At 43.2% G+C, this 72,089-nt stretch overlaps 1 protein-coding gene across 2 annotated transcripts; it reads right to left on the bottom strand.

The window, feature by feature from the left end:
- Positions 1-49,440: 49,440 nt before the first annotated feature.
- Positions 49,441-62,372, bottom strand: LOC310878580 (putative epimerase/dehydratase SAR0558). 2 transcript variants are annotated; one of them, XM_083792929.1, is made up of 6 exons: positions 62,300-62,372; positions 56,796-56,886; positions 54,354-54,446; positions 53,395-53,560; positions 52,481-52,594; positions 49,441-50,321 (listed from the first exon to the last, which is right to left on the bottom strand). In XM_083792929.1, exons 3-6 carry the CDS (start codon positions 54,364-54,366, stop codon positions 50,153-50,155), a joined length of 462 nt encoding a protein of 153 aa, XP_083649055.1. In that variant the 5' UTR covers positions 54,367-54,446; positions 56,796-56,886; positions 62,300-62,372; the 3' UTR covers positions 49,441-50,152. The 2 variants fall into 2 exon arrangements, with proteins under 2 accessions (XP_083649055.1, XP_083649054.1); XM_083792928.1 differs by having other exon boundaries at positions 61,961-62,350.
- Positions 62,373-72,089: the final 9,717 nt, after the last annotated feature.

Raw genomic sequence — 72,089 nt, 5'->3', positions numbered from 1 at the left:
AAAGATTTTAAGGCTTTTACAAAACACTGAACCGTTTCATTGTGAACCAATAAAACTGTAGGAAGGTGGAATCAAAGTCTAACTTACTTCACCGAATCATTTTAAATATAAACTTAGAAACCATTTATGAATCAAATCTAACAATTCAATGTCTTCTACTTTTCCACCCACACACACACTTCTTTTTTCCTACTAAAATGTACTAATTAACGGGTTTAATGTAATGCTCAAGGGTAAAATTATTGTTAAATATCTGCATTACTTAATTCACAAGAAAAACACAATTGGAGAATGTAGAAGAATTGTTATTTTTATATGATTTAGACTATAGCCCAGACAGGTTTGTGCTGTTGAATGATGTTTTCTCATAGCTTAAAGTTGTGCTATAAATTAAATACAGAGAATAAAATTATAAAAGTCAGTTTTGAGTTTAGGTCAGCCATCACTCAGGACAGAATGCGTGCTGGGCTGGCAGCCTGGCATCCTTCTGATTTACTGATGGATGCCGAGTCCAGAAACAGGAAAGATGAAATGACATCTTCTGTACTGTGATATTATGTCTGCTACGTGAACAGAGATGTCACAATGACACACTGAAGGACAATACTGTTAGAGTAAGGTTGTCTGACACTCACAATAATATAATGTCACCCACTGCCAGAGTTCAGCACATGAACTCATTCATAAAGTCTGACCTTGTTGTCTGTGGTCAGAGTTTATCGGGCGTCCACGGTCCACACACTGAACCCAAGCGTTTAGGTTATAAACAGTATTAAACACTTATTTGTAACACTTTTTAAACGTGTCACAGTGTTTAGATTATAAACAGCAGAACATGTTTATTCCCTGTAACACTTTTTAAACACATAAACGTGTTTAGTTTTTACAATCAAAGTCAGTCATATAGGTGTTTAGAATTTGAACACTAGGTGTTCTCGTGAGGTGTTCTACTGTATTTTATGACCATTAATAAACACTTGGCATTTTATTATTACACACATGGTGTTTAGGTTAAACGTGTCACATGTTCCAGGGATTTACAGTGCACCCACTTCTAAAAGTACACCACAGATAGGCTATACTGATATCAAAACAACAACAAAGCACATTTAAAGTAAACTGGTCACAACTTTTAAAATGAGGTAATTATATCTGTGCACTGGTAAATCTGCAGAGGGGAACCCATTTCACCTAAATGGAAGAGAATCACAATCACATTGGTTTCTGTTGTGAAACAATACTGCCCCCAGCTGGTGGAGTCAGGTTAGAACCTATGGTACTTAGAACCCATTTGCCAGAGTTAAGTACTGGATCAAATGTGACTTTTTCCCCCTGAGACTGTATTGTCTGGGTTGATCCTGATCATGGGCAGTTGGGCACAGTACATTACCCTGTAGTAAAAACAGTCTTGAGTTGATCTGAAATAAAATGTTAAGACGAGTACTGTAAAATCATTTGTTTTATTAAAAATGTCTCCTTCAAGTACAGTAGCAAAAAGAGTATAGATAGTGAAATGTGTGTTAAAGTGTGTCATTTATAAACAAAACTCCAATATTACAAACAGTGCTACATTACGCCACGAGTGAAAAGAGAACTTCCATCACCAAAGAAAAAGCTGAAAACCACAATATTCCGTGCTCAGCCCAGAGAAACCAATGTGTAATAAATAAAAGAAAACCCATTTCATTCAGTTCAGATACAGTACATATACAAAGTGCAACATGCACAAATACCCTTTATATCATTAAAGGTGATTTGATTTGATTTGCTTATAAGCAAGTTCGCAGTACAGAGGATGCAGTTGTCACACTGGTTCACCTCATCTCCAAACATCTCGACAAACCAAAGTCCTATGCTTGAGGACTTTTCCTAGATTTTTCTTCTGCATTCAACACAATACAGCCGGACTTGCTCCTCATTGTTGTATGTGACTAGTGTTTGCTCGTATAGTGAACTCCCAGAGTATTTCCAAGTTCTTGTTTTCCTCGTGTTCCTGTACCTGGATTTTGGTAATAAACCTTCTGCCTAAAACCTACTTTGCCTCTCTGCCTCTGTCCTGCATTTGGGTCCTACCCCCCCTGCCTATTCGTGACAGACAGACAGACAGACAGACGCACGCACGCACGCACGCACGCACGCACAGACAGACAGACAGACAGATAGCAGACCTACAAGCTCATAGCGCGCCACTCGGTGGCGCGCTATGAGCTTGTAGGTCTGCTATTTAAAAAAAATCACACAGACAGACAGACAGACAGACAGTGTCATGGTCTGGCGCCCTACAGACCATGTCTCCATGTCAACCACTCCCACATCCCCTGTTTAAAAACAGTCTTTATTGTAAACCCTTGACACCGCTGTCATTCTCCTCATTTGAACTGAGCTTGTTTGAACTACGTCGCTCTGACCCGGTGCTTTGTGCGGTTATTTACCGACCGCCTGGATACAATAAGGACTTTATAAAGGACTTTTCTGATTTCTTGGCTAGCATTCTGATTAAGTATGATAAATGCTTATTTGTTGGTGATACCAACGTGCACGTTTGCTGCATTTCTAAGCCACTAGCTAAAGATTTATTGGATGTACTTGATGCTTTTAACCTTGTCCAGCATGTTAATGCACCTACACGTGAACTTGGTCACACGCTAGATCTCGTCATTTCATATGGTTTGCAAATCTCTAATGTGCAGGTCTGTGCTCCAGTTTGTTCGGATCATTTCCCTGTACTTTTTGATTTTTTATTGCCCTGTGACACGTTTAAAACATGCACTTCTACACGCCAGTGCCGTGTGTTGAAACCTGCCACCGCCGGTCTTTTTTCTTCAGCTTTTAATAGCGTAGCGCATGCTGACATTAGCCTCTCCGAGGGTCTTGACACTGAGCAACTTACATCCTCGTTTCTTTCCACCTGCACTGGCATTTTGGACAATGTTGCGCCTTTAAAAGCCATGCGTCCCAAACCCAAGTCTGAGCCTTGGCTAAATGACACCACCCGCGCTGTCAGGAGAGAGTGTAGGAGGGCTGAGCGCAGGTGGAGAAAAGACAGGCTCCATGTGTCACATGACATTCTTAATGAGTGTTGGAAAAAATATCAGAGGACTGTCAAAGAGGAAAAATCAAGGCATTTCTCTGACATTATTTCAAAAAATATGGATAAACCACGCGTTCTTTTTAAGACCATTGAGCAGCTGGTAAATCCCCCCCAACCCACTTGTCTGGAAGCTTCTCTTGATGTCTGTGAGAAATTTCTCAGCTTTTTTATAGACAAGGTCAATATGATCAGAGCACAAATTGCCCCCCCTGCTTTTGACCCCTCCATGGCCGTCACCTGCACAACTACACTTAATCATTTCCAGCCTATATCCTTCTCTAAACTTAGTGAAGTTGTCTCGCAACTCAAAACATCATCCTGCCCTACAGACGCTATCCCCACACACCTCTTTAAGGAGGTCTGGGAGACCATTGGACCTAGAATCCATGCTATCATAAATAGCAGCCTTGTCTCAGGTATTGTACCAGCGTACTTTAAAACAGCAGTGGTGACACCCCTGATAAAGAAACCTAGTCTGGATACCTCTATTTTTTCTAACTACAGACCCATCTCAAAGCTTCCGTTCATTTCTAAGATCCTTGAGAAAACGGTGCTGTCTCAACTCCAGTCTTTTTTGCAGCTTAATAGCATTTTTGATGTTTTTCAATCTGGGTTCAAAGCGTTTCACAGCACAGAGTCAGCGTTGTTGAAGGTTTTCAATGACATCCTATTGACCACCGACTCTGGGGACTCTGTGATCCTACTACTCCTAGATCTAAGCTCTGCTTTCGACACTCTCGATCACAATACTCTTATATCTCGTTTGGAGCTTTGTGTTGGTGCAGAGATACCGCTTTAGCCTGGTTCTCTTCCTATTTATCGGAGAGATGCTTCTCTGTTAAATTTGGCGACTTCGTATCGTCCTCCACCCCCCTGTCCTCTGGAGTCCCCCAGGGCTCGATCCTTGGGCCTATTCTATTTTCTTTATATTTACTTCCTATTGGCCTTATCTTTAAGAAACATGGCATTTCGTATCACCTTTATGCGGATGATTCGCAAATATACATGCCCCTTAAAAAGGACAATAACGGCTCCTCTGCTTGACTGTCTAAGTGACATCAAGGCATGGATGGCTCTTAATTTTCTAAGTGTCAACGAAAGTAAAACGGAGGTTATAGTGTTTGGACCTAGCGGTCCTGGTATCGTTCCCACTGACCTAGGTTCCCTGCAGCCATATGTGAAACCTGTGGTCTCAAACCTTGGCGTCAAACTAGACAATGCCCTTAAACTTGACAAACAGGTCAATGCAGTAGTTAGCTCTAGTTTCTATCATCTGAGGCTGCTGGCTAAAATCAAGTCGGTGCTATCTTTTAGTGATTTTGAGCGAGTTATACATGCCTTCATATCTACGCGGTTGGACTACTGTAATGCCTTGTACGCTGGTTTAAACCAAGCCTCCCTTGCTCGACTCCAGCTAGTCCAAAACTCAGCCGCTCGTCTACTCACAGGTACTCGCAGACGTGAGCATATCACACCTGTCTTGGCCTCCCTTCATTGGCTCCCTGTCCGCTTCAGAGTGGATTTTAAAATTATTTTATTTGTCTTTAAATCTATAAATGGTCTGGCTCCTCTTTATCTGTCTGACCTGATTGAGGTTTATACTCCTGCTAGATCACTGCGGTCTGAGGGCCAGCTAAACCTCAGGGTCACAAAGAAGACCCGCTTAAAGTCCAGAGGCGACCGAGCCTTTTCTGTTGTAGCCCCTAAACTATGGAACGCACTCCCCTCCCACGTCAAATTGGCCCCCTCCATCGAGACCTTTAAATCCCGCCTGAAGACCCACCTCTTTACCTTGGCTTTTAACCCCGCTTGAGTTCCTTTGGTCCTTGTATATGTTTCGTCTCACTGTGATGCTGTTGTTTTTCTGTTGTTTTCTGTAATGTGTCTCAGTTCTGTAAGTTGTCACTGTTTGTACTTTGTTTTCTCGCTGTTGTTTTTCTGTGTGGTAGCTTTAGTGCACTTGTTTTTATTTTATTTTATTCTCCTGTACAGCACTTTGTTAACTCTGAGTTTTAAAACGTGCTATATAAATAAAGTGGATTGGATTGGGATTGGACATTACATGCCAACTCTCAGGCCTTGCCACACACCTGCTCACACTCCCTCATTATCCCCACAGTGCCATGCCCCTTTCACACCTGAGGACACTTCTCCAATCATCCTGCTCCCCATAAGACTGGACTCATTCCACACAAACATTGACAGTACATCCTTTGTGTTCCCTGTGATGCTCCTGAGGTTTTTGTTTCCACCTTGTCTTGTTAGTCCTTTTAGCCAATCATTGTGATAATTATCTGTTGAGTTCACCTGTGTCTTTGTGTATTTATGCTCCCCTGGTTTTGTCTTTTCCTTTGTCAGATCATTGTTGTATGTGACTAGTGTTTGCTCGTATAGTGAGAGTATTTCCAAGTTCTTGTTTTCCTCGTGTTCCTGTACCTGGATTTTGGTAATAAACCTTCTGCCTAAAACCTACTTTGCCTCTCTGCCTCTTCTCCAATCATCCTGCTCCCATAGGAGGCCTTAAGTATGTTTCACCAGTTTCAATTGAAACGGGCCTCCACCCTCAGGGGGGCCTCAATAAAATAAATGATGTCATAGGTATATGGGAGCCTCATATTTGGTCTTGAAACAGGCCTCCAGATTCCTAAGGAACACTTAGTGTGTTCTCAGATTCCTGAGAACACACAAACACACCAAGCTGGCCATAGGGGGCGCTAGCTCCCCTCAAAGAGCCAGAATGCAAAATGCTTGTCATTCAGCCTCACTTTGAGTTGCTCAGTGGACTGTCTCTCACACAGCGATATGGAGAAAAATATCACACCCGCGTGACGTGAGCGGCACTGCTATCACCATACATCACATTCCGTGCTCAGCCAGTCAGCTTGAGCACATTCCGCTCACGTTTGCACACACACACACACACACACACACACACACATTTCGATTTCTTTATTTGAATCCACAAATTACAATTAATTTTACAAGGAAACAAATATAACGGGGTTGACAGTTCATGTTCACTTAGGGATACACATGGCACCTCCTTCTCCACACAGACAAACTGCCTATAACAGACGAGACAGAACAGTATTTGGCAAGTTGTTTGGCTTTGCTTTTTGTCATGCCAGCTATTCTTAGGCCACTCATGGTCAGTTTATGCACATGGCCCAGGCTTCCGAATATCAGTATGGCAAATCTACAGCGATACCCCAAGTTTGTTATACTTCCAAGTAATGGTTGATACTTAGAATATTTATCTTGGAATGCCTGGTCCATGTACAAATCAAAGACACAGCCCACCTTCAGAATCAGGACCTCCTTGTGTCTGGTGTCAACAAAGACAACATCAGGTGTATTGGGGATGTTAGCAAAGACATCGCATGCACAGCTAAACCAATCTGGTAACACTCTTGAATGTTTATACATTGCTGCACTAGATGGCACATACTTTCGAACTGCATCAGACACTAGGTCAACAATCCGGTCGTGGCGAGCAATATATAAGTTTTTGTATGCACTACATCCATTTGTTATGTGTGCGATGGATTCTAGGTGTTGTTCAGAATCATGATGGTTTATACAGAGTGGAGTGTGGGTGTCGGGATACCAGATTGACAGATTGTACTTGGTTGGTAAACACACACACACACACACACACACACAGCCTCAAAATACAACACAGCACAGTGTTAGGGAACGCTGTAGCAATTTACAATTCAGGCATTTAGCAGACGCTATTAATCCAGATTGATTTACATTAAGCAAGAACAAAAAAGCATGGGAATACATCACATAAAAGCATTTATCATGAAACATGCGTAAGCTAAGCACGTAACAGTGGAATATCTATATAATGAAACTATATTATAAACTATACATATATACTATACTATGCTATACGTGTGGAAGACCCATAGACCCATAGATCCATAGACCCCAACGTAGCCGCAATGAAGTAATAAATATAGCAATAGAGTTCAAAGGGTGCAGATGAAGAACAGCTGCACTAATTAGCGTCGTTAAGGCGTGCATGGCAACAGTTTGTGTCTCGTGTGATTTCACACCAGAAGATATAAGATGATGCACCGTGTTGAAAATGACCGTAGACGTCGAGAGAGATAGAGAAGAGAGAGACATACAGACAGACAGACAGACAGACAGACAGACAGACAGACAGACAGACAGATGTTGTATTGGACCGTTTCCAAAGCAGGAGGACCAAAGCGAGTCCATCATGCTGCTGTAGCAGTGAGGAACAAACTGTATGCCTTTGGAGGCTATGGTTATGGAAGGACCTTCAACAACATGCAGGGACAGATGGATGTCCATGTCTTCAACACAGTGTCTTTATGCTGGAAGAAGTTACTTCCAGTGGAACCTGGAAGAGGGGACGGTCACCTTGAGGTTCGATCCATGCGCCGTGGCCACACAGCTGTGTTGGTTAAAGATACAGTCTACATCTGGGGAGGGATCCCTTACCGCGATGTGCTTTATGCATTTGATGTTGACTCCCACAGATGGTTCCAACCCAGGGTTTCTGGGACTGTTCCAGAGGGGAAGTGCGGCCACTCAGCCTGTGTGTTGGGGAAGGTCATGTTTATCCATGGAGGAGACACCAAGCTGATTGGATCCACTAATGACATGTACAAGTTGGACACCAGCACAATGGTCTGGACTTTAATTAACACCAGAGGAACTCCAACTCCTGCTTCATCAGCTCACTCTGCCAACATCATTGGTACCAAGATGTTTGTATTCGGGGGCAGGTTCCAGGGGGGCTACAACACCATCAGAGTGTTTGACACAGAGACAAACGCCTGGCTGGACACACCTTCTGCACAACTTCTACCAGAAGGACGCTTGTGTCATTCAGCATTTATCTACAATGGAGAGCTGTACATATGTGGTGGCTGGAACATTAACCAGAACTTCAAGGATGTGTGTAAATTCAGTCCAGAGACCTTCTCCTGGAAGAAGGTTGAGCCCAAGGGGAAAGGACCATGTCAATTGTATGGTATGTGCTGTTGCATTGTGGGAGATCGTATCATCCACTTTGGAGGAGAAAAAGGAGATACCACTATCTCTGATGAGCTGTTCATCTTAGACTTGAGTCCTTGTCTTAAGACGTTATGCAAGCTAGAAGTTATTCAGTACGCTCTGGACCAATCAGAACTCCCACACGACATCAGGTGGGAACTGGCAGCCATGGCAACCAACGACAACAGACGACAACAACAATAACAACCGAGACCACATTCCAGACGAAGGAACAGCAGAAAGATCAAGAAATGATGGATCAACATCTCATCCCACCTGATGGTGAGCCACCTCTCAGCATCACTTACTGAGATTCAAACCTCAGGAGACTCCTTCTCTCCAGACAGGCTCTCTAACCATTCAGCTAGGCATCAAACAATGACAATTGTTCCGTCCAACACAATGCGGTGGAAACACAAACCTGTGTCTGTATGTTCCAAACTGAACACGGTGGAACTCTCTTTATTGTATATTTATTTCTATGATCTTTTTTTATTTAAAGGACCAAGGAGTCCTGAAAGGACTTGGTCCTTTATTGTTATTGTTAGTTTTTTTTTCTGCCAAAAAAATTATAATCGCAAACTCGGCCTACAGAAAAAAACAAAACTCTTAAGGGCGGCTGTGGCTCAAGAGGTAGAGCAGGTCGTCCAATGATCCATGGGTCGGCGGTTTGAATCCCGGCTCCTCCTGTCTACATGTCGAAGTGTCCTTGGGCAACGACACTGAACCCCAAATTGCCCCCGATGTGCTGGTTGGTACCTTGCATGGCTTCCACCGCAATCGGTGTATGAATGTGTGTGTGAATGGGTGAATGTAATGCACAATCTATGTAAAGCACTTTGGATAAAGGCGCTATATAAATGCACCATTTGCATTTACCATTTTATCTGGTACACAGCAAGCTAAAAGTAATCAACACACCAGCACGCCAGAGACCAGAATACTTCAAACCCAAACAAATAGTTAAAAATAGAATTACAAAACGCACGTTGGAGATTAAACAACAGATAACAGCCAGCACCAGCAACTGTGTTTATTTAATCACATGAGAAAAATGTGGCTTACAATATGTCGGAGAAACGAGTAAAACAATAGCTGCAAGGCTGAGACAACACAAATACAATATTAACAATGCAATAAAGATAACTAAAAGGATTGTTCAACATTACATGGCACATGGCATTGAAGCTTTAAAAGTATACCTGGACTTCAACACAATCCCAACTGGACAGTAGGACAAAGACGTTTTAATGAAAAACAGTGGATCAAGAACCTCAACACGGATTTTCCTGGAGGTTTAAACATGCCAAAATATTAGACAAGTTGTTTTGATGTTGTACTAAAACTCCACAGCCATATACATGCTAAACACAGCCAACAATCAATGGGACTCAGACTTTGAATATAGGGGACAAATTAGCACATTCCACACCAAGCCAACATGGGACACGAAGCAAGAGTGTACAGTGCACTGAAGTCCCCTCAGTCAACCCCCGCCACTCTTGGCCCACTCTCTCTCTCTCTCTCTCGCTCACTCACTGCCTTGCTCTCTCCCACAATGTTAATGTTAAGTTAGTAAAGTTACACCTATTTTATGTAAATAACATGGTAAAATGTGCAGCATTGGGAGGTAAAAGGGAGACACTTTAATTGTGAAGGGACGACAGGATGAGGAAAGGTGTTGTTGCTAATTGTCGAGAGTAATGGCTGCGTGTGATATTGAACAGTCAAACTATTCGTATCAATATACGGCTGTATCAACAAAATAATGATGTCATAGGTATACGGGGGCCTCATATTTGGTCTTGAAACGGGCCTCCAGATTCCTAAGGCCGCCCCTGGGCATACTATAGCACGCCGTTTTTCATCATTTTTGAGGTTTTGAAAAAAAAAAAAAAAAAAAAAACATGGGTTATAGCCCATCGTTTTTTGATTTTTTGATTTTTTTTTTTTTAACCTCGTTTTTCATCATTTTTGAACATGGGCTATAGCCCATACCGTACGGCATACTATAGCACGCCGTTTTTCATCATTTTTGAGGTTTTGAAAAAAAAAAAAAAAAAAAAAAACATGGGTTTTAGCCCATCGTTTTTAGATTCTTTTTTTTTTACCTCGTTTTTCATCATTTTTGAACATGGGCTATAGCCCATACCGTACGGCATGGGTGTCAAATTAAAGGCCCGCGGGCCAAATGTGGCCCGCCATGTCATTTTATGTGGCCCGCCTGCCTCAAGCACAAAAAAAAAAAAAAAAAAAAAAAAAAGGTTTTTTTTCTCTTTTTTTTTTAGCCAAAATATAGGCTAATAAGTAAGGCTGCATGATATATCGAACATGTACCTCCATCAGAGTGGAGAATATATTAGTATAAATCAAGTTGAGCAAAGCCACTCTTCTCTGCCCCTCTCTCTAACAGACACAGTTAACGATCGCTTGTTAAGTGCCTGCCAGACAATCAGATGAAATGAAGGCAGGTGTAGAGTAGAGTGTAGACTAGTGAACTAAACATGTTCTCTTTATCAATTACTTCATACCAGCCCCTTATGAAACTACTTCTCCCCAAATCCAAATGGATTTCATTTTCCGTCCTGAATGGCAGTAACTAGCATACAATGAGAACTGAGAAGATCTCCACAAAGGTTTACTCATCAAAACTGATTATATAACTGTAACCATCGAAGCATGTACTCAACATATAATGGTTATGTGACCATGGCATGTGCATAATTGCGAACGCAATGAGCACTAACTATGAGACCCTGCAGATCGTGTCTGTCTGTGTGTCTGTCTGTCCCGCTGTGACACCACCCGCCCGCCACCAGAGGGCGCAGCTGTAGCACACACACACACACAGTAGAAAACTTAAAACAATTACTAACTAAAAAGAAAAAAAAAAGTACGTAATTTATTCGAATTGTTGTTATTGCAATTTACGAGCTGCGTTCGCTTCCCGCGTTTGCGCGTCTTACTTGTATAAAATCTTATACGTTTTATCTGTTATTGATTAATATGGGGGGTGGGTTCAATGAATCGATTAGTAATCGGCAGAGTTGTCGACTATTCGATTTGGCTGATGGTCACTTTGTGGCATCCCTACAAGTTACAACAAGTGAGTAAGTGACTATCTCTCTTCCATACTGGTGTGTGGCGTCTCTTGCGTGATAATGATTAAGTGGAACGGTGCCAGTAGCCCGTGCACATTATAGGGACAAAGGTGTGTGTGTGTGTGTGTGTGTGTGTGACCCATCTTCTCTTTCTGTCATAGTGACATTGTCCTGCATCAGATCATGTCCAAATCAGGTTCTCCAATCTCCAGTAGCCTCTTCAGTTTTTTGAAGATTTTTTGAGTGGTGCAACCACTGACCACTCCCTTACGGAGCTATGTGTGTGGCTTGCTGGCTGGCTGGGTCTGAGCACTATGTGTGTGGCTGGCTGGCTGGGTCTGAGCACTATGTGTGTGGCTTGCTGGCTGGCTGGGTCTGAGCACTATGTGTGTGGCTTGCTGGCTGGCTGGGTCTGAGCACTATGTGTGTGGCTGGCTGGGTCTGAGCACTATGTGTGTGGCTGGCTGGGTCTGAGCACTATGTGTGTGGCTGGCTGGGTCTGAGCACTATGTGTGTGGCTGGCTGGGTCTGAGCACTATGTGTGTGGCTTGCTGGCTGGCTGGGTCTGAGCACTATGTGTGTGGCTGGCTGGCTGGCTGGGTCTGAGCACTATGTGTGTGGCTGGCTGGCTGGCTGGGTCTGAGCACTATGTGTGTGGCTGGCTGGCTGGCTGGGTCTGAGCACTATGTGTGTGGCTGGCTGGCTGGCTGGGTCTGAGCACTATGTGTGTGGCTTGCTGGCTGGCTGGCTGGGTCTGAGCATACATAGATAGATATTATAGCAGTGACTGACTGAGACATCGAGCGTGCATCCGCAACTGGTTGTGGCCCCCATCAAGTGACCTTTTGACCAATGCGGCCCTCGCCCCAAGTTGAGTTCGACACCCCTGCTCTATACTGTATAAAGTGTGTAGTTGTAAGTTGATTAGCGGTATACTGTGGTTACTTTGCGCCAAAAACCGTGACAGCTGTTCCGCCATTTGAGGCTTACGCAGAAAAACATCAAATCTGTGCCTGTGTTGCTGGACCAATGATGACGAAATGACCATATTTCTTACGTTATCATTTAGAGCTAGTCATACACATACACACCACGTACTCTGGTCCCAGCAGATCAGGCACAATTTGCTATTTTATTTTTTACTGATTATGTATATAGTATACGTATGACTAGCTCTAAATGATGACGTAAGAAATATGGTCATTTCGTCATCATTGGTCCAGCAACACAGGCACAGATTTGATGTTTTTCTGCGTAAGCCTCGAATGGCGGAACAGCTGTCACGACGAAGGAGACCGGGCGAAAATATTACTTGCGCGCTCTGCTTGCGCAAGTAATGAAGAGGTGCTAAAAATACTAAGCACCCTTCAGCCAAACAAGGCCACTGGTCATGACAACTTACCAAGGCCACTGGTCATGACAACTTACCAACCAGATTCCTCAGGGACGCGGCTGTCTCTATAGCCCCTTTAATAACCCACATCTCAAACCTATCCATCAGTCAAAGCCACGTTCCACAGGAACTTAAAATTAGTAATCCCCCTGTATAAAAAGGGAAGTAAATTAGACACAGGAAACGACCGCCCTGTCTCTATCTTGTGTTCTATGTCCAAAATCATAGAGAGAATAATTTATGAACAAATTAGACAGATATTTAAGCGAACGCAATCTGCTGTTCGAATTCCAATCCGGTTTCAGAACATCACACTCCACTGACACATGCCTATTATATCTGAATGACTACATCATACGTGAGGTAGACGCGGGTAAATACTGTGGGATGGTCATGCTGGACCTTCAAAAGGCATTTGATACGGTAAATCATTCGATCCTACTGGACAAGCTGAAGGCGACTGGTTTTGATAGTACTTCACTATGTTGGATGAGGTCCTACCTTGAAGGTAGAGAACAAATGGTTGACATTAATGGAACCATGTCCTCCCCCCTCCCAGTGAACTGTGGGGTTCCCCAAGGAAGCATATTAGGGCCATTACTCTTCCTACTATACATTAACGACATGAGCGCCGCATGTAATTGTAAGTTGACTCAGCACTCCTGATTTCGGGAGAAAACAAAGCGCAGGTTCAGGAGGCTCTTAGTAAAGAACTCACCAAAATACGAACCTGGCTTACCGATAACAAGCTCTCATTACACCTCGGTAAGGGGTAAAAGGGTCAAAGCAGGGTAAAAGGGTCAAAGCAGGGTAAAAGGGTCAAAGCAGGGTAAAAGGGTCAAAGCAGGGTAAAAGGGTCAAAGCAGGGTAAAAGGGTCAAAGCAGGGTAAAAGCAAAAGTGGGAACCAGGACCCAGGGATAGTTCCAGCTAAATAATAGTTTGGACCCTTAATTATGGTTCTGTAATCTTACTCGAGAGTGGAATAAAAATTTGACCCTGACGGGTCCATTTATTGGTTCAATTTGTACACTCTGAGTTAAATTAACATTGATTTTACAATAAATTGGAGTCTCAGATATAGAAATTCCATTAAAATAGTCTGTAAACTATGCATGTGAAACAGGCGGGTACAAATTGAGAATATCTCCCAGACGTAAAAAGTTCTCTTATGGGGGTCCCTGGCATATCTTTAGTTTTCAAATGGGGGTCCGTGGGTCAATTCGTGTCAATTTGGGGGTCCTTCCTTCCTTGACATGCAAAACGTATGGGAACCACCGATATAAAGTGCGTAAAAGTAACCACTCAATTGACTCAAACATTATAGGCCTACGACATTTCATCCGTTTCTTTTTTGTGACACGACATGTCACAAAAACAAAAACGGCGAAACGAAAGTTATTGTGACGTTTTGTTGTGCATTCATTCGACTTTGAACACCTCGCAGACTTGTGCTTGTTTTATGAACCACTAGATGGCACCAATGTTTCACACCACAGCCCTGGAACAACCTGTCTGACTGAGGGAATAATAATGCTCAGCCTCACCCAGGCTTGATGATTCATAGGGATTATTATTTGAATCACTTGAACATATAGGCGTGTATGTACGGAATTGCCAATCCGTGCCATTTCACCGCGTTTGGGTGAGATCGGGCTAGAAGAGTATAAGCATGGCTGATGCAGGTTATATTGCTGCCTATACCAGGGGTACTCAACTGGCGGACCGCGGTCCACGACCGGACCGCGGACCACCTCTCTGCGGACCATAGGCAAAAAAAAACGTTTTTTTTTTTGCATCAGGTCAGGCCAGCAAAAAAAATCTCTCCTAAGCTCAGGCCAGGCCAGCCACAGTCAATTTCAATTCAATTCAGGCAGTGTTGCTGCAGCACACCTACATTGTGTGTCTTATGTTAATGGAGGGAAGAAGTTAATAATATAAATAACATCAGATGGTACATTTCTCATGTGAAATTTCTGCAAAGGCCCCCAAAATGTCCCCCAAGGGCCCCCAAAATTCTGGCGCGCGCTGCGCCAGAAGTCCTCCTTATTGGCTATTTCCCCTAATGTAAGCCCTAAATTAATTGAATGGGAATTGAATGGGGCTATTTCCATCGCTCAAAATTATTAGTTTTTTGTACCTCTCTTCATAATGTAAATAATCTCCCGAGCTATTGCTTATTTCCATCGAAATAAGCAGTAAAGTGGCACACTTTACTACTTATTTCGATGGAAATAAGCAAATTAGCACAACACCCCATAGCCCCATTCAATTAAATGCAAGTCATTGAGGGCTTATGGTAGGGGAAATAGCCAATAAGGAGTTTTTGCACAAAATAACACCTGGAACTCTTTGGTGGGGACGTAACAACTACAAAAAAAGGTAAGAAAGCCTTCTAGCATGGACTTCTCCTTCAATCTGTAAATTGGTGGCACCAATGCATGGACTTCTCCTTCAATCTGTAAATTGGTAGCACCAATGCATGGACTTCTCCTTCAATCTGTAAATTGGTAGCACCAATGCATGGACTTCTCCTTCAATCTGTAAATTGGTAGCACCAATGCATGGACTTCTCCTTCAATCTGTAAAGTGGTAGCACCAATGCATGGACTTCTCCTTCAATCTGTAAAGTGGTAGCACCAATGCATGGACTTCTCCTTCAATCTGTAAAGTGGTAGCACCAATGCATGGACTTCTCCTTTAATCTGTAAATTGGTAGCACCAATGCATGGACTTCTCCTTTAATCTGTAAATTGGTAGCACCAATGCATGGACTTCTCCTTTAATCTGTAAATTGGTAGCACCAATGCATGGACTTCTCCTTTAATCTGTAAATTGGTAGCACCAATGCATGGACTTCTCCTTTAATCTGTAAATTGGTAGCACCAATGCAAGTGAAAAGGTACATTTCTACCGGGAATTTGTCGCCGCTGCCCTGCCCCCTGCCCTGTGTGTGTGTGTGTGTGTCTGTCTGTCTCCTGCAGTGTGTGTGCGTCCTGCAGTGTGTATGCGCACGCGTGTGTGTGTGGTGTGTGTGTGTGTGTGTGTGTGTGTGTGTGTGTGTGTCAAGCCCTGCCCCCTGGCCTGTGTGTGTGTGTGTGTGTGTGTGTGTGTGTGTGTGTGTGTGTCTGTCTCCTGCAGGGTGTGTGTGTCCTGCAGAGTGTGTGTGTGTGCGTGCTGCAGTGGTCAATGGAAGAGTGCTTAGTGTGAAAGGCCCGGCATCTGCAGGGGTCAATAGGTCGTAAGGGGTCAACACTTTGGGTCCTACTCTAGTCTAATTGGACAAGACGTAGGCCACACGGACACACACAGCCATTTGAAGGAGCGGTGTGCACAGCTCAAAAAGATCAATAGTAAAAGCCCAGATCAATAAGCAGGCTCGATAAGGGGCTCATTAACATTAACCCATTCAGGACGGGAACCCCTCTTGGTGTTTTAAAACATTATGTTATACTTTAGCTATTGAAAAATAGCAGCTCTACAAGCTCGTCACAGTTTGCCGAGCTTGTAGGTCTGCTATTTTTGAAAAATCGTGAAAATGTGGCACAAATCTTTGAATATATACTTCAGAGCGGACATTTTTAATTCAAATATTGGCTTCTGGGGGGGGTCCCTGGAACTAGATATTTTGAGATGGGGGTCCGAGGCCCAATAGAGATAATTCTGGGGGTCCTTGACATGAAAAAGGTTGAGCACCACTGACATAGAAACATGGGGTTTTCAGAAAAATGAATCGACCATAATGGGTTAAAACATTAAGCATGCGCGAGGCCACGTGCGCGTTGCATCCGTGGAGGCTGTCTTAACAAGCTCCATCCCTACGTCACCACCACAATGAAATGTCTGCCTGGTTCTTTACCCGAGACGGCCTTCCTGTGCCGGGCGTCGAGGGCCTCGTCGATCTCGTCAAACAGGTAGAAGGGGGCGGGGTCAAACTTCTGAATGGCGAAGATGAGAGTCAAGGTCACCAGAGAGCGTCAGACAGCTGCTGCATTTCCTTCATCTCACCCTGAAGCCCTGTGAACGACACCTGAACAGCACACAGAGAGGCCAGATAAGCATAAGGCATTGACATTTTATTTATATAGCACCTTTCATACATAAAGGCAATTCAAAGTGCTTTACAGAATAAAAACAAATGCAGAGTGCAATATAATACAATAACATTTTGAAACACTTCCACCTTTGATTAAATAAAGTGACAGCACTGCTCATTTAAAGCCCAGGCAAGACCTAGCTGTTATCATCGGAGGTATGGGGATTTCCTAATGTAACCACTAACATGGAATGTTGTTCCAGGTGTGTGGTGCAAATGCTTCACTATGTTCTGTTCCAACTATGGAGGGAACAATTAGCCAGCCCCAGATGGGTTCTAGGGGGTTCATATGGTCCAGCATGTCTGAGCCAGGTACAGTCACTGAACATTATTCATTGCCAGGCAAAATGACAGATTTTGGCAGCTATTCGACCACATTGCTATACTCAGAGGCGTCAACAACGTACTCAAGGATCTTGTGTGCACACAGTCTGCACGCCTTTAGATTTAATTTGTCATAAAATATATGTAACCAAATGGAGCCACCAAGTACATCTAATTAAATCAGTTACTATAGGCCACTCCCAATTACAGGGTGGGAGACCCTATACATGTTGAAAGGGTTAAATTGAATGAACAAATAATGGTCGGTTGCTCATATGAATATACATTTAGAAAAGTACATAGTATGGACATTTCACTTAAAACCTTATTTTCTACATGCCGCCAATATTATAGATTGCAGAGGGTTTCCAATAGGCAGATAATTAATTTGGGTAAAGCTGCACTGAGTTGCACTAGTTCAGTCTCGTTGACTAATCTCCATACTGTTTAACATAATAATTAATAACATTAGGCTACATATGGCACATGGCATGCACGTTTTGAGCGCGCCGTACACACACACACACACACACACACACACACACACCAAAGGTAACTCACCTGAGAATAAAGTCCCAGACGACAACACTTCTCTTCTTCCACGAGGGGGAACATTCTATTTACTTGTTTAACTTTTACTTCCAAACAGAACGGAGACCTACATCATCTGCATGTTTGTTTACACTACAGCTGGTGTGGGGGGGGGCAATTGGAGGATTTTAAAGAACCCGCATGGAGCCTACTGATTGTCTGATTGAAGTATGTATTAACAGTTTGCAGAATTACAGTACCGTACATTTCAAGGCTTTTGTGCTTGAAATTCAAGCACAACTCAAGTTCTAAAGGGTGTGTCTCCCGATAACCCGAGTTTCTACTTTCTAGAGTATCTGACAATTACACATTATTTTGTGTCAATCCACTGTTTTTCTTCTTTTTTTTTTTTTAGACTATTGTCCTTCTGGATATTCCCCCGACCACAGCTACATGGAGAGTTGGTAACCAAATGGACGCATGTGGCTCCATTTTACGCTCAAGAGTTAAATACCGGTAAACAACTGCATTACTTAATTTACAAGAAGTCTACACAAATTAGAGAATGTAGAAGAATTATTTTGAGAAAATGTTTTGCCTGTTGCCTCTTATTGTGGACAATATCTTATCCAACGACAACAAATTATTCTTTAATTTAGGATCTGAGAGGCTAAATGTCAAACTGTGGTCCATGGCACAAATGCTGAAAAAATGGACCTTGATGTAAAAAGGGTTGAAAACCACTGACCTACACCAAGCCTTTGTGAGGAATCAGTGTATTAATGATATAGTTCAGTGGTTCCCAAACTTTGTCATGTCAAGGACCCCCAGCAAGGGCAGAATCCATTTTCTTGCGACTGACGGCCGTCGCGACGGACCTGTCCGTCGGGGGGTCCGCCGGTCCGTCGGGGGGTCCGCCGGTCCGTCGGGGGGTCCGTCGGTCCGTCGGGGGGTCCGTCGGTCCGTCGGGAGGTCCGTCGGTCCGTCGGGGGGTCCGTTGGTCCGTCGGGGGGTCCGTCGGTCGGTCGGTCCGTTTTTGCGTCGCGACGGACCGTCGGTCGCAGGGTTAGGGTGGATGGATTCTGCCCTTGCTGCCCAAATGGTAACTCTGTCATTTCTCTACCGTTTTGGACGGGGGTGGTCTCTTTGGAATCGTGTGGCCCCCCTGGAGGTTTCTATGGGGGTCTCGAGGTTCGGGGACCCCTGGGGACCCCCAGGGACCCCCAAATGGTAATGTCACCTGTGGACACTAACTGTAATTGTCTCGCTGTCTCGCTGCTGCGCTGCGCCGCACAGACAGCAGCTTGTGTCAGTTGTGTGTAACATGTGCGTTCGTGCCGTGTTGCTGGTATATTATTATTATTATATTTTTTGCGCCGCCGCGTTGTCTCGCTGCTGCGCTGCACAGACAGCAGCTTGTGTGTAACATGTGCGTTCGTGTTGCTGGTATAGATATTATTATTATTATTATATATCATATCCTCCTTCCCAGCCTCCCCGTCCTGGACGGCGCAGAACAGCGTTGGATCGCCGGCCGCCTATCGTTGATCGCCCGCCGTCTCCTCGAGGACCGCCGACGCAGATGGTTTACTGCTATATGCCATAGTGTTTATTATAGCTACTATTATTATTGGGCATTTGCTAACTTAACGGTGTGGCACGTATTATTGTAGTGTACAGTACATTGGGTACAGCGGTCATTCAGGCTTCAGAGGGCTGCTTACAGGGGTGGAATATTCTCAGGGTTGGCTTCACCTGTCTCTTAGCGCCCCTATATTGGTGAACACGCATGTTTGTATTTTACTGCTGTGATTTTCGATAGAAGTGTTATCCTATTTTGATATAGGCTTATTGCAGTGATCGTTGGTGTGCACTTGATTTGCCGTGGCATCTTTTGTGGTCGTGTGTACTAATGTGTATACGATAATCGATAATATATGTGCACTAATCAATCTTTGGGCTGCTTAGGAGATTGGGTGGGAACAAACACTGTGCTATTATCCAGATTCCTGAGGTGGACATTTCAAGAGGAGCTTGTGATTATTGCTTGCCTAGGAATAGGATACAGTGTGTTAAGTTATGAGAAGTTCTGCAGCTTACACGTTGCATTCGGAGAAAAGATTAGATCCATTTAGCCAAGCATGGCATATTTATTATTATATTAAGGGCTCCCTGTCACGCATCATTCTCACGGTGACAGACCCAATACAATACAATCACTGAATGAAAAAACACCGGTCCGCTCCACACACAGGCAGTGGTCATGTGACCCGAGTTACCTGATCACGCCATAGGAGACAAACATGCATCCCATACCTTGCGCCTTGGCGCCTCACAGTGGCACAAGCACAACACTGCATATCACACAGAACAGCAGTACAGAATTACACACAATACACAAGTGAGGACATACATCCCGTCAAATCTCAACACAGTGCCTATTTATATTGCTATTTGCTACGTTTTAATAATTGCCAGTCATACAGTATAAATTGCCACATTGTTATACCTATACATTTACGTATTTTACTTGTATAGTGTTATATTTGATATCCTGCTACATGATTTTATACTTACCTGTTTTATCTCCGAGCTTATAATAAACTTTGTTACTTTTCTATACGACCTGCCTGCTGCTGAATATATTCAGAGTATACTCTTCATTAGCAAACTGTAAATAAAGTACTAAACGAAGGAAAAACCCCCGCGGGGATAACTGACGTTATAAGAAGATAACGCCCCTGCATGACACCTCCCTGGCCACCGTATAGCGCATTGACAGGTCTGTCTGTCTGTCTGTCGTAGCATGCAGATAGACAGATAGGGGGGGGGGGGGCAGTTTGACAACAGCGGCTGACACATGTTCATTGATGATGATTAATAGGCCTACTGTATATGCTACTGTGCTGCTGGATCGTCGATAAATGGACTATAGGCCTACTGGACTTTGATGTTATGCTGCACGGATATAAGCGAACCAGTTTATCAATGTTGGATAGTTGGATACCTGCATGCGCTCTTTGCATGTGCACGGCAGATGGAGAGAGAGAGAGAGAGAAAGAGAGAGAGAGAGAGAGAGAGAGAGAGAGAGAAATGAGCTCCGTTCATTGGCTTTATAGGCAAGTGCAGAAGGTTTATAACGACAGGTGCCCACCTTAGAGTAGCCTATATATATTAACTTATTATTATTTTGCCAGCGGGTGCTTTGGCTCTTGCGCGGAGTTGACGCCGTTGTCTATAGGCCTACGTGCCAGGATGATTTTAAATAAATATGTCTCTGTCTCTGCGTCTCTAGAGCTATAAAATATATAGCACACATCATGTGTGACACATGTGTGCACATACACACATACACACACACACACACACACACACACACACACACACACACACACACACACACACACGCACACGCACACGCACACGCACACGCACACGCACACACACACACACACACACACACACACACACACACACACACACACACACACACACACACACACACACACACACACACACACACACGAGATTCTGACAGAATGCAGCGGCGCATTCTTAAAATAAACAGATATACAAGCTTATAGTGTACCATAGCGTACATACCAGCATACTTACCGTTCAATAATAATTAGCATGTATTATTATTAACGAAAAACAAACAGTTTTTTCAAACAGTTGTTTGAAACAACTTCTGATTAGTTACTAACTTTACTAGACCAATTTAAAATAGTATTAGATGTTTTTCGTTAATAATAACTTATGCTAATTATTACTGAACCATTTTAGATGTTTATATTTCACCAACAGGCATGATATGAATTTATAGGAATAATAGGCCATCAGTGGCCACCGGTCGACTCCATTTTGCGCATTACGGCGCCTAGATTGAAATGACCACATTAATCAACAATAGACCATACTGTTCATTGAAAATAGCTGCAAAATCACTATAGTTGTGATGGAATAAAGTAGACCTTTTAAGTATAGTTACCAAGTAGGCCTACCATTAACCCCGCGATGCTGAGCGTGTGTTCCAGCTAAAACTAAGGGTAGGTCTATAGATTTTTAGGGTTAATTATTAGGACCCGATTTTTAATTTCATTCAGAGGGAGAGTCAAGGTATATATTTTATATATAGTGAAACATACATTTCATCGATATCCTTCATCGTCTTCATTTCTTTCATAGTTAAAGCAATTGCTAAGTGGTCTATTGTCTAAAAAAAACACACACAAGCATGAACAGTAGACATCTATTCATCATTATTTATTTCAAATCAAAATACAAACCACTGTCACCAACTCGTCTCGCCTATAGTCCATTTATCGACGATCCAGCAGCACAGTAGCTGTATACAGTAGGCCTATTAATCATAATCAATGAACATGTGTCAGCCGCTGTTGTCAAACTGCCCCCCCCCCCCCCCCCCCCCCCTATCTGTCTATCTGCAATACGACAGACAGACAGACAGACCTGTCAATGCGCTATACGGTGGCCAGGGAGGTGTCATGCAGGGGCGTTATCTTCTTATAACGTCAGTTATCCCCGCGGGGGTTTTTCCTTCGTTTGGTACAGTTTGCTAATGAAGAGTATACTCTGAATATATTCTTTCAAATGAGGTTTGGCCTTATATCAAACATACATGCTCAGTATTTTTATTAATACATTTGCAACTATTTGAATAAAGGTTGTATATCAGTGAAGCCACCACAGCTCATGAAACATAATAGGCTGCATGGCTAACAGGGCTTAGTGCTTCCCTATACCATATCTCTCCTTTCTCTGGCTCTATGACTTATACGCCCATGAAAAATGGAAAATATAAATTTCATTGAGTGTATACCATTTGGAATTATACCAATCGGTTGAGATTTGGCAGATTATAGCCAATGTTAAATATCAACTTTTTGCGCACGGGCCATTGGGACTGTGGCGGCGGTGTTTTACCTATAGGACCTCTGCTTGGATTCATGGTGAGTGCGCACCGAAAAGTAATTGGAATATATTTTTCTTGCCACATTATAAACAAGTTTACTTTACCTCCTCACTGTCCTCAGTGTTTGGGACGGGATGTAGGCCTGTATCATGTGCTGTCTGCGTGCATATAGCGCTGCGCTCCAGTGAAATTGTCATTGCTTGAGAAAAACGGATAAGGGCAGCAGGCAGGTCGTATATAGAAAAGTAACAAAGTTTATTATAAGCTCGGAGATAAAACAGGTAAGTATAAAATCATGTAGCAGGATATCAAATATAACACTATACAAGTAAAATACGTAAATGTATAGGTATAACAATGTGGCAATTTATACTGTATGACTGGCAATCATTAAAACGTAGCAAATAGCAATATAAATAGGCACTGTATCTATAGGCAAGCAATAATCACAAGCTCCTCTTGAAATGTCCACCTCAGGAATCTGGATAATAGCACAGTGTGTAATAATAGTAGCTATAATAAACACTATGGCATATAGCAGTAAACCATCTGCGTCGGCGGTCCTCGAGGAGACGGCGGGCGATCAACGATAGGCGGCCGGCGATCCAACGCTGTTCTGCGCCGTCCAGGACGGGGAGGCTGGGAAGGACAAGCTGCTGTCTGTGCAGCGCAGCAGCGAGACAACGCGGCGGCGCAAAAAATATAATAATAATAATATACCAGCAACACGGCACGAACGCACATGTTACACACACGCACAACTGACACAAGCTGCTGTCTGTGCGGCGCAGCGCAGCAGCGAGACAGCGAGACAATTACAGTTAGTGTCCACAGGTGACATTACCATTTGGGGGTCCCTGGGGGTCCCCAGGGGTCCCCGAACCTCGAGACCCCCATAGAAACCTCCAGGGGGGCGACACGATTCAAATGAGCCCACCCCCTCCAAAACGGTAGAGAAATGACAGAGTTACCATTTGGGGGTCCGTGGGGGTCCCCAGGGGTCCCCGAACCTCGAGACCCCCATAGAAACCTCCAGGGGGGCCACACGATTCCAAAGAGACCACCCCCGTCCAAAACGGTAGAGAAATGACAGAGTTACCATTTGGGCAGCAAGGGCAGAATCCATCCACCCTAACCCTGCGACCGACGGTCCGTCGCGACGCAAAAACGGACCGACCGACCGACGGACCCCCCGACGGACCAACGGACCCCCCGACGGACCGACGGACCTCCCGACGGACCGACGGACCCCCCGACGGACCGACGGACCCCCCGACGGACCGGCGGACCCCCCGACGGACCGGCGGACCCCCCGACGGACAGGTCCGTCGCGACGGCCGTCGGTCGCAAGAAATGGATTCTGCCCTCCCTCCAAATTGACTAATGAGCATGCAGACCCCCATTTGAAAACATTTGCCAGGGACCCCCCTGGCATATAAGAGAAGATTTTTACGGCTCTAGCAGTGATGCTCAACCTGTTTAATTTCAAGGACCCCCCAGTTTGACATGCATTAGTCTACGGACCACCATTTAATGACATTTATATCTCTGGGACCATTTGTACACTGAGTTACAGACCCATAGCTGGATTAGCTGGGGACCCCCTGGAACTCCCTCAAGGACCCCCTAGGGGTCCCTGGACCCCACTTTGGGAACCACCAATATAGTTAGTTACTGCCACCCCTTCCTGGTCTAATAAAATAGGAATCAATCAAAAACATATCACACAGTCATGTTTATTGTTACTGTATATTGACAAAAACAAAAAATAAGCATAAAAGGAACAACCATAAAAAGAACAACAAGAACATTAGAATAGTGTTCAACAGGTTTACCATTTTTTTTTTAAACATGCCCGTCTTGAACGATTTAGCCTCTTTGTGGTGAGGATGGGAAAAGGTCAGAGGTCTTAAGCTCCGTTGTTGTCATCCTTCACGATGCAACGCACCTGAAAACAAAACACTCCATTACCAAACCGTTCTGGACCGGAACACCCTTTTGGGGTTTTAAGAATTATGTTATATTTACTTTAGCTATTTAAAATAGCCAATCTACAAGCTCACACCAATGTCACAATGAGACACATTGTGAGCTTGCAGATCGGCTATTAGGGACGGCATGTTGAAATTAGTTAAGGCTCACCTCGTTTTTGAACTCGACTGTGTAGAACTTGGCTGATTCCAACTGCTCAGTCCTTAAGGTGGTGGGGGCGAATCTGATAAACTGGGCGTTGCCCGACAGTTCCACCATCAGAGCTAAAATAAACCACACAAAAAAAACACACACACACAACCACACAACAGAAAGATCACTTTCTCTTTTCCGACATTACATATTTTTTTATTTAATTCCAGACACGATCTGAGCCACGAGCCAGCTACGGAGAGCCTTCTCTTACTGCGATTAAAGAGGAGGTGCTTTTTAAAGGAGAATTCCATGCTAGAAGGCTTTCTTACCTTTATTTGTAGTTGTTACGTCCCCACCAAAGAGGTCCAGGTGTTATTTTGTGCAAAACCTCCTTATTGGCTATTTCCCCTAATGTAAGCCCTAAATGAATTGAATGGGGCTATTTCCATCGCTCAAAATTATTGTTTTTTTGTATATATCCTCTCTTCATAATGTAAATAATATAATAATAATAATAATGGTAGGGGAAATAGCTAGGGCTGACCCAAAAGAATCGATTAATCGATGTTCAATCGATACGCACGGGAATCGATTTTTAAATTTTGAATCGAATAGTCATTTTTAAAAAAGTGTCCGCTTTTGGTCCGCGAGACGGCCCCATTTGGTCCGCGAGCCATGCTTGCGCCTCGCAGCACCTCGCAACGCCTCCTCTTTCCCCGTGTTAAAAACAAGGAAGCGCACCACAGCTCAGTGGACATTAAATATAGGCTACCATGTTTTATAAGTTATATAAAAACATTACTTACACCCAAATGAAAATATTAACTTCACAGATTATAGATCACATTATAACAATCTGTTGAGTATTGCCTGAATAATGCCACTATAAAATCTCAACTTTTATCGACGCGCCATTGCGCTGAGAACCTTGTGGAGCCTGGCGGTATAGGCTACATTATACTTGTGATTCCTGCTTGGATTCACATGGTGAGTGCAGTGCGTGCACCGAAAATTCAAAGATCTGCAATCTCATGCGCTGCGTTGTGCATATTGGCTGAGTATAATGGCACGAATGAAACTAGGCCTATAGATTTATTTTGGCGATGCGGAGAATTGATTTTGCGTTGCCAGCGATATCTTTTTTTTTTCTTGTCTGAAGACTGACCTGTTCCATCACTGTCAACTCCCATGCAGCAGAGCAGCTCCTACAGACCCAGACCAAAACACCCTTTCTCTTTGGCATTTAATTGCACCTGATCGTATTATTGTAATTATGTAGCCTATTTGCCTGTGTTTTTTCTTTTAATTATGTTTCTTTTGTGCGCCGATGGTGATGCTCCACTTGTTTCAGCCTGTAGGCCTACAGCACTTTGGTCAGCTTTTATTGTTTTAAATGTGCTATATAAATAAAGTTTCATTTAGGCCTATATTGGAGCAGGTGCTGGCAAATAACTAATTACTGTAATGCCATGCAGTGAAGTTGCGCAAAATGTCAACTCAATTAGCAAGCGGAGCTGCTCTCATGCGCTCTGCACTGTCTGCAGCACAATTACTGCAGATCTCTTCTTAAAGTTTACTTTATATGGTTTACTTTCAACCATAAACCATAATATGATTGACAAACCTTGGATTATAATTCTTCATCGACCAACAGCGCATGCAGCATGACTATGAGGTAATTTAACTATGTGGGATTTCTCCATCGGCATCGATAAAAATGGGATTTCACTAGTGGCATTATTCAGGCAATACTCAACAGATTGTTATAATTCCAAGTGATCTATAATCTGTGTAGTTTATATATTCTTCCCCATACGCACACTCACAGTCACATTAACTTTATGATCAATCAAATTAACCGTGGTTGATTTTATTTCTGACAAGTGTCAGGCTTGAAGAGTTCATTCATGTTACCGTTCGTTTACAATTGACAGAGGAGTTTGGATTATATATTTTTTTATTTGATGGAGAGGTAATGCCTGTTTCAGGCGCTGTTTAATTGTTAAATAAAAGACCAATCCAATATGCGCTCCTCTCTATCTTCTGCAGCTATATCGCTGTTTTATTTTAAGCCTATAGTTCATTGGTCAGCCCTAAAGGCTTATCGTTTAAAATAAATGATACCAATCCAAGCATGCCTTTCTCTCCGCTATAGCGTTGTTTAAACCAAAGAGTCACTGCTCGCCTCGCGCGCCTCGCATGGCGCACCCCCCCCGTTGGGTTTCGAAGCGTCGAAGATCGAAACAAATTTATATCGAAGCGTCGATCATCAAAAACGTAATCGAAGGTCAGCCCTAGAAATAGCCAATAAGGAGTTTTTGCACAAAATAACACCTGGACCTCTTTGGTGGGGACGTAACAACTACAAAAAAAGGTAAGAAAGCCTTCTAGCATGAACTGCTCCTTCAATCTGTAAATTGGTGGCACCAATGCATGGACTTCTCCTTTAATCTGTAAATTGGTAGCACCAATGCAAGTGAAAGGTTACATTTCTGGCGGGAATTTGTCGCTGCAGGTCTTTCCACTGATTAATAGAAAAATCAAGCCATAATGTGAAGTCGAGCGGTGGCTTTGGAGTCAAGCACAGTTGACCGTTTGTGTGTGTGTGTGTGTGTGTGTCAAGCCCTGCCCCCTGGCCTGTGTGTGTGTGCGCGCGTGACTGTGTCCTGCAGAGTGTGTGTGTGTGCGTGCTGCAGTGGTCAATGGGAGAGTGCTTAGTGTGAAAGGCCCGGCATCTGCAGGGGTCAATAGGTCGTAAGGGGTCAATACTGTAGGTCCTACTCTAGTCTAATCGGACAAGATGTAGGCCGCACGGACAGACGGACACACACAGCCATTTGAAGGAGCGGTGTGCACCGCTCAAAAAGCTCAATAGTAAAAGCTCTTCTGGGGGGTCCCTGGAACTACATATTTTGAGAAGGGGGTCCGAGGCCAAATACAGATAATTCTGGGGGTCCTTCACATGAAAAAGCATCACTGACATAGAAACATGGGTTTTTCAGAAAAAATTTAGGATTTAGAAGCCTTTTTTTTAATCGACCATAATGGGTTAAAACATTAAGCGTGCGCGAGGCCACGTGCATGTCGCATCCGTGTGGAGGCTGTCTTAACATGTGAGTAAAAGCAAAGAAAATTGCTGGATTAAATTAAATTAAAGAAAGACTAGTTCCCTCGTTTGTGGAGAGAAGAACAAGGTCCTGCGATCTTGGCATACATTCGGTTAACACCTTAAAGGACAACTTTAGTTTTTTTCAACCAAGGTTCATGTTTTAGGTTGTTATTAGAGAAACTAAAAGATGAGTGTTCTTTTTTTTTCATTTGCTGCTTTCTTTCGTTTTAGGGATTTTAGCTGGGTTTGACAGGGGGGCGGGGGCATTCGAGCATGGGACTAAATATGTATTTTTTTACAACATTTTATAGCGATTTATTTTGTAATTATTTACTATAGTCCTAATAAACCCCTGGACTTTTCATCTGGCCACAAAACATCACGAGATCTACTGAATGTGTCAAACTGACATTGAGCCTATGACACACAGTGTGGCTTCACCCCAGTAGGCCTCCTTCACATTCAGTAGATCCTGTGATTTATTTGTGGCCAGATGTAATTTCCTGGGGTTTATTAGGGCTGTAGTAAATAATAAAAAAATAAATCTCCATAATATTTTGTAAAAAAAATACATATTTAGCACCATGCTCGAATGCCCCCGCCCCCCTGTACAAAACAGCTAAAATCCCTAAAACGAAAGAAGGCAGCAAATGGAAAAAAAATAACACTCATCTTTTACTTTCTCTAATAACAACCTAAAACATGAACCTTGGTTGAAAAAAACTCAAGTTGTCCTTTAAGGGCCTGGGGCTATTTAATCCATCGTTTATAGCGCCCGGACCACTTTTACAGACGGACCGGATGTTGTTGTGAATGTGTGTAGCAGCTAACAATAGCCACAACACTATCGATGCGATCGACAACAAATTTATACAGTATATCACTAATTTGACGGAGATTAATCAATCTCCGTCTCGGGCACATGACCGTACTAAGTACCATGACGGACATCTACGTCATGGGCCCTTAAAGCTACATCCTTACGTTAACAGCCCAAGAAATGACCAGTCACCACCACAATGAAATGTCTGTCTGCTTCTTTACCCGAGACGGCCTTCCTTTGCTCCTTGTCGAGGGCGTCGATCTTGTCAAACAGGTAGAAGGGGGCGGGGCCACTCTTCTGAATGGCGAAGATGAGAGTCAAGTACACCAGAGACTTATGACCGGCAGACAGGTCACTCATCTCAACCGGCTGTCCACTGACCAACACCTGAACAGCACACAGAGAGGCCAGATAAGCATTGGCACCTATTTTTATATAAAGCCATTGCTGGGATGCTCCCTGACTATCTGTTCCATGTTTGAATTGAACAATAGCACCTATCAGACCCACTCTAGTGATTTCTTAAGGCTCAAGGTTCCTCAGGCCCAGACAGAGTTGGGCAAGACAGCTTTTTCTGTCAATGGCCCAACTTCGTGGAACGAACTTCAAAACTGAGCTCCCTGCCATCCTTCGGTCAGTTCAAAGGAATGCTCCAGAACATTTTTCACCGTGATTGCTCCTGTTTCAATTGATGTATTTTACTCGTAACTTATCCTGATGTATAATGTGTTGATGTATTGTTTTGACTGTAATTGAGGGCTTGCCCTCAACTGTATGAATAAAGGTGATGATGATGACAATACAGATTCTTTCTTAAACACATTTTCATTTGACTCAAATAAAACAAAAGCGGTAGCCATTACAGCAATGTGTAGTCTTTCGACTAGTTCCACAGTTCAGAAGCACATATAGGCCCAGTCTTACCTCGATGCTGCCGTCAATCCCTAGTGTGGCTTCGCCCTCACAAATCAGCTTCGGGAATATATCGCTCAAGTGCTTAGACACCTGGGAGAAGGACAAAAAAAGAAAGTTACAACACTCAAAATTTAACTATATAGCGTTGCACCTGAAAATCTGTGATACGGAACAACTTAAGGTTATAATACCAAGAGAGCAAATCATCCGACATGTATCCTGTTGTGTTGTGGCCAAACTTGATGTTACGTACCAGTTTGAGTACCAGTTTGAGGGCCTCGTCCTTCATGTGCTTACTGAGGTCTTTGTGGTAGTGATGCCGTTCACTATCATTCAGGTCGGCCTTCACACCGGCCATGAACGTGTCAATCTGGGCCAGGTCAATTGGCATCTTGCCCAACAGCTGGAGGACGGAAAAAAAGGAAAATGTGAATTAAGGGCCTTTCAAACGTGAAGCGAGGAACGCAGGCGTTGTTGCCCGGATCAACGACAGGTCTCCTCCAGGTCTGGATCAACGACAGGTCTGCTCAAGAGCGGCGCAACAACGCAAGCGTAAAAAAATAAAAGCTAAACAGTATCCAGGTCTGTTGAGTCACGGGAGTGTGCACCAAACGAGCACGCTCGCAACAACTTCACGGGACCGCACTCACGTAAATATGCTTGCGTTGTCGCACTGCGACTTCTCCCCAGTGAAAAATGCAGGTCTCATTGAAAATTAACAATAGGCACATTATATCGCTTCACGTTTGAAAGGCCCGGCCTTAAGTCACATTGATGACATTTGAAAGGTAACGATAATGATGAAGACAGAAAGCAGGGCTAGAGATGCTGGTTGGATATTTAACTTTTTTTCTCGGGAACCACTTTTGGTGTTAGCATTATGTTTGCTTTAGCTATTGAAAAATAGCAGATCTACAAGCTCATAGCGCGCCACCGAGTGGCGCGCTATGAGCTTGTAGGTCTGCTATTTTTGAAAAATTGAAGAACGACTGACATAGAAACATAGCTTTTTCAGAAAACTGTCAGGATGTAGAAGACATTTCTAAAATCTGATCTCAGGTCAAAATGTGTTAATGCCTCTTACTAGATTCCCAAAGCACAGAAACTCTGCATGTACTCACGAACAATTCCATTGAAGTTTTCTCCAGCAGTAAGTCCTTTACACGGACAATAAAACACAAGTGTGCAGTCACGCGACTTGTTGTTTTAGTCCTTCTCTTCTACTAGCTTTGCGCCTTAGCACTCAGCTAGCTTACTGCTTCGCTTGTTCTACTGTTAGCTGCCACGTTCAGGGTTGCTGCTCGCCCTGCTAGCTTAGCCTCCCTAGTGCTACTAGCTTTCAGCTTCCCTCATTAGCGAGCCCGCTGCTTAAAGCGTAGCCGTCAGGCACCCTTTCCCCGTCGTCTACGCTATCTGCCCCGCTGTTAGCCCTCAGCCTACCGGTGTTGTGCTAACCAGCTACTAGCTAGACACCTGCAGCCCGTAGCTACACGCTACGTCCCGCTGTTAGCCCTCGGCCTACCAGCTGATTTAGCGTCACTTTCGCTAACCCCTGAAGGGTTAAAAGCTCACTCCACGAGGGGCATGGCGGCATCCTGGGCCTTGGCACGGGGCGTCCCCATCCAGGATGTGTGCGCAGCGGCAAGTTGGTCGTCTCCCTTGACCTTTGCCACGTATTACAATCTTGACGTGGCGCCCAGGGACTTAGCCCAAGCGGTCCTGGGTGCAGCAGCGCAATGATTGACAGTACATAGTGCCCCCATGTTCACATGAGCATTCTCTAGAGTGGCTCTATGAGATGGTTAGCCGGTCGGCTCCTTAGTAGGGATTGATAGCAGTCGGACAGGTTGGTCTGTCCCGCTATCGGCTTTGTTCTACCTGGTCAGGGACCTAGGTAGGGTGACGTGCGTGTGTCTCTTGATAGGTGGACCTTGGATCGGTCCTATCAGCCGGTGTGATCATACGGGAGTGTTATGATCCCCATATGACTCTCTCCGAGAGAGGAACTTAAGACAACTTCGGGTTACTTCAGTAACCTCAGTTGTATAAGTGACTCGAAGAAGAGTAAATAAGACGCCCTTCTGCTTTGTCAGCGGCAGAAAGGTAGATTGATAGGAATGACGCTCACGGGAACAACCCCCGGTTTTATACCGAGTGGGTGGGGTTGGGGATGTCACCGTGAGGGACACTTTCACGATCCAATGGAATTGTTCGTGAGTACATGCAGAGTTTCTGTGCTTTAGCGCCACCAGGTGGCGGCACCCCATATGACTCTCTTCTTCGAGTCACTTATACAACTGAGGTTACTGAAGTAACCCGAAGTTTCAGGTCCAGGCGTTTCCAGTTACCTGATCCACCTGGTCCAGGCGTTTCCAGTTACCTGATCCACCTGGTCCAGGCGTTTCCAGTTACCTGATCCACCTGGTCCAGGCGTTTACAGTTACCTGATCCACCTGGTCCAGGCGTTTACAGTTACCTGATCCACCTGGTCCAGGCGTTTACAGTTACCTGATCCACCTGGTCCAGGCGTTTCCAGTTACCTGATCCACCTGGTCCAGGCGTTTCCAGTTACCTGATCCACCTGGTCCAGGCGTTTACAGTTACCTGATCCACCTGGTCCAGGCGTTTACAGTTACCTGATCCACCTGGTCCAGGCGTTTCCAGTTACCTGATCCACCTGGTCCAGGCGTTTCCAGTTACCTGATCCACCTGGTCCAGGCGTTTCCAGTTACCTGATCCACCTGGTCCAGGCGTTTACAGTTACCTGATCCACCTGGTCCAGGCGTTTACAGTTACCTGATCCACCTGGTCCAGGCGTTTCCAGTTACCTGATCCACCTGGTCCAGGCGTTTACAGTTACCTGATCCACCTGGTCCAGGCGTTTACAGTTACCTGATCCACCTGGTCCAGGCGTTTACAGTTACCTGATCCACCTGGTCCAGGCGTTTCCAGTTACCTGATCCACCTGGTCCAGGCGTTTCCAGTTACCTGATCCACCTGGTCCAGGCGTTTACAGTTACCTGATCCACCTGGTCCAGGCGTTTCCAGTTACCTGATCCACCTGGTCCAGGCGTTTCCAGTTACCTGATCCACCTGGTCCAGGCGTTTACAGTTACCTGATCCACCTGGTCCAGGCGTTTACAGTTACCTGATCCACCTGGTCCAGGCGTTTCCAGTTACCTGATCCACCTGGTCCAGGCGTTTCCAGTTACCTGATCCACCTGGTCCAGGCGTTTCCAGTTACCTGATCCACCTGGTCCAGGCGTTTACAGTTACCTGATCCACCTGGTCCAGGCGTTTCCAGTTACCTGATCCACCTGGTCCAGGCGTTTACAGTTACCTGATCCACCCCGTCCAGGAATGTACTGTGCGCTGGGGTGAGCTTTAACACATTTTTCAGGCTAATCCTCCTGTTGTCCTGTGGAGACACACACACCACACACACGTTATTGAATATGCAAATTACAGTGCGTGGCCATACACTACCCTAAATGGTGCATTTATATAGCGCCTTTATCCAAGGCGCTTTACACCGATTGCGGCGGAAGCCATGCAACCAGCACATCGGAAGCAATTTGGGGTTCAGTGTCTTGCCCAAGTAGGGGTGGGCGATATGGACAAAAGTTTTATCACAATATTTTTTCAAGCTTATCACGATACACGATATTATCACGATATTTCCACGCGCGGTTTTTTATGGTTATTTTTCAAGTTACTAAACAGTACAAGGTAACAAAAATTTAAGAAATACCATTTAGACTGTATTTAGACATTTAAATACCATGAGAAACTCCTCATCGGTATGTGCACGAGCACACACACCCCACACTATTATAATGTAGCTGTCAGCAGAAACCGCTTGTTGTCATTTTTTTATATTTTATGTCTTGCAAATGTATGCTCTACCATACTATAGCATCACACAAAAGCAACAGAAATAGCAGATCCGCAAGCTCTGCTTATCGTCTCTGTCGGTGGAAATCCCATATAGGATTCAAATTAAAAAAGGGCTAAAGTAGCAGATCTACAAGCTCAAATCATGTCACTTCACTCACACATCTCGAGCTTGTGGATCTTCTACTTTTGGTGCTTTTGTGTGACGCTGTATCAGTGATGTAAATAGGTTTTCAATGTAAAGGGTCCCGGGATGCACAGGTGGTCATTCAAATGAGTCCCATTTGGCCTTTAGTGTGGTCAACTTTTTGAGGGCACAAGGCCAAGTGCCAGGGCATGAAGGCCATCAATTAAAACAATGATTTTAAGTCCCCGGTCATCATTATTTTAGCTTAAAAGGTTAAGGATGATTACATTTTTATTTATTTAAAGGCGAACATTGGTTCAGAACAGTGCTTCTTAAATAAATAATCACAGCTTTAAATAACAAAATATAAGTAGCTACTGTTGTAAAATATTGTAAACATGTCTGTAACATGGGGTCCCAGTGCAGAGATGAAAATCACAATGAAAAGGCCTATAGGACCCTGTCACCCTGGGCTAATTCATATACATTTAATTTGGGGGTCCTTGAAATGCCTGAAGAAGGTCAGTAGACCGAAAGCTTGCCAAAAATAAATTGATTGTGCACAGATCTGAGTGTGCGGAGCTTCCCTTTATTTTTTCTCTTATTCCCTTTGTGGCTCCAGCACCTCTCTAAAGTTTTTTTCAGCGGATGAGCGGTGGTTCCTTTTCTATTGGGGTCCATGAAATTAAAATGGCTGAGGATCACTGGATTAAACTGAGTTAATTCACAGAAAATACAATGACAGACAGCCTACATTCATTTGTATAGCCCTATGTTTCTGTTCTGCCTCGTCTGTTTTTGTTCTGATATTGTCACAACTGTGATTGATATGTTCCTTGTTTTTACCTTCTAACTTTGTTTCTTAAGGTGCTTTATAAATAACATTTCATTTTACTTACTTACATAACTTTTGAATGAGGGCTTGGTTTAGAAAAGATTATTTTGTGCTAAAGTAATACATTGAATAACATGTAGATGTTAACCCTTTTACTGCTGCCATTTATTGAGAAATTAGGACCTAATTCATGCCAGCATTTTTTTAATTTGAGCTCTTATTTTGAAAAGCCACATTTTGCCTCAACCGGAAGTGAGCTTATCCCTGCCAGCTTTACGTTGCCAAGACAACCTTTGTTTACATGATCGAAAAATGCCGGTACATTTTTGCACTCCACAACGTCGGCTCGTGCCGTCAAAGAAACGCTGTTTTGACCAAAAATGCCATCTGGGACAAGGAATAGGAGATACAGGCGATTGAAAGAAACGGATAGAATGGATTCTTATGGCGACGGTGAATTAATATGAACGATCCAGTGCAGTGCTAACAACAGTGCTAGCTAACCGGCTAACGTGAGTAGCATTATGGCTTGATCAATCATATGCACTAATAAAGGGCAATTGCCGAAGGGCTTCGGCAATGGCAGCAAGCGTTAATATCAAATTAATGCTTCAATTGCCGAAGGGCTTCGGCAATGGCAGGAAGACGGTTAAGGCTAAACTGGCATATGGCATTGTGGGGCTGCAGGACTGAGGACTCTGGAGATAAATCAAGTGTAAAAAGCATTTTGTACACTTGTGTGCTTATGAACATTTACCACGTTATGTCCGCATTGATACAGAAATTAATGATTATTAAGCGAGCGACGCGTGTACAGTGAGCGGCGCGCGCTCTGGTGCTTGGCTACTTGCGTCTCCGTCGTGTGCGTCAACAAACGAACCGGCTCAATTTTAATGGTGACCCCTTCATTGATTAAAAGGGGAACATTCTGTGATGGTGACGGAGACGCGATGCTGACGCGGCCGGTGGAGCCCCGGTGTTACGGACAATTTACTCTGTGAACTAACGTAGCAGACGATAGCGTGGTAAATGGTGGTGGAGGAGTCCTGCAGTCTATGCTGTTGCGTGGTGTTGTTTTGTGAGTTTATATCCATGAAGACGAGTCACGTTGGTCTTAACACACGGGCTCTGTCTGTGTGACAGACGTGGAGTTCTTTTTGGGAACTATAACACGTCGCCCTTCCTCGACATGTTGAGCTGTGAGCGCAATGCTGTTTCCCTCTGCCTAGAAGAAAGGGGGCGGGGACTTTGGGAGTGCTGAGAACTCAGAGTTATAAGCAAACCACGTCGTCCATTGGGGTGCCGTAGCAACGTGTGGTTAGCTTGTAGATCTTTTATTTTTTGTGAACGAAATTATCGCCATATCGTCCACCCCTATGCCCAAGGACACTTCGACATGTAGACAGGAGGAGCCGGGATTCGAACCGCCGACCCATGTACCTGCTGCAGCTGGGAGATGACCTTGTTGAGATGACTGAGCCTCTCCTCTTTGCCCAGCTCTTTGCCCAGCTGGCCAGACAGGGCCGTCTTGGTGATCTTCATGTACTGCAGGCTGGCATTCAGAGTCTCCAGGCTGAGTTCCGGAGGATTCGCCTGACATAGAAACATAGCCTTTTCAGAAAACTGTCAGGATGTAGACGACATTTTTTTAATCTGATCTCAGGTCAGAATGGGTTAATATCATTTCTAACACATACAAGTAAGACGCACAAACGCGGGAAGCGAACGCAGCTCGTAAATGGCAATAACAAGTAAGACGCGCAAACGCGGGAAGCGAACGCAGCTCGTGTGTGTGTGGTTGTGTGTGTGTGTGTGTGTGTGTGTGTGTGTGTGTGCGCTACAGCTGCGCCGTGTGTGTGTGTGTGTGTGCTACAGCTGCGCCCTCTGGTGGTGGGCGGGTGGTGTCACAGCGGGACAGACACACACACACATACACAGACATGAGCAGCAGGGTCTCATAGTAAGTGGCTCACTGCGTTCGCAACAATTGTGTGTGTGTGTGTTTTGTGTGATACAGCTGCGCCCTCTGGTGGCGGGCGGGTGATGTAACAGCGGGACACACACACACACACACACACACACACACACACACACAGACATTCAGCCCTTGCCGTCATAGTTAGTGCTCACATTGTTGTTGATCAGTTCTTCCTCGTCGCAGATGGCTTTGTCCAGGGACTTCTGCTTCTCCGTGATCCACTTGTCTCTCAGATCCTTGGAGGTGAACTGGCTGCCTCGAGTCAGTTCTGTTTTCTCGTGATTAGCCTGGGCAAGTCTGGGAGGGATGCAGGTGGGCATACAGGTGGGCATACAGGTGGGCATACAGGTGGGCATACAGGTCTGTTCTCTCGTGGGTGGCCAGGGCCAGTCTGGGAGGGGTGAGCAGCAGTGTTATTTTTGGTAGCAAATTTCTATTTTAGTTTACTCATAGTCTTTGGACTGAAACTTCATTTAGTTTGTCATATTTTAGTCACCTGGAATGTCTTAGTGTTAGTCTAGTTTTAGTCGACTAAACGTCATAAGATTTTAGTCGACTAAATCTACAGTTGATTTAGTATTTTGGCAGGCCTTGATACCGTCGTAATGAGTGTTTTTACACTTGCTGAAAAAAGCCGATCTACAAGCTCACAACGCATCGCAGCGCAACGTGTTGTGAGCTTGTAGCTTGTGAGCTTGTAGATGCTATTTTCAGCATGCAACCAAAGTGTAAAATGACTTATACTGGATCTCGTGTCCACTAGTCCCTTCCTAACATTTTAGTCTACCGTAATGTCCGGACTATAAGCCCTACCTGAATATAAGCCGCACCAGCCAAATTTAGGGAAAATCCCATATACAAGCCGCACCGGACTATAAGCCGCACCGGACTATAAGCCGCAGCTACGTTAGCTCAGAGCCTGAGATGGCTCTGCGTTAGCTGTAAAAATCCATAGATTAGCCGCACCGTTGTATAAGCCGCAGGGTTCAAATCATGGGTAAAAAGCCGCGGCTTATAGTCCGGAAATTACGGTAGTTTTTATTTGTCGACGAAATTGTCAGTATATTTAGTCTTAGTTTTAGTCATCGTAGCTTAATTTTCATTTAGCTTCCATTCGTTTTTGTCAGTGAAAAAAGGTAGTCGACGAACATTGAGCACACATGAGCACCCGAATATTTCAGTGACTACTTTTCAAAGGTTAGTGATACTCAGAGGCACTACACCAGAGGGAGCCCTACTGGTTTCAAACCATAGACTGTAAAGAATATGGACAAAGCGTTCCCCGGGTCTAACATGAACGTAAAATGAAGCCCGTCAGTCCTGTAAATCGCCATCTTTCTAGATCCGTTTGGGCCCAGCTGGCCCATTGGCTGGCCCAGACAACGAGGCGGGACTCCCCCCTTCTTCTTAGTTGGTTTTTATTTTGACTCGAGTGGGTGGGGAATCCCGATCATAGACTGTAACGGTAGCCACGCCCCTCAGAACATACGCGACTTTATGGTCATTTCTTAAATAAATGGGACCATAATTTTCCAAAAAGAATATTATGACATTAGAAATGACACTTTAAACTAGTGACTGGAAGCAGAAAGTATTCATGACCAAGTTTATTAAGGTAATACAGTCTAGGTGAAGTTGGGCCCAAATACATGGACTTCTATGGGGCTATGGGCTTTTTGGGCCCAATGACAGCGCCACAACAGGCCATTATATGAAATCCCGATTTCCTTATGGCTTCACAAAATATCTGTCTGACTGCCCCCCCGTTTCAAACCCTGCCATTTTCACAACAATATGGGAAAAAACATAATTCCTGTACTCGGCAGCAGTTCAGTGGAATGGCTTGCCTTCCAGCCTCAAGGTGATCAGTTCCTTTGAAAACTTTAAATCCACATTAAAAAGATGGTTAGCCCGATAACATGTCCTAATTTTTATTTTTTAACTATACTGACTTTTATAGTGTAGAATAGATAAATAGCACAAATGAAAAAAATAAAAGAAATCCATTGGTCAGTTTTTTTTTTACTGTTGCTCCCCGTAAAACGGGCTGTGATGTGAGTAACCCCTACCTGGACAAAATGGGGCAGCCAGATGTTCCGCTGATCTGTGATCTGTGATGTGAGTAACCCCTACCTGGACAAAATGGGGCAGCCAGATGTTCCGCTGATCTGTGATCTGTGATGTGAGTAACCCCTACCTGGACAAAATGGGGCAGCCAGATGTTCCGCTGATCTGTGATCTGTGATGTGAGTAACCCCTACCTGGACAAAATGGGGCAGCCAGATGTTCCGCTGATCTGTGATCTGTGATGTGAGTAACCCCTACCTGGACAAAATGGGGCAGCCAGATGTTCCGCTGATCTGTGATCTGTGATGTGAGTAACCCCTACCTGGACAAAATGGGGCAGCCAGATCTTCCGCTGATCTGTGATCTGTGATGTGAGTCACCCCTACCTGGACAAAATGGGGCAGCCAGATGTTCCGCTGATCTGTGATCTGTGATGTGAGTAACCCCTACCTGGACAAAATGGGGCAGCCAGATGTTCCGCTGATCTGTGATCTGTGATGTGAGTAACCCCTACCTGGACAAAATGGGGCAGCCAGATGTTCCGCTGATCTGTGATCTGTGATGTGAGTAACCCCTACCTGGACAAAATGGGGCAGCCAGATCTTCCGCTGATCTGTGATCTGTGATGTGAGTAACCCCTACCTGGACAAAATGGGGCAGCCAGATGTTCCGCTGATCTGTGATCTGTGATGTGAGTAACCCCTACCTGGACAAAATGGGGCAGCCAGATCTTCCGCTGATCTGTGATCTGTGATGTGAGTAACCCCTACCTGGACAAAATGGGGCAGCCAGATGTTCCGCTGATCTGTGATCTGTGATGTGAGTAACCCCTACCTGGACAAAATGGGGCAGCCAGATCTTCCGCTGATCTGCGTCTCCTCAATGTTTTGCATCAGGCGTTTCTGGACGGACAACGTAAAGAGGATGTCAAGAAGTTATGACAAGTTATGTAGAGAAATATGTCAGAGAAAACTTGAAAGTCTTGCAGCAAGCAAAATGGATGACTGAATGGCAAAATAGTGTGTTTATATAGTTCAATAGAAATTGTACAATTTATATTGAACAATTCTATGTTAATTTAACTCTGGAACCAAATGGGCCCTTTTTTGGTTCCATTTTTACACTCTCAAACTATCATTTAGCTGGGGACCCCCTGGAACTCCCTCAAGGACCCCTGGGGGTCCCCCTCGGACGCCACTTTGGGGAACCACTGGTATAGAGTTTAGAATGAGGCTTCACTGAGGCTGTTCAGACGAAAACTAAATGGAAACTAAGCAGGTGGGCAACCCTTAGTGTCAACAACACCTGTACGTCAGTACCTGGTCAAAGCTGTCGATGACGTCCATCTTGTACTGCAGGACTTTATTAAAATTGACCCACTCATTCGCGTACTTGTCCGCACTGGCCACCAGGCCGCGGATGATCTCGTACAACTTTAAGGTGTCCACTCGTCCACACTCTGGACAGACAGTGGACAGGAGGGACACATTTTTATTAGCAGTGGTGGAACTCATATCTTTGCTTCTGCGGGGTCAAAATGAGGGTCAGTGGCAATCACATATCGTAGCTGTCGGGAGGAAACCTCATAACTCCATTTTCGATTGTATTTTTTGGCATAAATCAGTGCTATAGTTACAACACAAACTTTAATGAGGCTGTATTGTATTGCTTTGTTTTAAACGTATAAGGTTTTCTTTATTTCCTGAAAAATGTATATTTTTGATTTCCTGAAAAATGACAAAAATTTGGGGGTCCTTGACTCGTGCTTTAGCTATTGAAAAATCTACAAGCTCAAGCTACAATCTACAAGCTCAAGCTCATAGCGCGCCACCGAGTGGCGCGCTACGAGCTTGTAGGTCTGCTATTTTTGAAAAATAGAAGAACGACTGACATAGAAACATAGCTTTTTCAGAATACCGTCAGGATGTAGAATTTTTAGAATCTGATCTCAGGTCAAAATGGGTTAAATATATAAGGTTTTCTTTATTTCCTGAAAAATGTATATTTTTTATTTTATTATTATTCCTCCCGACAGCAGAGATATGTTTGGGGGGGGGTTTGGGAACCATTGATTTAGAAGACATGGTCCCCTCCGGTCTTTTTCATAAATCATCTAACCAGAAAAGGTTACCACAAATAGTAAAATGACAACTATTTGTGGTAACTTTTTCTAGTTAGATGATTATGAAAAACTTGAATTTTGTTTTAGGAAATGTATTTTCATTTACACTGGCAGCCAAATCTAGCCTGAATGTAGCCTGAATCAGATCTGTGTCACTTCAAGATAGAAATCCGATTTGCTTAACACGTTATAAGATAGATAGATTCTTTATGTTTGTGTCATGCACCAGAGGTGCCCAGCCCACATGGACTTAGACTGCAGTCACATCAAGACAGATCCGATTCAAATCAGATTTTTTTGTTTGTTGTCAAATCCGAACTTTTGGCCCGGTCATTCACACTACCGTTTGCCACTGACCAGATCCGATCTGTGCATTCAGACAGATTTTAACAACTCAACGCCAAGCCACCCTGTAGGGACACACAGTAGGGAGGTGCTGACCACGGGAGACAAACTTTAAAACAGAAAGGAGGGGGGGTCGCACAGCTCCTAGTCCCAAAAAATACATACATTAAAACTCTTTTAATCGACCTCAGTCCAAAATGGGTTAAAAGATGTCTGTTACCCGTCTGATTCATGCGGCGGAGCCAGTCGCACGCCAGTCCTACGCCAGTTATACCCGCCACTTCTCTTAACTGTCCCAGACGCTGAGAATCAGAAGCCAGCGCCATTTGGATGAACTGCAAAAAAAGAAAAAGAAAAAAAAGAGATCAAAATCCACGCTGATGAGTCGAGTGTATCTTCGCGGGAGTTTTGTTTTTGGACATTTTAGTTTTTGTCAGTTTACATTTAGTTTTAGTCACCCGGAATGTCATAAGATTTTAGTCGACAAAATCTACAGTTGATTTAGTCGACTAAAATGTATTTTGGCGGGCCTTGATGTTGTCGTTATGGCTGATTTTACACTTGCTGAAAATAGCCGATCTACAAGCTCACAATGCGTCGCAGCACGACATATTGTGAGCTTGTAGATCTGCTATTGTCGGCATGCAACCAAGTGTAAAATGACATACTGGATCTCTTGTCCACTACATTTTAGTCTAGTTTTTTGCTGTTGACAAAATTGTCAATACATTTACCGGTAGTCTTTGTTTTAGTCATCATAGCTTAGTTTTCATTTAGGTTTCATCAGTGAAAAAAGGTAGTCAACGAACATTTTTCGTCTTTGACGAAAACAACACTGCTTCACGGTGTCGCTTGATCCCTACTTGATTCGCTAGCATCTCTACAGGATCGCAACACACCACGTCTCAAGCTTGTAGATCGGCTATCTTTGAATGCAAACGTTGTCATAAAGTCAGACAACAAACTCAATGTATCAAATAAGGATTACAACATCCCCCAAGATATTGTGACAACGTAGCACGAGCACACACAAATACATTTTAAATCAACTAACTGTAAGTTGGTTTTAGTGAATACATGATTGAATATTAGATGAATATTATCAGTTTACAAGAAATACAAGAATTGAAATTGGCGGCTGTTCATAGCTACTGTGGAGTCAGTACTGCTGTATGGAGCCGAGACATGGACCCTTACAATACAACAGGAAAAATCCCTGGATGGAGTCTACACAAAAATGCTACGAATGGTACTAGGTGTCACATGGACGGACCTACCACAGGTCACGGACAAAGTCAGGCTGTCAGGGCACTGCGTCAGGCACCCAGAACTTGAGGCAAGTAAATTGACCCTATGGGAGCCAATCCAGAGCAAAGCCAGGAGGGGAAAGAAGCGTACCACCTAATGTAGACGTGCTGTGGCGCGACAGCTTGGCTGACAACACTGCAGAGCTCAAGAACCTGATGTTGGATCGGAAATTGTGGTGGGCAGCGATCCAGGAATCTCGAGTTGGGTGTTGGCTAGACCTCACTCTGGCAGCAACTAACTAACTAACTAATAAACCAATTTCCATGAGTAATACAACAGTGGTAGTAATCGCGTGAAGGTGCCGCTCACACTCACCAATTTCTGATCGACAATGTAGCAGTAACTGCGAGAGAAGCCAGCAAGCTCCAACCGTTCCATCACATCTTTCTTGTCTGTCACATCTTTACTGTTACAAAAGAAAAGCAGAACCACAGTGCGTTCACAACAAATGATGGTTTTACAGTGATGACAGACAAGCAGCTGGCTGACAGCAGTACTTACGTTCTTACGTCCTGTTCTTTGTAGAAATAATTGTCCTGTTGACCAGGAGAAGTAAAGGAACGGGTGACTGTGATTGGAAACACATCTTTGTCAATCTGAGGGGAGGCAAACACAGCAGGCTATTATGTCAGACTTTTTCCCGTTTTTGTAGGCCTCAAGATCAGCTAGAATGCTAGATTAAAGTCACCAATGTACAGTTTTGATGTACAAATATTTACATAATAGGTAGTTAAACTAGTCAACTAGGCAACTAGTCAAAATCACTAGAAGTGAAAGCCCTAGTTAGAACAAGCTTTTGTGATCAAAGCACGTAGTATTAGCAATATCGTCAACTGTCGAATGGACAGACATATATATTTTTTAAGAGTAGGATAGATAAGTAAGTATAGATCAAGTTAATCCATCCATGAGTAACTCTTGCATTTAAAAATACAAGATGCATGCATGAGTATTAAAATGGGCATTATTATGAGATCATGTCAGAAGATTTAAGTATGTGTATATAAAATGAAAAGGTCTTACCTCACTGCCAAACGTAATCTCCACAAAAGCCCCAGTCACCTAGAAAACAAACACATTTTTCACACATAAATTCTTTTTATGAACGATCCTAACACAAACATATTTTTTCCTGTCTAAAAGGGCCTTTCAAACGTGAAGCGATAGAACGCGCCTATAGTTCATTTTCAATGAGACCGGCGTTTTTGCGTGGGGACATGGGGGAGCAGTCGCGGCGCGACAACGCAAGCGTATTTACGCGAGCGCGGTCCTGTGAATTTGTCGCGGGCGTGGTCGTTACGTGCACACGCCCCCCGTGACTCACCAGACCTGGATTCTGTTTAGCTTTTTTTTTTACGCTTGCGTCTTTGCACCCCTCTTGAGCAGACCTGCTTCTGCGTTCCTCGCTTCACGTTTGAAAAGCCCTTAACAATGTGTCTTGTGCAAATAATGCACGAGACAGCATAAAAGTTGGTTAACCATCAAAAAGATTCTGTGGGAGTTTGACATTTTGACTATTACTTACAGGGAGAAATTCCTGTTGATGCTCCTTACTAAGGGGACTGGGAAAGTCATCCCCGAGCACAAACTGAAAGGCTTAAGAGGAGAAACAAGAACCATTGCCTAGTCAATCAATGCTTCAAGTCAAAAATGTACAGTAGTAAGGTCTTTCGTCAAGTTAGTAATGTTTTTGCTGCGCTGTTCAATCAACAAAACTCCACAAAACAAAAAGTGCAAATCATTTATCTTACTTATGTTGTACATACCAAAGAAAAATGAGTCATTTAGTCCAGCTGTAATCCACGAGAAAAGCACAACAATAAACATCAAATAAACATTAAAAAAAAACATTACTGTATCTGGTTGGGATGTGTGAAAGTGTCCGAAATGAAAATGGATTACTATAATTCATATAAATAAACAGACATTATGTTTTGGACTAAACAGTACTCACCACCATGAATGACATTATGCTTTGGGTCAAACGGGTCAACAACCTCCACGTCCACGTAAGCTTTGAACCCCCTGATTCTGACCTGGAGAATAAACAGAACAATGATTTGGCGGCAGCAGCACACACACACACACACACACACACACACACATAACCAGGGACGTGCACACAGACGTCAAAGTGGGCTTCAGCCCCTGCCCTTTTACCCGTCTGTAAAACAACTGCCCTCTCCAGACCACGAATGCAGTATTTACTACATGGTGAAAGAAATGCAAATGCCACTCCTTTCCATGCCATATACTGTATACCGGAAGGCAGCATTCAGGAGAATAGCTTTTTTTCCCTCCGAATGCTCCTGAACTGATTCAACACACCATTTTGTGTTGAACTAATTATTTCTAAATCCATGTCGTTACACCGCATCTCCACTAACTCGAGTGTGCTGGGTTGCGCCCCGAAAAGAGCGTTGCGCTGCGCCGCGTTGAGAGCTTGTAGATCTGCTATGTTTGTCCAAACATGCCCTCTTACGAGATGTCATCCCTGCCTCTGTACCACTCTCTGCACGTCCCTGTGCAATGCACAGGAACAGTCCTACTCTGTTATCGTTTACCTCTGGGATCCTACAGTTCATTGGTTCTCAAAGTGTTGAGGGAGTTCCAGGGGGAACCAAATGGACCCTTATGGGTCTGTAACTCTGAGAGTGTACAAATGGAACCAAATGAATGGACCCTAAACATTTGGCTCCATTTGTACACTCACGAGTTAAATTAACAGTGGTTATAAATAAATAAATAAACGTTTGTTTCTGACGGGGTTCAAACTTTCTTCTCCGTTTGTCGGCATAAAGTTCCCCATTCATGGAGCATAGGCCTACTACAGTGAGCCATTCTAGCCATGACATTTTGTAATCATAATCAAATCATAGGTTATAAAAGCAGCCATCACAACTCAAAACGAACTGGGAAAGGTTTTCTCTCAATTCAAAACAAATTAGCTTCATTGCCTGGCATGAGAAAACATACATTTACATTGCCAAAGCAAAAGTGGAACGAGACAATCAAGATAAAACAATGTATGTAGAAATAAATATTGAATATAAATAGGAATTAAATAAAGGTGTAAACAGATGTGTTATTAACATTTTGAGTAATAATATCTTGTGAAACTATAAAAAAATATTTCATATTCTCTCACACACTCTCTCTCTCGCACGCTCATCTCATCTCATCTCCCTCTCTCTCTCTCTCTCTCTCCAAATGCATGCAGTCTCTCCAAACATGCTCTCTCCCTCTCAGCTCTCTCGAAACGCTGCCTAATTGTTTTTAGTTCAGCATGTTAACCAAACCAGCTAGCAAATAGGCTGTAATGGTAGCCTCTTGGTAGCGAGTCTCTCTCTGATAAGAGAAGTTTTTACGGCTCTAGCAGTGATTCTCAACCCGTTTATTTTCAAGTTTGACATGCATTTTAATCTACAGACAGAGCACCACGTTTTAATGAAATTTCTATCTCCGGTACCCCCAATTGATGTTAAATGTAAAATGAACTCCGAGTGTACAAATTAAACCAAATCCAATCTGCCTAATACAAGTTTTAAACGAGTTAAACGCACCCGATGTAGTATGAATCCACCCATCGAATGCACAGGAATTTGGTGCACCAGTCAACCAACATTGGAGTTGTACGAAAAGCTTGCCTTGAATTATCCTCTATTGACAAAGAGTTTTGTTTAATTAAAAAAAATCTACTGAAGAGTCTCAAGACATGCATGAGTACTATGAGCTACTTTCTGTGTACCGGTGTGTGTGAGTACAGAATCTTGAATTGGCACATGAATGAACAATGCATTCATGAAAACTAGTGCTAAATATCACTAAACTAAACCATGTGATGTCAGCTTACCTTTTGGATGTACATTATGTACTTATCTCCAATCTCTATCTTAGTTCCAACGGTAAACTAGAGCTGCGGTTGGGAAAAGATGAGAATTCAGAACAATGGTGGTTGAGTCCAAATGAATCGTGGGTGGAGGCTGGAATTGGATTAAACCATTAAATTAACAGGGTGGGGTTTCAATGTTATGACTATATGAAATGATATGCCATGTAGCCTACTGATACATGAACTTGGATTGTATTGTAGAACCAAAATGTTTTATTTATTTATTTATATATAATGACCTGATTAAATGATATGTATGTTCACTACCTTATTGTATTTATTAAGCCTCGTTACACCCCCGTGTTTTTAAATTGGTACGGTCTGGGGGTGGGAAGGTAAATTGGACTGTCGGTTTCGCGCTCCGTGGAACTATTAGAGAACTATGGTGGGAAAGCCTGGTGAGGATAACTTTAATACCTGACTCCGCCAGATGGGGGTGCTATGTGGTTGTGATTGAAGTAGTGCAGTCAGTGTTCCCTAGCCTCGGAAACCCAGACGTTTTATTTCCTAGTGGTTCCAAATTGACACTAATTTAGCCCGCGGACCCCACATTTGACAACATATATGCCAGGGACCCCGCCCCCCATAAGAGACCCCCATTTAATGGCATTTCTATCTCTGGGACCCCCAATTTAAATATTGTAGAAACCACTGTTCATTTAACTCATTTTAAACTGAGTGTTTATTGTTTGTTTTCTGGGGTCCAGACAAACATTTAACATTTAACAAAGGCAATACTTACAATTGTTTACAAACACTAACTCAAAATAAAACAAATGGAACCAAATGTTAAGGTCCAATTGTACACTCTCTGAGTTACAGACCCATATGGGTCCATTTGGTTCCAAACTATCATCCAGCTGGGGGACCCCCTGGAACTCCCTCAAGGACCCCTGGGGGTCCCCGGACCCCCCTTTGGGAACCACTGCTCTAGTCCAGTGCAGGTTTTCAACCACGGACCACCATTTGATGACATTTAGCCTCTCAGACCCATTTGAGCCACGGAACCACCATTTGATGACATTTAGCCTCTCAGACCCATTTGAGCCACGGAACCACCATTTGATGACATTTAGCCTCTCAGACCCATTTGAGCCACGGAACCACCATTTGATGACATTTAGCCTCTCAAACCCAAACTTATAAAGAATATTTTGTTCACAATTCCATGCTGTATTGATGTTGGTACCATTAGGAGAGACAACAGGCAAATGTTGATCAAAATGACAATTCTTCTACATTCTCTAATTAGACAGCTTGTAAATTAATGAATGCAGATGTTTAACAATAATGTACCTGAGAGTGTAAAATGAAATGGACCCATACGGGTCCATTTGGTTAAATTTTTACTTTACACTCTTAAGAGTTGAAGATCTACAAAATGATGTCACATTGTAGGCTCTACAGAGCCGAACCGACTTTTATTGGGCTCTAAAATAGGAGTATGAATCGGCCCTGAGGCCGCTTTTTAGAATCGGCCTCAGAGTCTAAAATGGGTTAAAAGCGAATGGCTATAAAGGCATATTCTATTATTTCAATATTGTATTTCCCGTTAACCGCACGGAAACAGAATGGGAAAATTATCTGCCATCTATAAAGGCACAAATTCATTATTTGGAGAATATGAAGTTGTGAAACAAGCAAAGCAAGCAGAGAGAGACAATCAAACATCAAAAATGGGGGGGGGGGGATAGAGCCAGAATCCAGCATCCATCAATGCCATTTTTCACTTCACTTTAGGCAAATCGAAAAGCTTTTTTTCCTGATATTTCAAACATTCCGGCACCGCTACATGGAGGGGAGGGGGGGGGTAGATATTCATCTCTCACGAATGGCCATGCGACACTATACTGTACATAGACATACTGTAGATCAGTAGTTAGCTGAGTGACACGGCGGCCATGCGACAAATGTGTAAATTAGGCTTCAGGCCGCCCCCTTTTTCCCGTCACTGTATATTTTTCTTTTCCCTTTTTGCCTCCTTTATGATTTTCAAATGGTCAAATAATTATAGTGGAATAAAAGTACAATATTTGATCCAAGTGTATAGTGGAGTAGAAGTATTTTTTTTTTAAGTAAAGCACAAATACAGTACCTCAAAACTGTACAGTACAGTAGGCCTACTTAAGTAAATGTAGCCTACTTAGTTACTTTCCACCTGCACTGACAGCAGGAGATCAGAAAGTACCACTGCTGAGGAAGACAACCTTTATATTTTGTAAAAATGTTACACAGCATCTACGGAAACCCCAAACTGAATATCCTTCTTTGTTCTAATTCTTTATTACGCTTTCCTTTTCATTCTGCGTTCTATTTCATTATGGAGGTTTATTTTTGCTAAAAACCAAAACACATTCAGGACATTAACTATTTGAACTTTGTGCACATAACCAATACATTTGTGTTTAAAATGGCTGACATTCCTTCAGCACTACTTGACAAGCCACCGGAAGAAGTCCATAGGCCCTATATGCTTTGTTGGACCCACAAGAAGCAAGACCAATCATACTTGATATGTGTAGCTAATAGCACCTTTCCATACCCTATATGCTTTGTTGGACCCACAAGAAGCAAGACCAATCATACTTGATATGTGTAGCTAATAGCACCTTTCCATAAAGTGATAAAACAATTTGACATCCACAGTTCTCTCTCCCATGCAGGCAGCTGAGGCTTAACTTGGTATTTTCTTTGTCCGACGCCAAGCTGTGTGGCATCCATGCCTGGCCATGTACATTCGTGAACAGACCCTATAGTAAGACCAAGAGAAGAGCATGGGTTCTGTTTTTAAACTTACATTTTTAGGACATAAGGACCACAAAGCAAATGCTGTGATCATCTATACTTCCTCCAGGGACAGCAGCTAGCTCTGTGTGGCTCATTCGTCAAACCTCTGCTTTGCTGACTAATGTTCTGCATTCTTTTGTTCATTCATGTCGTCCCTTGCAAAGCACAGGTATACATTTATTATGGCTGTGTATGATTTGCTTAATAGGAAGACATTTATTTTTATTAACGAGTGACTGGTGAGAACAAATGTAAGAAACTTTAAATGTTTATGAATGAGGCTCCTACGGATGTTCATTTTTCTTTGTGAAACACTAAAAAGCACATGCTTTTTCCAATACATACATACATTGTCCAGGACAGGGGACCGTACCTATGTTCCCTCAGCTCTATGTTCCCTCAGCCTACGACAACCTACCTCCTCCCTCACCCTAACCCTAACCTCCCCCGGGGCAGACACCTAAACCTAACCGCAACCCTCTCCCGACCCGCAGCGCACCCCCGGGGCAGACACCTAAACCTAACCGCAACCCTCTCCCGACCCGCAGCGCACCTCGGGGCTGAGGGAACATAGGGCTGAGGGAACATAGGTATGACCCCCAGGACAGGTGAGAGCCAAGATAGCTTATTGTTAGCCGTTACATTCCATACAGCCATTATGTATGAGAAAATGTAGAGAATACAAGTTTACGTCGTTTTCAAACTGTGAGAGGTAGTGTGGATTGTGACATAGCTATTCTGTGTATACTGAGAGTGCGTACGCACAAACAGAACAAGACAAGACACACTTTGCCCACATGACACATGTCTCTAATTAGCAATTACTTAAAGTACAGCAAATGAAATTTATTTCAATGAAATGAAATCCCATCACATTTCACAGCTATAGGGGCCTACACAGTAAGCAAAGACAAGAGCCTATACTCTCTGTCCATGGTTGGAACTACACCACAGGGTAGTTCTTAGACCACCCCCCTTTGGAAGCTCCAGAGAGCATGATCTAGCAGTCCAGAGAGCGTGTCCATATGTTGAACACCCAACCTCATGAGATTATTCATACTGACTTAAGAATAAAATAAACAAGCGATAGCGCGCTTTCAAAAATGATAGTAACACAAGTCCCTTTGTTGACAAAATCAATACTTTTATATACTGAGTCGTTTACCATTTTTCTTTAGCGCTTTTCGAGGGATAGTGTTTTGGAAAAAAACTTTTTTTTAAACGGCTGATCTTCAAATGACCCTGTTCTTTTTTTTCTTTTCTTTTCAGGGACCGTGTGCGACCGAGTGTGACGTCACATCCTGACACAGGTGCTTTCATGTGCATCTCGGCTCTGCTGTCTGCCCGCGTCGGTCCAGGTGGACGTATCCTGACGTAGGATCATGGCAGCGGCGGGATTCAAGACAGCACGGCGTGGGTACTTCTGATGCCCAATTACTACCCAGCGTCGATGAGAAACCTATTCTCCAAAGAAAGTGGCAAGTTCTATGACAGAAAAAAATAAAAACAAACTCAAAATAGTCACAATAGTGAGAATGTGATCCATCTATATAAATATTTAATAAAAAAGAAAAAAATAACAAATTTTTGCCTGAATGAGAAAAGCAGCAAAATATACCAACCTACATCTTTGAAAAGAAAGTCTTACATTTCCATGGATCACAAATTGCTGACATGTGTCACACACACAGTACCAAAACGTTAACATCTCATTCTCTACATCTACAGCTTATTAGTGCATCCAACATCCATAAAGCACATATATAATTCCCCAAACTGAGCACCACTACACAGCTTCCCACCAGAATAAAACAGATTGCTAACGCATTCAACATTCAAACAAGCCACTTAGCACCAAAATAATATAATATGCTTAAAGCTGCTAGACAGAATAACAAAATGTAACAATGCTAAGAAGTCCTTAAAAGGACACTAAATACATAAAGCACACAAGTGCAAATGAAAAATCTAAAACAAAATAAAACAATTTCCCTAGTATACAGTAGAACAAAGCACTTCCCTGGGGCTCCCATAGAGCCTCGCAGTACCACCCCCTCCGACCCGGAATATAATTTCCCATTAATTTTTCGCATAGAAGTTTCAGATAGTATTTATTTAAAAACCTGTAAGCCTCGGACAAAGCCAACTCGGATGGTGACAACTCATATACAATAAACACTTTATTTGTTTATTGTCATGAGTTGTTGTTTCTCCTTCTAATTATTCGTTCGGCCCCCAAAATAATTGTTTATCGTCATGAGTTGCCACCATCCGAGTTGGCTTTGTCCGACGCTTACAGGTCTTTAAATAAATACCCTATGAAACGTCTATGGGAAAAATGAATGGGAAATTCTCTTCCGGGCCGCCGCTCGTCGTCATGGGCGGGACGACTGTGACGCTCTATTGCAACAAGAGCCATGATACATAAAGCTACAGCAGGCCACTATGGTTCAAGCACCCGTAAAGACGTGACTATAGCAACACCGGCTATGGCCACCATACCAACATGCATGGTAACAGTAACAGTAAAGGCTCAAGTATCTATGGTTACAGTACATATTATATTTAGGAGCCAGTTGGGAATTTTGAGTAAAGGGTCATTTCTAAAGGCCAACTGGTTTCAAGGACGGTGTCCTTTTTTCTTTTTCACCCCAGAGCTGCTATATACGCAACACTGTCATGCTTCCACGGGCGGGAAAGTCATCTGCATATAGTAGTTATCTGCAGATGCCGAGGTACGAGAACATGCATATACTACATTGAGGAACGCAGAGAGCGGAATTCTCTGGAAAAGTTCAGTAACTTTGCTTTAGCATCCAGCAGCGCGGTCGGCGTTAACACCATTTGTTAAGCTTTGGAGGCGGATTCTTCTTTGACTCTCGTTTATGACTAGTGCACAACAATGCCACCGTGTCCCAGAGGAGGGGGCGGCGGTTAGAAGGAGAAGGAATAAGGTGAAATAGACAAGTAAGCGAAAGAAAACAGGGTAACCGGTATAGGATGAGGGGAGCTAGCCTTTCAGGAGGATATTTGGATGTACTCTAGGCAAATACTATGGCTGTTAAAAAGTAACAGCTACCGTAGTTGGTTTTGGACATTTTTCTTCTCTTTCCTTTTTTTTGTAATACCTAAAAGTATATTTTATGGCTTTGGTTTTTATAGCTGCCAGTGTCAGCACAAGCCAAAACTAAACTAAACAGAACTACACTTGGTGACGGGAGCATATGTCTCCAGAATGGATCTGGGTTTCCATAAACTCCTGTCTAACTCACAGAAACGTCGTAATGATGATATAAGGCTTTGGACATCAGAGTACCGTCCTCGAGGAGGGACATGTGGACATAAAGACTCATACATAGTCTGGATTTTCGGTGGTTAGGTACTGACCGCGGTGAAGACCAAACCACCGCCACCGCTCCAGCCCTTCTCTCTGTTTTTACTCACCACCGCTCAACGTTATTTCAGCTCCGGTGGTCACCTCACCACCGAAAATCCAGACTATGAATAGGCCTTAAGACTCGAGTGCCGTCCCCGAGGAGTGACATGTGGACACAGGGACTGAAGTTCAACTCCCTCCTGGATGGAGTCCACTCTCACGGCGCGCTACGACGACGGGGCTCAGGCTGCGTGTGCCAGCCGCTTACCGGGGGTGAGGCGGGTCAGCATGGCGGTCACTAACTCCGGGAGGTCGTACTCGTGCTTCCAGCCCCAATCCTGACACGCCGCACTGTCCTCCAATGCCATTGGCCAACTGTCCGCTAGAGTAGGGAGGGAGGGAGAGAGAGAGAGAAATCAAGTCAAAATATTAGTTTTCTTTTAATTACACTTCATCTCTAGCAAGTAGGGATGTTAATGTTAATCGCTAATCGATTAATCGCCGTTAAGAAATTAATCAATTAAACGTAACAGTTAATAATTAATCGAAATGTCTGCGGTTCTATCATTGGGTGGTTTTCTGTGCCGTTCATTTCTAATGCATGGAGACCTATTCTAGAATACTTAAATATCCGTACCTCCCTAGATTAGACTGCTTGGTGTGACCCAAACGACTGTAACCCATCCCATGATGTGACCTGTGTTTCTTTGTTTAGTTTTTTTCCCCTTTCATTTGATCCTTTGTCCTGTTGTGCTTGTTTCTTTTGGGGGGGGGGGGGGGGGGTATAGGATGTTGCTTTTACCTTTGTGTTTGTCTGCGATGCTTTGTGATGTTTTAAAAAAGAAATTAGGTGACACGAGGTGCAAAGTTATTCTTGCCATATATGCTATTTGCTGTTTACCTGTCTATATTAAATATTAAAAAGGTAGTAATAGTCCTAGTACCTAATCTATCTCTCCAACAGCCACCTTCCATCCATGTAACATCCATCCTCTCATCCATCCATGTAACATCCATGATCCATCCATCTTCTCTTCCATTCCTCCCAACATCCATGATCCATCCAACAAATCAACACTGAAGCAAATCCATCCACTCATTCATTCAAACAACACCAAACAACAACAACAAACAGTCCACCCACGCATACACCCACCCACCTATGGCCTAAAGTCCACCCACCTATGGCCTGTCGTACGGGCTTCTGCGTTGTAGGTGATCCTGAAGTCGGGCAGCGCCTTCTGCATCTCCTGTGGCGTGAAGCTCATGGCGTGGATGTTGTACGTGCGGCTTCTCAGCGCCTCCGCCGGAGCCTCCAGCACCTCCAGGGTGGCCCTCAGACAGTCATCTGTAGGGAGGGGGAGGGGAGAGGGGAGGGGTGAGGGGGGAGGGGAGGGCGAGAGGAGGGTGAGGTTCAGGTTCAGGTTTATTTGTCATGTGTATAGATACAGTATAAATACAATGAAAATGATTTTGCTCAGAGCACTCTCAGTCTTACATACACAGGACATAATCAAACATCTATAGTGCAAGAAAAAGACAAAAAAACAGAAAAAAGTGAAGTGACAAAACAGTGCAATAAAGTTCAAGGTCAGAAGCTGTTCAGAAGCCTGACTGCCTGGGGGTAGAAACTGTTACCGAGACGGGTGGTGCGAGATTTGATGCTCTGGTAGCGTTTTTTGGAAGGGAGTAGTTTGAACAGGGTTTCTGCGGGGTGGCTGGTGTCTTCCATGATGTTGTGGGCTTTTTCCATACAACAAGTGGTGTAGATGTTATGGAGACTGGGTAATTCTGTGCTGCCGATGATTTTAGCTGCTTTAAGGTGAGGGGTGAGGGGAGGGCGAGGTGAGGGGAGAGGGGAGGGCGAGGGGAGAGGGCAAGAGGTGCAGAGGAAGGGGAGAAGAGGAGCACCAGTGGAGCAACAAAAGGGGCGAAGGTGGGCGGAGAGGATGAAGAAAACATGGAGACATGAGAGAATGGGGATGATGCAGATTGTTTATTTCATTTTTTTGTTGATGATTTTTATTTTATTTTCTACCGAGCTTGCAGAGAGGAAAGCATAAAGCAGAGGTTCCCAACCACCAGACGCCTACCCCCACCCCCCTGTGTGTGTGTGTGTGTGTGTGTGTGTGTGTGTGTACCTATGTACATCATTGGGAGACGTGTGTCACTGCGCAGGTTGCATTCAAACTGACCCGTCTTCGCGGCTGCATGGAAGATCTGGACTGCATAGTCTGGCGGAATAAGGGAAAGATCTGGTCTGGCTTTATCCACAATTTTCATACAGCCCATAAGTCTTTGCGTTTGTGTGTGCATAAGTTCCTCTTTCTCTTGTCTGTTGCCAGTTTTGCAAGAGAAACAAGTGGCCAGGTCTATGAAAACAAGGACAAATGAAAATAGCTGATCTACAAGCTCACAGCGACACATTGTGAGGTTGTACATCCGTTATTTAAAAACACATTGAGAATACATCGAAATATTTTAATTTAAAAAAAAGGCACAAAATATGTTCAGATGGATGTTCGAGACAATTACATAGTGTTCATTTGGGTTTCCTTGTTGTGAAGAAATGTGTAAGCAAGCCCAAATAAGCAACTACTGTACACTTTAGAATCAAGCCCAAAAAAACTTTGAAAGCCAATGTTAGCCAATTAGGATGGAATATGAAATATTGGACAGATCCGTCTTGAACACATGGCTATAGAGATAGTGTGTAACGATTTGCGGGATTTTTGGACAGAATCTGGAGGAGTAATATAAAAAAAAATAGTTTTTCAAAAGTCGGTCTCTATAACAGGCCATTAGAAGATTTGGGGCAGAGGTTCATTGTTGGCATCCAGGAATGCAAAATTTGGCATCGACCGGGTTAACGGTGCCAGAGATTAGCTGGTAACGGACGGAGGGACGGGCGCGCGTGTGCGTGCACGTGCGCACGCACGCACGCACACACACACACACACACACACACACACACACACACACACACACACAGTGGAGACAATAAAACGGAGCAGAAATGATATACCATTGGGCATATAGAAAACTGAAAAAAAGGTAAAAGAGAAAAAGGATTATTATAATGATATGTTTGCGGCTTTTTTTGCCTTTATAGAGCACCGAAGGGCGCCAGTCCACAGGATTGTGTACTTTTTATTTGCATTGAAATCACCATTTTTAGATCTCTTCATGTGTTTGAAAAAGAAACCGATCATCCCGGCCTTTTCACTCATATGGATATAAAGCATCGACTGAAGGTGGAAATGTTCAAATATACCTAAAGAGTAACACAATAAGCACTAGAAACGAGTCAAACAACCCAGAGACTACATAATTTTTGTTTTTGTTTTGATTGTATTGCTGTATTGTTGTACTGTTCTTTCTGCTTTGGCAATGTAAACGTATGTTTTCTCATGCCAATAAAGCCCTTTGAATTGAATTGAATTGAATTGAATTGACTACATTTCCGGGTAGGCGGGGTGGCACAACAGAAACTGACATGTTAAGTACGTTTTATTTTTATTTTTTCATTGATATTTAATGTTTCGTGGTTAGTACAAGTCGAGTATGAGCTGAGCTTACGTCAACGAGGAATCTCAGGAACGCAATGTGTTGACAGCTGCTCATGACATACATTAGCAGCGACATTGCTTTCATATGTAGTTTCAAGGCTTTTGCAGGCCAAATTAATTCTTTCTCCAGAAACTGGCTGTATCAAATATGAATGGACATCATTAACGACACACAGCCATCCCCCTGACAGAAAGGCCGGAATGATCGGTTTATTTTTCAGTTCTTGACAGTTGAACTTGAGAAAGCCCCGATGGGCGAAACGTTGCCGTTTTATATAGGTTGAAATAAAAAGGACGGGGAGCAGAATTATATTGTGGTGTGCGGACATTCTACTTTTTTCTTCATTCAAGCACTTTTTGGATCCAGCAGCACCGTATTTAAAAATCACACCTGTGTGAACTGAGTGGTGCAACCCCCACCCCCCCACACACACCTCTCTCTCTCTCTCTCTCTCTCTCTCATTAGCAGGCAACAGTGCAGCACTATCCCTCTCTCTGTTTCTGGCACAACAGCGCCCCTACTGGTACTCGTAGTCATATACTGGTGCTCATTAACCAACACCGACACACATAGGTGAACACAGGAATAGGTGAACACGGACATTGCTGTTCCTCGGGAGTGGTTGCACCATCAGCGCTGGAAGGGGGGTGCGGAGGGTGCTCCAGCACCCCCTGCTGGTGGAGAGGAGCATTTTTTGACATGTCTATCAGAGCGTGCTGAATGAAGAATGCACAGCGAGTGAGTTGACAGATACACAACATGACGAGACAGCAAAAACCTATTGTAGTTTTACTTTCACCTGCACCAGGTTTAAAGAAATCTAACCCAAACAACAACACAATAAGAGTCACATACTGTTATTATGATTAACTCGGTTAACTAGGTCCTAAATAAGTCATTATTATCGCTGTGCTCGGCCGCGATTTCCCTCCCACCCTTCAGCCCCCCTGGGTTGCACCACTCAAAAACTGGGATGTGCATATGGAGAGGAAATTAACCAGTTAAGTGCTTACCAGTGGTGCCTCCACCGGGCTGGGAGTCTGCAGAAATGATGCCGGGGTACCTGAGACAGCGGAAGTCCAGCCCATACCTGTGGTGGTAGTACTGGGAGAGAGACAACAGGACTTAAACCATTTTGACCTGAGATCAGATTCTAAAAATGTCTTCTACAACCCCACAGTTTTCTGAAAAAGCTATGTTTCTATGTCAGACGTTCTTCGATTTTTCAAAAATAGCAGACCTACAAGCTCATAGCGCGCCACCGAGAGCTTGTAGGTCTGCTATTTTTCAATAGCTAAAGCATAACATAATGCTAACACCAAAATGGGTTACACACAAAAGAGCAGGGAACATAGTAGGTTCCCCCTATAGGGATGAACAATGTTCTTATCGGTATAGGCCAATGTTGGCCTTAAAAATGCGGTATCGAACCGAAATAACCATAATCTGTTTCAGCCGATATTTTATTTTATAATAACTAAAAAGCCTTTTATTATGATGATGAAGGCTGCAGATTCAATAAGAGTTGCTTTCTCAAATTCTGTGTCTACACTACAGTTTGAACTTGTTTGAACTAGTTTTGATTAGGCATGTAACGATTCACTCAACTCACGATACGATTCATATCACGATATGAGGTTCACGATACGATTTTTCCCGATATTTTAAACAAATTATTTTCCAGACAAAAATGGCAGAAAAACATTTATTTTAATTTCTCTTAAACAAATCCAGTACTTTTCTTTGTTCTCAATACTGTAGCAACTACCAAATGACAGGAAACTTTTCATTTCTCTTCCACAAATCTCAAATCTTTACAATACTGTAGGCTTTAGGCTATCAAAGAATGTTTTTTTGTAGGTACAAGATAATGCAACTGTGCTGTAACTGTAAGCCTGCAACGCAAAGGCACACACTAAGGCATATTATTTCTTGTCGTTGTCTTAACTCTTACATTAACTAACATTTCTCTTCCACAAATCCAGTATTTTCTTTTACAATATTTGTGCTCAACACTAGTGTTCAATTAACAGTTCAACAACACTGTAGCAAATGACAGGAAACTTGTTTATCATTTCTCTTAAAGAATTTAAACAACTCTTACCACCCTCTTTTCAATACTGTATCAAATAATGCTTTTTTAATATGCTGAGGTTAGCATAAGGCAACTGTAGACTAGTGTAACTTATGTCTGTAAACCATGCCAGGCAGGCACAAATTAAGGCATATTTATTTTCTTTGTCTTAACAAAATGCTACACAAATCCAGTATTTTCTTTTAGGAGGTAGCATAAGGCATTAAAGGCAACTGTATCAAATAAAGAATAACTTAAAATGTAGTCTTACCAAAAATAAAATACTTTTAAAACAAATCCTTGACAAAATAAATAAATTATAAATAAAATATGTTCAACTTCAAAATGAAATAATCAAACTAGGCTTAGTTTACATTCAAGTTTACATGTTTGTTCTCTCTCTCTTTGTCTCTTTTTTTTTTACATGTATTTTTTGAGGAATACGAGGATGTCTACATTCTCAGGCAGCAGCTGAGATCTCTGAGCATTTACAATATCCCCTGCTGTTGAAAAGACTCTTTCGCTTGGGACAGAGGTGGCTGGTATTGAGAGGAAGGCTTTTGCTAGAGGGGAAAGCAGTGGGTATTGCTTTTCATTTTCCTTCCACCACTTGAGTGGGCAGCTTGTGAGGGGAATACATTTTTCACTGTTGTACTTATCCATCTCTCTCTCAATCTCAATGATGGGCCGTGCTGCTGCTGGTGGTTCAGTGTCAGTGAAAGTCCCTCCAAGGAGGTCTTCCAAGGCTGTCTTCTTGGCAGGCGGTTCTTCCACAGCAGGTCCTGCTGCAGGTGTGCGGCCACTGGTACCTGCTACGTCCCCATCTGTCTCCATCGCATCATCACTGGTGGTCTGAGTGGCCTGTAAATAGCAGGGGGGAAAAAAGAAAAGTCAAATAAGACAGGGGTCTCATTTATCACAGAAAGAACGACTTGGTAGACAGGAAGGAATCTAGAAAAGAAAGATAGACTAGGCCATAGCATAAACCATCAAGCCAGGCATTAACCCATTCTGACCTGAGATCAGATTCATACGAGGTTTCCGCCGAACACACACTGGTCCTGATGAACCCATTCTGACCTGAGATCAGATTCTAAAAATGTCAGTCACTCTTCGATTTTTCAAAAATAGCAGACCTACAAGCTCGTATCGCGCCACTCGGTGGCGCGATATGAGCTTGTAGATCTGCTATTTTTAAATAGCTAAAGCATAACATGATGCTGACACCAAAATGGGTGCCCGGTCAGAATGGGTTAACACAATACAATTAATATTATAATCATACAAGAAAATAACTACTCAATAAAACATTTTAAGTATTAAAAAGGGAGATACATTGTTGAGTAAATAAATACCTGGTTGTAAAACTGCACAGCTTTCTCCTTCAGCCTCCGGTACACATCAGTGCGCTCCTCTTCCTCTTGTAGATGAGACAGGGCGCGGAATCTGGGGTCTAATGCAGTGTACTCCAGCAGGTACTCCATGTCATCTGTGTACCTGCTGGACAGGTTGTTGTGGATGGCTCTCTTCAAGCTGGTCACGAGGGCTGACTCCTTCTCTTGGGGCAGGACGGCTGACTCTCTCTCTTGGGGTAACAGTTCTTTCTCAATCATGTGCTTTAATGGTGCAATGAGAGACACCGTTGGATTGTTTTCATCACACATCACCTTGGTGACTTTTTTCAGGGGTTTCAGAATTTTCACAATCTCATAGGCATCTTTTATGTCTTGGGGACTCAGTGTATCCAGATCCTCACCATACCTTCGAATTGTTTCGGTGCTGAGAGTTGCTGCGATAGCTTCTTGCTGTTCGAGATATCTTTCAAGCATATCCAGACTGCTGTTCCAGCGTGTTGTGACGTCGATGATGAGTTTGTGCTCACCAAGCCCCAGTGCCTCTTGTTTGGATTTCAGCACAGCAGCTGCAGTGGTGCTTCGGTGAAAGAATGCTGCCACACGCCTCACACGACCCAGCAAGCGGTGGACAGAATTAACTTTCAAACCCGCCTGCGAGGCCAGGTTTAAAGTGTGAGCAAAACACTTAATATGGGGCGCAAACCCACCGGCCTCTTTCACCGCAACATCCATGTTCCTCGCATTGTCTGACACGATAGGAATGTCGCGATTAGCCCGTGTAAGATTCCATTCCTCCACAGCTGTTGTCAGTACTTCGCCTATATTACGACCAGTGTGCGATTCGTACAGAGGGCGAGTTTGAAGCACAAAGTTAACCATCTCCCAGTCGCTCGTAATACCATGGGCTGTGATTGTGATATAGCTCTCAGTGGCCCTCGATGTCCACCCATCTGTTGTAATCGCTATGGTATCTACATCTTCGAGGCGCTGAATCACTTTTTGTTTCGTTTCTCTGTAAAGCTTGGGCACTACTTTCTCGCTGAAGTGTGGGCGCGACGGGATTTTATATTTCGGCTCCAGCGTGTTCACCATTTTCTTAAACCCGACATTTTCAACAACGGAGAACGGTCTCATATCAAGTGCCATGAAGGCAGCAATGCACCTCGTTATCTGCTGGGATCTTGCACCCGTGGGGGGTAGAGGAGTTCCAAACCCGCTTGTCAGTGTGGTTTGGTCGGTCGCAATGAGTTTCCTTGAGTCACCGTCTGACTGTGTAGCTGGAGGGGTTTGCTGGAGCTTCTCTTTATGATATCTGTTTACATGCATCATCATGTTGCTTGTGTTGGTGTTGTAGGGAACCAGCCTTTTGCAATATCGGCATACTGTGTGTGTGTCTTGTCTGTTACCATTTTCATTTGTTGTCCTAGGAAAGCCAAAATGTTGCCAAGCCTCTGACTTGAAACCAAGTGGTGGGTTCACAATTTCCATATCACTTTCACCGACCCCCGCCATGACTGAGTCACTTTTCCCCCTCTTTTCCCCCTCTTTTCTCTCTTCTCCTCCTCTTTTATCTTTCTCTCTCTCTATGTGTGCTACTACCGCCCGTCTGCACTCCACATTAACGCCCCCAAACAACACCACACGCCAGCCTGTTCTTTTTTCTTTCTTTCCCCACGGTTCTTCTATCATGTGTGACATAGGACGCTGAACAAGAATGGGAGTTTAATGTGATTGCGCCCTCTGCTGTTTGGATCGCGATATATGCTTTTAATAAATCGATACGTAGCGTCAACATTTTATATCGATATATATCGATCTACGATATATCGTTACATGCCTAGTTTGCCTACCACTAACCCCTGAATGCAGTGTTCTACCGTCCCTAAATTGGTGTGCCCCTCGAACGTCCGTATGATAACATCAGGTCAAGTGGATCTGGTAATTGATTACTCATTACCAAGGAGGGCTGGTGGGGTAAAGTAGACCCTTCAAGCAGTTACCATTACTTTCAGAGTGTGCCGCCTGAGCTGTGCGCATGCAAGGTCACTTCAGTGAGTGAGAGATTGCTACTGTATATATTGTCAGGGCAGAGAGTGACACGGCAGAATTCTCCAGGTCAGACAAGCTCTCTGTCCTGCGCTTCGCGGGGCCCCCAAATCTGTGGACTGATATGATCGAATCCGAATTCGTGATGTAACAGGTCGTATTTGCTTTCATATATGTCTTTGCTGTTCACATGTATATATCACATGACCATTCAATTTGGGATAATTGTGGGCAATCAATAAATGCCAGATCTTGTGAATCCATAATTTTAAGTGTACAGCCTGTTTATTGGACTATTAGATAACCCTCTCACAGGATGGCACATCAGGTTCATTGCAAAGACAGTTCGAATCCCACTTCCCACAGATATTTTCATTTATTTTTTGTTTTCATCATTCTAACTGTGTTTTATAAGTGCATGTTGTCACTGTTTCATACAAGTGAGATTCCACAAACAATCGGATGGATATTTAATGATCTTTATCGAAAAGAATAGGAGAAGATAGCTCCGCCCCCTTCATGAAACAGCTGTGAAAGACGGCTCATGCACGCGCAAAGACAGCCCAGGGAACCAGTAGACAAACCAGGCACAAGTTAAACCGCAACACCGGGCGAGTGCTCTTTTGAGAGGGGACGCAACTATTCAATCCAAACTGTTATGTGACAATGAACAACACCTTTAAGCTGTAAAAGAGAGACTTACTGAGGTCTGGCCGCTCTTCAGGTTCCTCCCGTTTCCCTGAAACAGCTCTGGAGAAAGCCCTGGTTGCTCAAAGCTCTATCTGGGTGTCAGGTTGAAAAGGACAGACTGTCCCTCAAAACGACCAACTGGTTCAAGTTTAACTTTAGCCAGAAAACGTCTGTTCACTTGGAATGGACGGACGGCTAGCTTAGCATTAGCTCACAATAAAACAGCCGTGGAAATTCTTCCTGTTTTCACAACTTTAAAAAGACTGTCGTGCAAACACAACATCAGACACAAAGTTACACAAAGGTTTGTTCACTGCAAACGTCTATTATAAAACGTTCTCTGTTCGCTCACTCTCTGCTGTTTGTTTGTCTCTCTGCTTCACGACGGACGGACGTGGTGTAAATATAAACCCGGACGAGAGAGGCACGGACACCGGACACGTGTCCGTCCCCCTCTCTCCTCCGTGTTGCAACCATAGAGTATTGCAACATACTCTTGAGTTCCGTCCGGGGTGACTTTAGCAGTGGAGTGGAACCACTGCGTCCCGAAATTCCACAATACACTACTACTATGTACAATCACAATGCCAAATTACTGGTATTGAGACTTTAATACTACTCCACTCAATAGTACATGAAATGCATTATATTCTGTCTGTCAGTCAGTCATCAGAAAAGCAGAACATAACAGATGTACAAGCTCGCAGCGCGGCACAACCAATAGTGTTTAAAATTATTTGCTGCATCAACTACTTTTCCTGGGGACCTCCTGGAACGCCCCCAGACCCCATGGGACCAGGGGTCCCCGAACCCCATTTTGAGCAGCACTAGTAGGCCTATACATTCTATTAAAGCTTTTTTGTACAATTATTATTATTATCCCGGACCCTGGCATATCTTTTCAATTTGGGGGTCCTTGACATGAAAAAGTTTGGGAACCATGCACTGGTCTAACCAGCCATGTATAGTCAGACTACGGGATGTTGGACTAACGCACGGCCCCCAGAGTGTTCGTCCTGAGATTTTGGAAGGTCGGGATACGATCCCCGGCCAGGTCATACCAAAGACTATAACAATGGGACCCAATGCCACCCTTGCTTGGCACTCGGTGTCAACGGTTGGATTGTGGGTTTGTCCCTGGTGTGTAAAGACAAGCGGGTGTAACTTGTACATCAAGCTGCCACATAATTGCAACAGTAACAGGAGTTAGGCTCCTGCCCTATAGGCCACAAAGTGGAAGTGTTTGTTGTTTGTAAATAAATAGAATATAGAATCATAAATGTAATAAAGGTGTGCAAATCCCAAATTATTTGATTGTATTTCATTACATAACAAACCATAACATTTCATTTTGGTTTAGGAAATATTTCATACAATATATGTATTAGTTTAATTAACTTTAATTAGTAATAATCACATAAAGAAATAACCTTTTTCTGAGGAAATAAATACTGGGAGTGTACAGTACATCTTACAAAATAACTTGACATTTTGCGAGTATTTGGAGGAACACAATAACAAACTATAAATTAATTAATTGTTTTTGTTAGATTAGTTACACACTGTAAGACACTTGGCCATATGTTTGCTTTTCAATGGAGGAAAACAATTTATCCAGTAAGCTTGTCAGAAATATGAGCCAGGGTACGCCCAAGGTGATTTTTCTTTTCTTTCAGGTGGGAGTCCAGGGTTTTGGCCTCCAACAGAATGCCCTCCAGATCCCTCATCTGGGAGATGAGGAGACGTAATACCTTTTTCTGCAGCTTAAGATTTTTATAGGACAAGTTGGAAATGCAGTACTTGTAAGGTACACATTTCCATGCGTATACAAGTGACTCAATGGCTATATGTAATACAATCATTTTAGATAAAACTAGAAAAATGTCTCCTCGGAGCACAGCTTATTGTGGGCCAGAAATGTTTCACAACAATTGGACGAGTTCATGATTTGAAACATTTTGTTCAAAACCTCTGCAAACATTGGTAGCCAAATCTTAGCCCATCAGGATGGAATATGAAAAACCGAACAGAACCGTCTTTTCTCTCTTGATCACATGACTATAATAATAATAATAATAATATTTGTATAGCACCTTTCATGACATCAAATGCAGCTCAAAGTGCTTTACAGAACAATGGAGAATAAAATAAAAGCAAAGCATAAAAGAAAAGCAAGGCAACGACATTAAAAAACAAGCAGTAACAAACAATATAAGATCACTTAAAGGCAATGTTGTAGAAGTGGGTCTTGAGCTGAGCTTTAAAAATGTTTACAGAGGCTGCCTGACGAAGGTACAGAGGGAGCTTGTTCCATGCCGATGTAGAGATAATGTGTACCAATTGATGTGATGTTTGGACAAAATCTGTAGGAGTAACATCAGGAGGCGGCGTGGCGCTACAACATCAGGTGTCTGATGGGAAAGATTTGGGCCAGAGGTTCTTCCTTGGCCTCCAGGGAGTGTGCGTGCACAGTTTCACACTGATCGGTCCAACGGCAATATTTGGATATTAGCTGCAACAGAAATCGGCCTGTTATAGCAGCACCACAATGAAGGCCGATTTGAAGAATTGAAGGGTGACATTTCTTCCTTGGCCTGGTGGGAATGTCCGTGTAAAGTTTCACGGCAATCGAACACTGCATTCGTGAAGCCAATCACGATGGAACATGAAACAGCGGCGTCTATAGAGATAATAATGTGTACCTATTTGCGTGATCTGTACTAATAATATCAGAAATGTGTTGCGCAAACATCTGCCTCACACTGTCAATGAAGACTGATATAGGCCTATTTATATATGTAATGTTTTTACCTTAGGATATCAGCAAAGTTTGCAAACAGCATGTTGGTCTCCTCATTTGCACCTGATACCGAAAGATAACTCAATAAGCCTTCAACTTCACAGATTGAAAATAAATTGATAATCCAAATGACATTAGCAGTTAAATCTAGTCTTGGGAATATGACATGAGCTGGCAACGTAGATGAGATATAATGCAATACACATTATAATACATAATTTACATAACATTATTGATATCAATCAGCTTGTGACTGAAAGATCAATAAGACCAGAGAGCATTGCCAAGCATAATTTGGTCAATGGTCTAGTGACTAGTCTAGTGCCAAAACATGTCATGTAATGACAATACAGTGGATTCTGAATTAGTAATAGAATAGTAATAATTGAATACCCATTCTTCACCAGACCGAAACATCTTGTATGAGACAAAAAACTTCACATTGGGCATAACATTACCTGTAACTGCCATCTCAAATACAGTTGTTGGATCCACAGCCCCTTTCTTTTGTGGTGGAGAGCCGTCTTGCTGTGGAGGCTCATTACTGTAGGCTTCCATCTACAATAATGAGTAGATTAGTTGTATTCAGTGATCAGCCTGAAGAATGCTATTCCGGCCACAAGGCCAATTTACAAACAAAACAATTTCCTCATCTAAAGTGAGTGCTTTCTGACAAAGCTAGATAGATACATGAGGAAATGTTAAGACTTGCTATATAAAAGCTCATTGTATTCACTTACTTACTGTATTTTGTATTATCAAACATATTTTAGTGTTGGAGACTAGGACTACAGCACATCATAACAATATGAGATAACTATCTGCTGTAGTTTTGTTCTAACCCTCGGCGTCACCAGGCTTTCCACCTCGGAGGAAAGCCTGGTTTGTTTCTAAATCGCTGTGTGATCCGGTCTCGAGCAGATGGTAATATCTGTTGTGGAATAAAATATGGATATACCAAATGAACAATTCTAAGACGTACAGTAGGCTACTTGAAGAAACATGTCGAATTAATACGCTGCATCAAGGCTTTTATTGGGTACTAGTCCTAAAAAATGCTGATGGCCTTGATCACAGGGAATTTGGGGTACTTCTGATTCCTCCACTCCAGACTGGATCATAAACCTGAAAAGGAAGGCTTCCAAGGCTTCCAAAAAGGGTTTTTGTTTTAAATAAATGATTCCTCGCTCATTAAGTTTGCAAATTTAGCTACAAAGGTCCATCCTGTATCCTGTCAATTGGGGACCCCCTGGTCCTGGAAGTTTGGAACCCCCTCAAGGGCCCATGGGGGTCCCCAGCCAGGCCCACTTTGAAAACCACTGAATGAAGGTAAAGTAGCAGAAATTAACAAGCTCCTTTATATTATTATCATTATTATAATTTGTGCTCATCACCTCCAGAGTTCTTTTCTGTTGAAGACCTTTGCTGTTATTCATATTCAGTCCTGTGTGGTTCGCTGGTGGTAGAATCAGCTTTCCTGTCACTGTTGACCCTTCCAAAATCGTGTTCCAAAGTTACTGCAAATGACAAATATAGGAGGATATGACTGTATGTTAAGGTTACTTAATAATACACAAATTTAACTTTAATAGTAAACAATTAACTCTGTTTACACCGCTAAACTAGTTACCCCAGTCTTCACTTGTTAAGTCATCCACTCAGTGCTAACCAGCATGTATTCACTTAAATTGATTGGCAGCTCGCTAGCTTAGCTAACCCACAGACTGAAAAAGAAAATATATATTATTGACCCGTTGTCTTTCCCTGGGCTTTTTGTTATCTGCACTGTAGTTATAAGTGACAAGTCACTGTGTTTAGGCTACTAAATAAAGTGTATTGTTATTAGCAAAAGCTCCCCAGTGTTAACTTACCTGGTACTGTTGTGGTAGAAGAAAACTGAAATTGACTAATAATTACGTTGAGCCCGATATTTCATCGTACGCCGGCGTCGCGCCCTTAAAATAGCTGATCTACAAGCTCAAAGACCTCCCGATGGAAGGCCTTGTGAGCTTGTAGATTTGCTATTTCCGGCGCGCGACACCACAATAGGGGACTTCCTAGCTAGAAAACAAACACCAACCTATCCACACATTTCTTTTACCCATAACATCGGTTTAATGTTGCTCCAATCAAATATTATACTATAGGCTGATACACAAATGTGTTTTTCCTTCTTACTGTAGCTCAAGTTGTTTAATGAATCAATAACAATGAAGAATATTGTGTTCTTTATGAAGTTTTATAAGAACATGAAGAGGATAGCAACAACAGGAAGAAGAAGAATAAAGTCCAACCTAAAATGCAAAGATTTTAAGGCTTTTACAAAACACTGAACCGTTTCATTGTGAACCAATAAAACTGTAGGAAGGTGGAATCAAAGTCTAACTTACTTCACCGAATCATTTTAAATATAAACTTAGAAACCATTTATGAATCAAATCTAACAATTCAATGTCTTCTACTTTTCCACCCACACACACACTTCTTTTTTCCTACTAAAATGTACTAATTAACGGGTTTAATGTAATGCTCAAGGGTAAAATTATTGTTAAATATCTGCATTACTTAATTCACAAGAAAAACACAATTGGAGAATGTAGAAGAATTGTTATTTTTATATGATTTAGACTATAGCCCAGACAGGTTTGTGCTGTTGAATGATGTTTTCTCATAGCTTAAAGTTGTGCTATAAATTAAATACAGAGAATAAAATTATAAAAGTCAGTTTTGAGTTTAGGTCAGCCATCACTCAGGACAGAATGCGTGCTGGGCTGGCAGCCTGGCATCCTTCTGATTTACTGATGGATGCCGAGTCCAGAAACAGGAAAGATGAAATGACATCTTCTGTACTGTGATATTATGTCTGCTACGTGAACAGAGATGTCACAATGACACACTGAAGGACAATACTGTTAGAGTAAGGTTGTCTGACACTCACAATAATATAATGTCACCCACTGCCAGAGTTCAGCACATGAACTCATTCATAAAGTCTGACCTTGTTGTCTGTGGTCAGAGTTTATCGGGCGTCCACGGTCCACACACTGAACCCAAGCGTTTAGGTTATAAACAGTATTAAACACTTATTTGTAACACTTTTTAAACGTGTCACAGTGTTTAGATTATAAACAGCAGAACATGTTTATTCCCTGTAACACTTTTTAAACACATAAACGTGTTTAGTTTTTACAATCAAAGTCAGTCATATAGGTGTTTAGAATTTGAACACTAGGTGTTCTCGTGAGGTGTTCTACTGTATTTTATGACCATTAATAAACACTTGGCATTTTATTATTACACACATGGTGTTTAGGTTAAACGTGTCACATGTTCCAGGGATTTACAGTGCACCCACTTCTAAAAGTACACCACAGATAGGCTATACTGATATCAAAACAACAACAAAGCACATTTAAAGTAAACTGGTCACAACTTTTAAAATGAGGTAATTATATCTGTGCACTGGTAAATCTGCAGAGGGGAACCCATTTCACCTAAATGGAAGAGAATCACAATCACATTGGTTTCTGTTGTGAAACAATACTGCCCCCAGCTGGTGGAGTCAGGTTAGAACCTATGGTACTTAGAACCCATTTGCCAGAGTTAAGTACTGGATCAAATGTGACTTTTTCCCCCTGAGACTGTATTGTCTGGGTTGATCCTGATCATGGGCAGTTGGGCACAGTACATTACCCTGTAGTAAAAACAGTCTTGAGTTGATCTGAAATAAAATGTTAAGACGAGTACTGTAAAATCATTTGTTTTATTAAAAATGTCTCCTTCAAGTACAGTAGCAAAAAGAGTATAGATAGTGAAATGTGTGTTAAAGTGTGTCATTTATAAACAAAACTCCAATATTACAAACAGTGCTACATTACGCCACGAGTGAAAAGAGAACTTCCATCACCAAAGAAAAAGCTGAAAACCACAATATTCCGTGCTCAGCCCAGAGAAACCAATGTGTAATAAATAAAAGAAAACCCATTTCATTCAGTTCAGATACAGTACATATACAAAGTGCAACATGCACAAATACCCTTTATATCATTAAAGGTGATTTGATTTGATTTGCTTATAAGCAAGTTCGCAGTACAGAGGATGCAGTTGTCACACTGGTTCACCTCATCTCCAAACATCTCGACAAACCAAAGTCCTATGCTTGAGGACTTTTCCTAGATTTTTCTTCTGCATTCAACACAATACAGCCGGACTTGCTCCTCATTGTTGTATGTGACTAGTGTTTGCTCGTATAGTGAACTCCCAGAGTATTTCCAAGTTCTTGTTTTCCTCGTGTTCCTGTACCTGGATTTTGGTAATAAACCTTCTGCCTAAAACCTACTTTGCCTCTCTGCCTCTGTCCTGCATTTGGGTCCTACCCCCCCTGCCTATTCGTGACAGACAGACAGACAGACAGACGCACGCACGCACGCACGCACGCACGCACAGACAGACAGACAGACAGATAGCAGACCTACAAGCTCATAGCGCGCCACTCGGTGGCGCGCTATGAGCTTGTAGGTCTGCTATTTAAAAAAAATCACACAGACAGACAGACAGACAGACAGTGTCATGGTCTGGCGCCCTACAGACCATGTCTCCATGTCAACCACTCCCACATCCCCTGTTTAAAAACAGTCTTTATTGTAAACCCTTGACACCGCTGTCATTCTCCTCATTTGAACTGAGCTTGTTTGAACTACGTCGCTCTGACCCGGTGCTTTGTGCGGTTATTTACCGACCGCCTGGATACAATAAGGACTTTATAAAGGACTTTTCTGATTTCTTGGCTAGCATTCTGATTAAGTATGATAAATGCTTATTTGTTGGTGATACCAACGTGCACGTTTGCTGCATTTCTAAGCCACTAGCTAAAGATTTATTGGATGTACTTGATGCTTTTAACCTTGTCCAGCATGTTAATGCACCTACACGTGAACTTGGTCACACGCTAGATCTCGTCATTTCATATGGTTTGCAAATCTCTAATGTGCAGGTCTGTGCTCCAGTTTGTTCGGATCATTTCCCTGTACTTTTTGATTTTTTATTGCCCTGTGACACGTTTAAAACATGCACTTCTACACGCCAGTGCCGTGTGTTGAAACCTGCCACCGCCGGTCTTTTTTCTTCAGCTTTTAATAGCGTAGCGCATGCTGACATTAGCCTCTCCGAGGGTCTTGACACTGAGCAACTTACATCCTCGTTTCTTTCCACCTGCACTGGCATTTTGGACAATGTTGCGCCTTTAAAAGCCATGCGTCCCAAACCCAAGTCTGAGCCTTGGCTAAATGACACCACCCGCGCTGTCAGGAGAGAGTGTAGGAGGGCTGAGCGCAGGTGGAGAAAAGACAGGCTCCATGTGTCACATGACATTCTTAATGAGTGTTGGAAAAAATATCAGAGGACTGTCAAAGAGGAAAAATCAAGGCATTTCTCTGACATTATTTCAAAAAATATGGATAAACCACGCGTTCTTTTTAAGACCATTGAGCAGCTGGTAAATCCCCCCCAACCCACTTGTCTGGAAGCTTCTCTTGATGTCTGTGAGAAATTTCTCAGCTTTTTTATAGACAAGGTCAATATGATCAGAGCACAAATTGCCCCCCCTGCTTTTGACCCCTCCATGGCCGTCACCTGCACAACTACACTTAATCATTTCCAGCCTATATCCTTCTCTAAACTTAGTGAAGTTGTCTCGCAACTCAAAACATCATCCTGCCCTACAGACGCTATCCCCACACACCTCTTTAAGGAGGTCTGGGAGACCATTGGACCTAGAATCCATGCTATCATAAATAGCAGCCTTGTCTCAGGTATTGTACCAGCGTACTTTAAAACAGCAGTGGTGACACCCCTGATAAAGAAACCTAGTCTGGATACCTCTATTTTTTCTAACTACAGACCCATCTCAAAGCTTCCGTTCATTTCTAAGATCCTTGAGAAAACGGTGCTGTCTCAACTCCAGTCTTTTTTGCAGCTTAATAGCATTTTTGATGTTTTTCAATCTGGGTTCAAAGCGTTTCACAGCACAGAGTCAGCGTTGTTGAAGGTTTTCAATGACATCCTATTGACCACCGACTCTGGGGACTCTGTGATCCTACTACTCCTAGATCTAAGCTCTGCTTTCGACACTCTCGATCACAATACTCTTATATCTCGTTTGGAGCTTTGTGTTGGTGCAGAGATACCGCTTTAGCCTGGTTCTCTTCCTATTTATCGGAGAGATGCTTCTCTGTTAAATTTGGCGACTTCGTATCGTCCTCCACCCCCCTGTCCTCTGGAGTCCCCCAGGGCTCGATCCTTGGGCCTATTCTATTTTCTTTATATTTACTTCCTATTGGCCTTATCTTTAAGAAACATGGCATTTCGTATCACCTTTATGCGGATGATTCGCAAATATACATGCCCCTTAAAAAGGACAATAACGGCTCCTCTGCTTGACTGTCTAAGTGACATCAAGGCATGGATGGCTCTTAATTTTCTAAGTGTCAACGAAAGTAAAACGGAGGTTATAGTGTTTGGACCTAGCGGTCCTGGTATCGTTCCCACTGACCTAGGTTCCCTGCAGCCATATGTGAAACCTGTGGTCTCAAACCTTGGCGTCAAACTAGACAATGCCCTTAAACTTGACAAACAGGTCAATGCAGTAGTTAGCTCTAGTTTCTATCATCTGAGGCTGCTGGCTAAAATCAAGTCGGTGCTATCTTTTAGTGATTTTGAGCGAGTTATACATGCCTTCATATCTACGCGGTTGGACTACTGTAATGCCTTGTACGCTGGTTTAAACCAAGCCTCCCTTGCTCGACTCCAGCTAGTCCAAAACTCAGCCGCTCGTCTACTCACAGGTACTCGCAGACGTGAGCATATCACACCTGTCTTGGCCTCCCTTCATTGGCTCCCTGTCCGCTTCAGAGTGGATTTTAAAATTATTTTATTTGTCTTTAAATCTATAAATGGTCTGGCTCCTCTTTATCTGTCTGACCTGATTGAGGTTTATACTCCTGCTAGATCACTGCGGTCTGAGGGCCAGCTAAACCTCAGGGTCACAAAGAAGACCCGCTTAAAGTCCAGAGGCGACCGAGCCTTTTCTGTTGTAGCCCCTAAACTATGGAACGCACTCCCCTCCCACGTCAAATTGGCCCCCTCCATCGAGACCTTTAAATCCCGCCTGAAGACCCACCTCTTTACCTTGGCTTTTAACCCCGCTTGAGTTCCTTTGGTCCTTGTATATGTTTCGTCTCACTGTGATGCTGTTGTTTTTCTGTTGTTTTCTGTAATGTGTCTCAGTTCTGTAAGTTGTCACTGTTTGTACTTTGTTTTCTCGCTGTTGTTTTTCTGTGTGGTA

The sequence above is a fragment of the Protomyctophum parallelum genome (assembly GCF_964188405.1).
Source record: "Protomyctophum parallelum genome assembly, chromosome: 21".
Taxonomy (NCBI): Eukaryota; Metazoa; Chordata; class Actinopteri; order Myctophiformes; family Myctophidae; genus Protomyctophum; species Protomyctophum parallelum.
This window is presented reverse-complemented; position numbering and strand designations above follow the sequence as displayed.

What these genes read in the sequence shown, in the direction of transcription:
- LOC310878580 (XM_083792929.1), bottom strand. An exon ending in GCCCGTACGACAGGCCATAG is followed by an intron (nt 52,595 to 53,394) that starts GTGGGTGGACTT and finishes TCCCTACTCTAG; the next exon opens with CGGACAGTTGGCCAATGGCA. An exon ending in GCTGACCCGCCTCACCCCCG is followed by an intron (nt 50,322 to 52,480) that starts GTAAGCGGCTGG and finishes TTTCTGTCATAG; the next exon opens with AACTTGCCACTTTCTTTGGA.